The sequence below is a fragment of the Oratosquilla oratoria genome, chromosome 33, assembly GCF_046742065.1.
Source record: "Oratosquilla oratoria isolate Oo_2021 chromosome 33, ASM4674206v1, whole genome shotgun sequence".
Taxonomy (NCBI): Eukaryota; Metazoa; Arthropoda; class Malacostraca; order Stomatopoda; family Squillidae; genus Oratosquilla; species Oratosquilla oratoria.
Window position 1 is genome coordinate 15,750,073 of NC_134809.1, and position 72,089 is coordinate 15,822,161.

The 72,089-nt window shown below is 40.9% G+C and overlaps 3 protein-coding genes across 6 annotated transcripts in view; all 3 read left to right on the forward strand.

Annotated features, from left to right (window-relative positions):
* Positions 1-3,347, forward strand: part of LOC143017787 (large ribosomal subunit protein uL3-like) — a 6,564-nt gene extending 3,217 nt beyond the window's left edge. For both annotated transcript variants that reach the window (XM_076172673.1, XM_076172672.1), the window contains exons 3-8: positions 744-912; positions 1,321-1,456; positions 1,952-2,138; positions 2,299-2,501; positions 2,894-3,049; positions 3,156-3,347. In XM_076172673.1, coding sequence (XP_076028788.1) covers positions 744-912; positions 1,321-1,456; positions 1,952-2,138; positions 2,299-2,501; positions 2,894-3,049; positions 3,156-3,305 — 1,001 coding nt within the window. In that variant the 3' untranslated portion in view covers positions 3,306-3,347. The remainder of the gene's footprint in view (positions 1-743; positions 913-1,320; positions 1,457-1,951; positions 2,139-2,298; positions 2,502-2,893; positions 3,050-3,155) is intronic.
* Positions 3,348-8,698: 5,351 nt separating this feature from the next.
* On the forward strand, positions 8,699-18,739 carry LOC143017788 (large ribosomal subunit protein uL3-like). The gene is made up of 8 exons (XM_076172674.1): positions 8,699-8,832; positions 14,726-14,918; positions 16,222-16,390; positions 16,797-16,932; positions 17,347-17,533; positions 17,694-17,896; positions 18,284-18,439; positions 18,548-18,739. The coding sequence occupies exons 1-8, from the start codon at positions 8,830-8,832 to the stop codon at positions 18,695-18,697; spliced, it is 1,197 nt and encodes a 398-aa protein (XP_076028789.1). The 5' UTR covers positions 8,699-8,829; the 3' UTR covers positions 18,698-18,739.
* A 5,905-nt stretch (positions 18,740-24,644) lies between these two features.
* On the forward strand, positions 24,645-46,205 carry LOC143017789 (large ribosomal subunit protein uL3-like). 3 transcript variants are annotated; one of them, XM_076172677.1, is made up of 8 exons: positions 24,645-24,745; positions 28,025-28,217; positions 29,520-29,688; positions 30,097-30,232; positions 30,710-30,896; positions 31,057-31,259; positions 31,651-31,806; positions 31,915-32,106. In XM_076172677.1, the coding sequence occupies exons 1-8, from the start codon at positions 24,743-24,745 to the stop codon at positions 32,062-32,064; spliced, it is 1,197 nt and encodes a 398-aa protein (XP_076028792.1). In that variant the 5' UTR covers positions 24,645-24,742; the 3' UTR covers positions 32,065-32,106. The 3 variants fall into 3 exon arrangements, with proteins under 3 accessions (XP_076028792.1, XP_076028791.1, XP_076028790.1); XM_076172676.1 differs by lacking the exons at positions 28,025-28,217; positions 29,520-29,688; positions 30,097-30,232; ... (2 more) ...; positions 31,651-31,806; positions 31,915-32,106 and adding exons at positions 42,484-42,676; positions 43,821-43,989; positions 44,396-44,531; ... (2 more) ...; positions 45,697-45,852; positions 46,018-46,205 and having other exon boundaries at positions 24,725-24,745; XM_076172675.1 differs by lacking the exons at positions 24,645-24,745; positions 28,025-28,217; positions 29,520-29,688; ... (3 more) ...; positions 31,651-31,806; positions 31,915-32,106 and adding exons at positions 38,329-38,478; positions 42,484-42,676; positions 43,821-43,989; ... (3 more) ...; positions 45,697-45,852; positions 46,018-46,205.
* The last annotated feature ends 25,884 nt before the right edge of the window (positions 46,206-72,089 follow it).

The window sequence follows — 72,089 nt, forward strand, 5'->3', positions numbered from 1 at the left end:
GACATGCAAGAGCAAGTTGCTCGTGAATGTTTTCCTTGACAATGGGATCTTGTGTAGTTTGGTTTAACATTACAAACCCCCATTAGGAGGTTAGGATGGTGCCCCTTAGAGAACTTCGACAAGTATGATGAATTATACCCATGGTCCAACTTTCATAGCAAGATTATAAGTCACTTAACATGTCATTCACCAGTAACCTGCTTGGTCAGTGAGCATGGATATAGTTCATCATTGTGCCTAACGTATATTATAGTGACCATTAGTTTTGAAGGTTTGTACCATTTCTGGTACACCATTGATGCCATGTGGCTAGTCGGCATTTGCTGGCGATGCTACTAAGCAGCTGTGGAGCTGTTTGTGTGACAGTTAATCCTTGCTGCACATCATAGATAAATTAGTCCCCTGCCATATGGTGGGCGTGGGCTTAGGCTTGTATATTCCATAACTTTCTCGAGCTCCTAGTGGGTAGTGATGAGAGAGAGAAACCATACAAGTCACACTTTCACCTCCATTAAAGTTTTTTATACAGAGTTGTGTTTATGTACAAATGCCTTTTCCCCCATGTAAGTGGGGTGGCAGTTTAAATGTGTGGAGAAAAAGGAATGTAGACCCCATATACCCTGGGAGTGAGTGGGATGTCTGGTATTCCAAATTGTTGGGACTGCCACTCCAGTTATGTGATTGGTGTGGTTTTGAGTACATAACAGGTATGTGTGATACAACTTCATTTTCTTTACAAACAGAAATCAACAAAAAGGAAGTGGTGGAAGCAGTGACCATATTGGAAACTCCCCCTATGGTCGTAGTTGGTGTTGTCGGGTACATCAACACACCACGTGGCCTGAGAGCATTCAAGACTGTTTGGGCTGGCCACATCACAGAAGAATGCAAGAGGCGGTTTTACAAGAACTGGTTTGTATTTTAGTATAAAATATCAAAATTCGTTATACAGCTGTCTATGATGATTTAGTTCTAAAGCATCGTTTTTGGAGTGATTCCATGAAGCCTGTCAACTAGGGCGAACTGAAACAATTATATATTTGTCTTGGAAAATATATTATTACACATGTTTTATTAATTTTAAATTGTGCAATAGCTCTCTACTCCTCTGGCTTGTAGCCACGAGTCTTGGGCTTGTGTTGACTGGACTCCTCTCGGTTGTTGCTATGAAATTGGCCCATGGTCGGTTATTGCTAGCTAACCGAAGAGTCCAGGTACATGGAGAGAGGTTCACAGGAACCAAACTTCATGATTATTGGTAGTCTCTTCCTTGCTAGCCAAGTGCTTGTGATAGAGACCCAATAAATGTTTTTTAAATAGGCACAAGTCCAAGAAGGCTGCATTCACAAATGCTTCAAAGAAGTGGCAGGATGATGATGGGAAGAAGGAGATTGAAAAAGATCTTGCCAAGATAAAGAAGTACTGCACTGTCGTGAGGGTGATTGCCCATACCCAGGTAAGCCTAGTAGTCTTGTTGCATGAAATTTGGCTGACTTGGAATTCGGTTTCTCATCGTTGGATTCTGAATCTTGCATCATGCCTAGATTAATGGGGGGCAGGACCCGAGCCTATCAGCCATGGGGCTGTTAGGTATTTAGAGCTTGCCAACAATTTACATTGTGCTCTACTGATAGATGTGTGATACAGCAGTGGTTGTGCATCAGGTCAAAAGTGTAATGGTTTGTCTTGGTATAATGCAAAGTATAGCAGTTGTCAATAATAGTATGTTCAACAATCTTGGATCATAATGTGAATGTGGTTGCGTTAATTTTTGGGCTTTCTAGTTTTTTTTTTTTTTTTTTTTTTTTTTTTTTTTAAAATTCTGGATTCTTGGATCTTGTAATCCATATTTCATTTGCTTATGTTCAAATAATTTAAATTTTGCAACTGCATGTTATGTATGGCAGTGATGACCATACCTGTGCTACATAAGTTGTATTTGTTTCGACAGATCAGACTTCTGCGCAAACGCCAAAAGAAGGCGCATGTTATGGAGATCCAACTGAATGGTGGCTCAATCTCTGACAAAGTTGATTGGGCCCGTGATCATTTTGAGAAGCAAGTTCCAGTGGCTGATGTGTTTGTGCAAGATGAGATGATGGATATTATTGGCGTTACCAAGGGAAAGGGTGTTAAAGGTATGTTGCACTTAAAATTCTAATTGTGCTGGTTTTTATGATGAATCATGTGCTCAGACATTTCTTGTTGATAAAACTCATGTTGCCTTCCTTCTGAATTTACTGCATTTACCAAGGTAACTCGAGGGTTAAACTTCGAATAATATGAATTTTTTTCCAGGTGTTACTTCCCGCTGGCACACCAAGAAGCTTCCGCGCAAGACTCACAAAGGGTTACGTAAAGTTGCTTGTATTGGTGCCTGGCATCCTAGCCGTGTACAGTTCACTGTTGCACGTGCTGGTCAAAAGGGATATCACCACCGTACAGAGATCAACAAAAAGATCTACCGCATTGCTCAAGGTGTCCACACTAAGGATGGAAAGGTTGGTGTCCATAATGTTTAGTGGCTGTAAGCAGTGACAGTGTTCTAGAATGGATACTGTCAAAGATGTTCAGCCAAGATTAAAGTCCTTTTTTCGAGCCTCTTGGTTCTTATGATAAAGGGGTACCAAAAAGGCAACACAGAATGAAAGGAAGGTACCAACAAATTAGGATGTGCAAAATTGTCAAGATATCTTTAATGCACCAAGTGAATACAGCAGGTTGCAGATGGATGGGAAAGTGTCTTGTGTTGGGGGAAGTTTGTACATTGGGAAAGTGCCACTGCTGTTCAGGCATGTCCCGAAAGCATGCTGTATTTACAAGGTTGAAATAACAAAAGTGTATAAACTTAAACTTGAATGCCATACAAACTCGTAATTCTTATTTCTTGCAGGTAATTAAGAACAATGCTTCTACAGAATACGACTTAACTGAGAAGACAATCACACCAATGGGTGGGTTCCCTCACTATGGTGAAGTGAACAATGACTATGTAATGGTCAAGGGATGCTGTATGGGTCCCAAGAAACGTGTAGTTGCCCTGCGGAAGGTAAGCATTTTTCATAGTTAAGGTACTTTTTTATATGTAATATGTTTGATTTTCTGTGCAAGGGAAAGTGTGATTTGCACTCAAATTAATTTTTTCTTTGATACAGTCCCTGCTGGTCCAGACCAAGAGAGTCGCATTGGAGAAGATAGACCTTCGCTTTATCGATACCAGCAGCAAGTTTGGTCATGGACGATTCCAGACACGTGCGGAGAAGGCTACTTACATGGGTCCTCTCAAGAAGGACAAGAAGAATTGATAATGCAACTTTTGTACTTAACTAATGTACTGGTTGATTTAATGTGACTTTTCACTATCCTGTTCCAATATTCCAAAGTATTACAGAACACTTGAGTGTGCTCTTTTGATGTACTGTGCAATAGATGAGTCCACAGAAAGACGGCTGCACCAGGGTGGTGGGCAGGAGGCAAGGGTGATTTAGTCCATGGGAAAGGTAGTTGGGGCTGTCAGGGTTGTTACCATGGCTTTTCAGTGTGTACAGAAAGAGGATGGTATTAGAGATGAGGAAATGTAAGCAGTTTACTAGACAAGTACCGATATGTTGGAAAGGTATATGGTAATAGATGTTAATATTGGAGACGCTAGGAAGTGGACAAAGATGCAGCTGGAAAAAAGCTGGTGTTTGACCTATACAATGTCATTAATTTAGGCAGGGGAATTGGGTGATTGGAGAAAGGTAGTGTAGATAATTTTGATCCCATTCAGTTTGCACACCCAGTACATGTATGCCAGACTGGGGGAACTGGTTGCTGTCACTTGTATTCTCTTAATCTTGCTAATATCCTGGGGACTGAAATGTAGTTAGGAAGACTTGTGAAATGTCTTGAGGAACAGTTGATTTAGGGCAGGTAAGGGTTGCATAGATAAGATTTTTGTGTTAAGACATTGAGAGGATCTGGTAGGTATTGCAGATATGGGATAGTTGGAAATGAGTAGTTTGAGGTATAGGTGGGTCTACAAGAATGATGGTCACCCTGGCTGTTCAATATATACATGGATGGGGTGGTACAAGAGGTAGTGGGTTATTTGGGTGCAAATGTGGCAGGAAAGGAAGTAATGGGGTGGAGGTAGAATGTAGATTGAGAGAAGTAAATGCCTTGTGGTTAAGATGTAATAAGATACATTTTGGAATGGATGCCAACAGGAGGTTGTATGGAGTGCCAACGGCACTGCACAGGGCAGGAACATGAAACGTGAGGGAGGAAGAGAAGGTGTCTGAGAAGCATGATAGGGGTTACTAGGCTGGATAGGGTGAGAAATGGAGATGTTAGGGTTGATGAAATTGTATTGGGATGGTTTGGACACGGAATGAGTGAAGAAAGACTAGTGGAAGGAGTGAACATAGGTCAACCTAGGATGAGATGAATGGGGTAGAAGGGGAATGTATGTTGAGGATGGACAGAAGATGGGGATGAGTGGTTGTTTGTTTATGATGCTGGGATGGGGGTGAGTATGTAGGAGAAATAACTTGCCGCAGCCTGAAGGGATTTCTCCGTCTTTTCTGTATGAGGGGGGGGGGGGGCACTGATTTTATGAAGTGGCCTTGCTGTGGATGTGCTGCCTTGTAGCACTGCTTCTGACCCAGAGCAATGGACAAGATGCAGGGATGACCTGTCATGCAGGAGGTGCCATGATAAGAGGGAGGGGGGTATGGAATGGGTGGGAGTGGTTTCTGCTTTTTCTTTTTTGCTACCTTGTTACAAGGGGGGAATAGCCTTTATATGTATTAGACAAGTGGTCTTTGTAATTTGCTCCTGTACCCTCTTAAAACCTGATATTTAATCAGATCTCTCCTCTCAATTCAATCTATCCCTATTAGTGATCTGAATACTGTAACCATATCTTTCTTTGATCTCTGCTTTTGTATGGTTTATCCGAGGCTAAGGTTGCTTACATCCATGTGTGTGGGGCCTATTCTACCAATGCATGCCCCAGTCTAGGGCTGATCAATGTTTCAATTTTTTTTTTTTTTTTTTTTTTTTTTTTGTCTTCATCCACATAATGGCATGCCACTTTAATCATCTGCAGTAGTCTCTCCCACAATCCTGCTGATATGTCTGCCAGGTGACAAGAGGTCTTGTTTTCATGCAAGAGAGGACAAGGAGCCAGGATTGCTCTATTGTTGGTGGGCAGTGTTCCCCTTTGAGCCAGACATGGGCAGGAGACTGGTAAAACCTATCATCTATGCAGAGAGGGAAATGAACGGATTGGGATAGGTTCATGCCATGTATGGCTGGCTCCTGTATAAGGGGGTGATGTTATCTCAGCTATCTGGCTAGCAATATAATCTCCCTGATGAATGCTGGGGCTGCAATGTGTATTTCCCATAAATCCCTTTAGAGGATGAGTTCTATTGGCATGCATAACTGTGTACAATGCAGGCTTGTGTTCATTAGTATGGGGTGAAGTGTTAAATCTTGGTGCGACTGTCTTCATGTTGTGGGACCAACACTCAGGAGCTAGAACCTTGCCACCCTATAGGCTGGCACAAATCCTTGGGAACAGCTTCAGTTACCTGAGGCAAGTGCCATTATGTAAGAAGACCTTTGTGTATGGATAGATAGGCAGGAACATGTCATGAACCTATATGCATATTGGCAAGGGTGCCATTTGCTGACTATATATGAAGGCTTCCCTATTTAACCACTTAAATAAGAGTCAAATTCTCGTGTGCAGCATCGGTTGCCATATGCATCATTCATCACATTACTTGCATTATGAAATATAAAGTCATTGCTGTATTACTTGTTCTTTTTACTCAGTAATAATAAACATCAAATGTGATAAAAACAGTTCACAGAATCCAGGGTTAACTCGTGTACAACTGAAAAAATATATAATCAAGACATCAATGTCCTCGTGTACCCACTCATGCTGCCTATGAAGGCATCATCATACCAAAATGGTTAAGGGAGGTAACCAGACAAGGCATCCACTACCCCTTCACTTGTTTGTTTCCCTTTTAAAAAATGTTTTTTTTAAGGATGAAAGCCAATTTACATACCCTGCCCATTGGGTCAGAAGCAATGCAGCAAAACAGCACCTTAGCAGGGCCTGACACAGAGCTGGCTTACTACCACCACAGAAATAGGTAGTAAGCTGTAGAAGGGTGAGCGTGGTAGTAACTAGGGGGTAACTGTTAAAGATGTGCAAGAGAAAGTGGATTTAACGTTAAGTATTTGGGGTTATATGTGAAACAGCCTTGCTATGGATTGGGGATGGAAATAAAGTTAGTGATACAAGCAAGTAGACTTCATTGGGGCATTAGAAATAGGTATTTAGGGATGGTCATAATGTATGAAATGGTAATTGTGCCTTTTGCAATACTCCACTAGAAAGTTTCTCAAAGACAACCCCCCCTAGATGTCCACACCTTCACATTAAGATACAAGAGTAAACTTAGTAGTGAGGGAAGTAAGTAGATTTCTTTGGGGAATGAAAAGTGTTGAGAAATGGGTATCTAGGGAGGTGAATAGACAAAACCCCAATCAGTGAAAACTGTTGTACATACATATACCAGAGGCTTTTTCCCCTATACAAGGGAGGTAACCAATATTGGGGTTCTGTCTGGGTACAACAGTTTACAATCCTCCTCATGACCTTGGATTGTCAATAAATTTCTAGTCATTTATTCTTTTTGCCATGGTTCAACATATATATATATATATATATACACACACACACCAAGAGCTTTTTCCCCCTTATAAGGGAGGTACTTACCCATTTCACTCCTCCATCCCTCCAATCTTGGCTCCTTATGGATGAGTGTCATTCTAGCATCTGCCAACAGCTCTGGGTCAAATGCAAGGCTGTTTCACTTAATTGGTGACCCCCTCCTCTCTCCCCACATACAGGAAAAGAGAAAACTGGGAGAAATTCCTTCGGGCTGCATCAAAATATCATTTACACATAAGCACCCCTACCCAATGAGCATTGTTCTTTTTCCTGTATACTACAACTATGTAATTACACACATGGGCATAGCTATGGATTTGGGAGCCCTGTGGAATTATCTTCTTTGGGGGTCCCCAACATATTGATGTTTAATATGGATGACATGAAAATGAAAACCATTTGTCTTACAATATTTTTGTGTAATCTGGTATGTCTAGTCTCAAATGTGACAGGAATAATGAGTAGAACAATTTACTACATAATATGATAAGAAATAACATAGAAAATGTGAAACAGACATTATATTTAGCAAATATATCAGTAAAAGCTTATATACATCATATCAGTTTATCACAGCAACAACAAAAATAATGATTAAGACACTTTAATACAGAATGCTTATGTATGATGACAAGAAATAAACTAAAATATGAAAATGATACTGAACTTCAGAATTTATATTGCTTCATGTTGTGTTTTCTGTGGAGCAAAATAATCTATTATATCTAGATCAATACTGTCCAGTACTTTTGACTGAACTGACATTAAAACCAAGCTGCTGAGTCTTTCATGTGCCACATTGTTTCATAAGTTTTAATAAATTTATAAATTATACTTCATCATAATTTTCTGGCCTATGAAATCTGGCCATCTCTATATACAGCCTGTCCATTACTTGTCACTACACACTAAATTGCATTTCCTTTGAGTCCTACATTTGAACTTCCCTCTCCATCAAGTGCTTCCCCCCTGATTATTTTGGTCACAGGAAACCCATAGCTGTCACTCCTGTCTTCCATTTTTTGGATGGACAGAGTGATTAGCTTCTCTTGTGAATCATCTTGTACTGCTTTCTTCAGACTTCTAGCCCCAGCTTCTTTCAACTGGTGATCATTCTCCTCCAGTTGCTGCACATTCTGCAGCTCGTTCGGGTGAATTTTTAAATCATGATGGAGAATTCGGCGAACAGTCTCCCGGGACACATTTACCCCAGCTGCTTGCTGACGAACTGAACACCGTGGACTCCGTAAGACTGAGTTGCGTACAGCTTCGATATTCTGTGGAGTACGAGCACTTCTCGGTCGTCCTGTCGGTTTCTTTTTTAGAGCAGATCCAGTCTCTTCAAAGTTTTTAATCCAAGTTTTTATCGCGTGTTTCGAGGGAACCCGACCATGACGTCCTAAGTTGAAAAAACGTCGGAACTCCCTCTGCGCACCTTTCAAGCTATCATTGTTTTTGTAAAACATTTCGGAGGCGAAAGCACGTTGTTGACCTTTCCACTGCTCTTTGATTACTAAATGGCGAGTGTTTACAGCTTAAGGTCCTTGTTCCACAGTGCTGCCAACTGTACATGGCTGCCACTACGCATTTCGAAAGTTCCCGTTTTTCTGTATCAACATTATTTTCTTCTCTAAATATTGTATTTATCCTTATTTCAGAGAATAGATGACAATCGTAATGGTCAGGACACTGGTCTATAATTAATTCAGTGTAAGTTCAGTGTTAAACTATAGAAATTATATACAACCTCTGAAAATCTAATCTGGTAGAATGTTAGCTCTACAAACCTATCATGTAATCGATCATGATTATGTATGTAATCATGATCGATCACATGATAGGTTTGTAAAGCTAACATCTTATCAGATTAGATTTTTAGAGGTTGTATATCATATCTGTAGTTTAATACTAAACTTACACTACAAAAACATATTTTTGAAAAATGTTTTGTGAATTTGGACTATAATAGCATGAAACAGTCGGTATTTATTAACAAATTGGCAACTTCACCACTTCGAGCGTGTAAAGTGAATATCGAGTTGCGCAGGCCGCGTGAATGAGTCTTTCATTCGTGAATCTGAGGCAAGATGGTAGGTGGTAAAGTTGTAGTGGTGCAACTCTGTGATTATTTTTACCATATAAGACATCGCTACAAGATGATTGAAGGTTTCAATATCAGGTGCAAGTGTAGGTCCATATTGCTTTTGTGAAATTTAAAGTATATTATGAGATTTTTGATAAATACACATTAAATCCGAGGCGGCCTGTCAACAAGCATGGCCGGAGGAAAGCGCCGTTCAACATGTGCTGAATTTGATGTTATATTTAGGTTGCCTATACATTAAACGTGAATGCGAAACAATTACACATTGCGTTTAATCGAAATGTATCTTAGATTTTCGTATTGACAATGCTATGTGGTAGGTGGATGTACATGGTTATACTTGAGGCCAAATAATAGTCTGACTTGGGTAGCAGAACAGAGTTTGGTCATGGTTAGTATTTGGTATGATCATTCGTTCAAGTTATTTGTGTATGCCGTATTATTTCAACTAGTTCGTTACTCCTACATTGCCCCCCCCCCTCTCAATTAGTGCACCTATTAATGACATGGACGATATGGATAATAAAAGGTGGCTATTTTTTCGATAAGTTGTAAGAATAGTCCTCCGGCTATTTTTACTGTATGGTTGATAGCACCCTCAATTGTGAACTTTTGAACTAAATTTTTATGACAATAACTTAATCTTCCCAGAAATGTAGTTTCAATTTTTTTAAATGTGCCAACTAATGCTAATAATCGTTATATAATGTATGAAGATGTCTTGGAATAGAAGGCTAGTCCTTACATTTGAATTGTTCGTGCCCAAGTAGTAGGTTTCGGCTGGTATTTTCTACCTCCATGATGACGGCAATAATCTATTGAAAAATATTGTAGCTTAGGTTTTTGTTTCATTGTTTGTTGTTTGGAACTGATTGTATTGTTCTGGAGTTCCTGGTATATATTATGAAGATTTACGTTATTAGATTTTTTCCGAGCTGGAAATTCTTTTAGATTTACAAATGAATCGAAGTAAGCACCTGCTACAAGTAATTTGAAATTAGTGACAGCCGTTTTGAATTTAGTTCAAAAGTTTACTATGGATGGTGCTATCAACCATGTCATAAGAATAGCCTGAGGACTATTCTTACGACTTAAAAAAGTAGCCACTGCGAGAGAAAAAAAATGCCAATCCTTCACTTCATATCCTCCCTGTAGGTGCATTCAGGTGTAGGGTCAACTTGAACCATCACCAATTTGGCGCCTTCTTTAATGTAGCTGATCCCTATCACTTAATTACTTGGTGTTCTGAGGTTGATCCCCCACAGTCACGGTGATCCGCCGCTGAATCCGGTTTTGGCGTCCCTTATTGCTAATAACCTATCTATAATTGCTAATGCTCTATTGTTCTGGATGGTAATTAGGTTTGTCATTAATTTGCATCTATGCTTTGCAAGTTGTGAAACTAGTTCTAGAATACTTACTTTCGGTAATTTTGTCTGTTAATGACACGGCTGAAGTCTGCTTCCGCACGTTCCAAGTTGTCCTTGGTTCTGTACTGCTTCTGGCAGGGTGTTGTGGTGGCTGTAGGGGTATCCTGGTATCGGTGGATGGTCTGGTAACCCATCCAGCCATTTGTCCAGCTTTCACTTGAAAGACTCCAGGCTAATATCTGTCTGGTCCCAGAGATCTCTTGGGAGGCAGTTGAACAAACGAGGTCCATTGTGAGTGAAAGAGTTGTGTTTTATTGTCTTCACTCTTTGTATGGAGCCTACAGTACCCTTTATGTAGCAAAGTCTTCCCTTTCTCGGATGGTAGTTTGCCACTATCCCCACATTAGGTACTCTGCCCTCCAGGATTTTCCACACACAGATGATTATATACCGTTCCCTTCTCCTCTGCAGAGAGTACAGTTTTAACTGGCTCAGTCTATCCCAGTAGTTTAGGTGCAGTACTCCCTGAATTTTTACAGTGAAGGAACGCTGGATAGCCTCTAGGTTGGCTATTTCTTGTATTTTGTATGGGGACCATAGCTGGCAGCAGTACTCTAGCCTTGGGACTACCAGACACTTACATAGGGTCTTTAGGCACTGCCCATCTCTGGAGTTAAAAGTTCTAAGCACCCACCCACTCAAGTTTCTTCCTGCTTCTATTATTTTATTTGTGGTGTTAGAAAGTTGTATCGTCGCTCATGAATACCCCAAGGTCTTTGACATGCTCTTTTTCTGTGATGAGTTGGTTGTTTTACTTGTAGTTTGTGGAGTTTTTGAGGTCTTCATTTCTCCCATAGCGTACAAGTTCATATTTCTCGCCATTCAATGCCATGTTGTTTGATGCTGCCCAAATTTGTATTTCATTGAGGTCCTTTTTTGTATTTTCTGCATCTTCTGGGCATGTTATCTGCCTTTTCAGCCTGGTAATTGAGTCTGCTTGCGTTAGTATTGACATCCTTACCATTATTGCTAAAGTGAATCTCTAGTAATGATCTGATTGATGACATTTTAAGTATATAAATTTAGAACAGGTATTACTTTGTGGGCTGTAATCTCTAGTAATGACATTTATTGCACTGTTCCTTTGGATATATGTATTAATGACAAAATTGGTCTTGCCACATGAGTAATATTTTTAAAGATTGTGATTTGATATTTGGAAAGTTGCCTGTTTTGAAAGGTTTAACAACTAAAGCAAGTTAATATTAATGGTAGTGATTTTAGTAAATTTTTAGAATTGCACATCCATGTGATATAGCAAAACAAAATTAAATTTTGTAAATTGTAATGTCAATATAATGTAAGTTTTTCTTGGTGGAAATGAACAACTGATAGTTGCTAAGAATAATACAGTAATGAACGGAACTACAACTGCTTGACAGTTTTTTTTTATATCAAAGAAATTAAATTGAATTCGTTTAACGTAACCTACATTTAGTAATGTACCTGGCTGTAATTCTAGAGGTCATCAGGATCATTGTCAGGGGATGTTGGTCAGTTTTGGCATCTGGTTGGACTCTGGTGTGTAGAGGAGTTTTATAGCTTGAAGAAAAGCACAAAGATCTCGGCGCAAATGATTTGAACCTGCTGCTTTGGGACCAAAGAGGCTCCATCGCTGCTTGGCTTAGACCACTCGACCACTGATGATTAAAACTGTGTGAACTCAGAACCTAACTGGTTCCTGAGATTGGGATAGTCGCTAGCTGCAACCCAAATTCCCGTGTTCACCACACAGCCAATCACACTCGTAGGAAGGGGTAAGGACCGAAACGAATCACTTTCACGCTTATCGCCATAGTAACCACATCCGGGAAGGTAGAGGGGTGCAAAATTGATACTTTATTAAGAACCACATTAGGAAGAAAATAAAGCATATTGCAGCTTTCCTTAATTTTTTTCCTTATTCAACCCCCTATTGACTGGCCTAACATAGATGATTATATAGCGTTCCCTTCTCCTCTGCGGAGAGTAGTTTTAACTGGCTCAGTCTATCCCAGTAGTTTAGGTGCTGTACTCCCTGAATTTTTACAGTGAAGGAATGCTGGATAGCCTCTAGGTTGGCTATTTCTTGTATTTTGTATGGGGACCATAGCTGGCAGCAGTACTCGAGCCTTGGGACTACCAGACACTTCCATAGGGTCTTTAGGCACTGCCCATCTCTAGAATTAAAAGTTCTAAGCACCCACCCACTCAAGTTTCTTCCTGCTTCTATTATTTTATTTACGTGGTGCGAGAAAGTTGCATCGTCGCTCATGAATACCCCAAGGTCTTTGACATGCTCTTTTTCTGTGATGAGTTGGTTGTTGTACTTGTAGTTTGTGGAGTTTTTGAGGTCTTCATTTCTCCCATAGCGTACAAGTTCAAATTTCTCACCATTCAATGCCATGTTGTTTGATGCTGCCCAAATTTGTATTTCATTGAGGTCCTTTTGTGTATTTTCTGCATCTTCTGGGCATGTCTGCCTTTTCAGCCTGGTGTCATCGGCAAAAGAGGACGCTTCAGTATACTTTAGTAGTTTCTCGTCAATATCTCCTACATGTATAATGAAGAGGAGTGGCCCTAGCACTGACCCTTGTGGTACACCGCTTTTTACTCTACTGGGCTCGGACAGTTCTCCTTGGACAGATACTTGTTGAGTTCTGCCTGTTAGAAAACTATGCAACCATCTTCCAAGTGAGCCCATTATTCCGAGGTTTTGTAGCTTATGTAGGAGAATGCCGTGATCTACCTTGTCAAAAGCCTTGGCGAAATCAAGGTAGATCACATCAGCATTCCAGCCATCCTGTGTGCTTTCAAGGATCCTCTCATGGTGTTCGAGTAACTGGGACAGACACGAACGACCAATATAATTTTCAAAATTAATTTTCTAACGCTATATTGCATCCATGTACACACTGAACATTTACCCTGTTCTTAAACTAGTTAGTGCTGCGGTTTTAATTTTTTGAACACGTGGGATTTCATACGCTCCGTTCTCAAATTTTCACTCAAATTTGTCGGGTCTTCATGTTAGGTTGATAGATTTAGATAATTTCCAGTGTTGCACAGTAGTTGTATGCATGAGGTTTTGTACAATAATTGCCTAAATTCTAAAAGGAAGTCACGAGGTAGAAGCGTGTTCCCGCGCAAAGTGAAAGCGAATTGTGAAAGCATTTGATGATTTGGCGCGTTACTGCTACTAATTATTATTAGGCATTTAATCTATATGCATGAAGATAATGTAGTGCACAGTTTGAATTTACGATTACAAATGCAGAGGATAACGCAAAAAAGCTCGTTTCCATTGTGGGACTTAAGATGAAATCTTAAGTTTGATCAAAACTACTAGTTTATTGATTTTCACGTCACTAGTTCTCGCGTATTTGACTTTCCCCCTTACTCTGTGAGGCCACAATCATGTCTCAGTTCAAACGTCCTGGTTCAGAAATAGCCATATCTCAATCATCAAGAGCTACCATTAGATCATTTCCGCCCACTTGAAAAAATAACTAATTGATCAAATCTGCCATCTGGAGTCCACTGCTGATCAAAGGCCTTCATAGCATTCTATGATTCACACAACTGCACCATCCTCTGCCATGTTACTCCTGTTAACTTCTCAATCACTTTTCCACCTTCTGACTGGTTTCTCTCCACACTTCCTATCTTGCAGCGTCCACTCGATAACACATTTGCTCCATTGCTCATCAGTCGTTTGCACTCTTACCTGCCCAATTTCTATAACTTTGGCCATCTCCAATATTTTCACTTCCTGCTCTCACCCAACTTGCTCTATCGGTATCTGTATTATTCCCATCACTGATCTCTCCATCCTCCTCTGTGCAGTCCTTAGCTTTGCCTTTGTTTCCATCACCGTTGTCAGTTTCTAAGTCTCGCACCCATAAATTATTGTTGGCAGAATGCATTGCCTGTTGGGAAGAAAGCTTGTGCGGCTCCTCATGCTAAGCGGGTGTGCACCCGTTACGTGTCCAAAATGTAACAAAGGATTCTGCCCCGAATACTTTCCAAGTTACCATAAGCTGGCTATATAATACACCCCTTCAAAATTGTACTTCATGGTTAATATTTTGGTGAAGGATACTAAGTTAGGTCATGCTTTTCAAATGCATAACACCATGGAAAATATGTTCCTGGCTGGTAATCTGTTATGTAATACATGTAATTTGACTAATAACGACTAAACTGAAAGGCCACAAAAGATGACTAGGCAATAATAGTATGAGAATACGATTGCTATAACTACCAAACAAACCTCTGAAAGAAATTTCCTACAAGACCCATTGAATGAGTTGTATATTTTGGGTTGATGCATTTTGTATCATAATTGAAGCTGTGAACTTTGCGTTTGTCCGAAATTTTGCTTGATTCTGAAATGCATTTCTTGAATAAATCTTGACTACAGCACTTTCGGTAAATTTGTATTCATGTAGATGAATTGTTTTCTTCCAGTCTCACCGAAAGTTTAGTGCGCCTCGTCATGGTTCCATGGGGTTCTACCCCAAGAAGCGTTGTCGCCGTCATCGCCCAAAGGTGAAGGCTTTCCCAAAAGATGACGAATCCAAACCTGTGCACCTCACTGCTTACCTTGCCTACAAAGCTGGTATGACCCATGTGGTGCGTGAAGCAGACAAACCAGGTTCAAGTAAGTACTTTGACAACATTATTGTGGGATCACTAATTGTGATATGTTAAAGGGTATATGTAAGAATTTGCAAGGTCTAGTAAAGCTTGGTTATTTATTAATGTGGGAGAGATGGCAAAACTTGACATTTTGGAGTCCTAATGTGGAAGAACTAGAATCCGATTGCTTGATTTGTTTGCCCGACAACTAAAGAAGCCATAGTGGTTTTCTTGGCTGATTACAGGCTCTGCAGTTGTTCCTGTTTGTGCGTGTGTTGGGTACTTGGAAATTTATCATTGTGGTAGGACTTGTTACTGAATTTGTCGGTCTTGCCTTGTATCAATATATCAAGGAGTCGTTAATAGTTGCCATAGATTTGCTAGGAATTGGAGGTTAACATCGTGCTTGGTTACTTCCCCTGCATGAGACTTTTAATTGTTGCTGCTCGTAAAGATTAAAAACTCGGCAAGGGTAGACCTGTGTTGACTAAGCATAGAGAAAGGAATGACTAGCATGGATAGTGGAAAGTGATGGGCCCAAGAACACTGGGTGCACATATTAAGATTAAGACTAAAGGAAAGACATGCAAGAGCAAGTTGCTCGTGAATGTTTTCCTTGACAATGGGATCTTGTGTAGTTTGGTTTAACATTACAAACCCCCATTAGGAGGTTAGGATGGTGCCCCTTAGAGAACTTTGACAAGTATGATGAATTATACCCATGGTCCAACTTTCATAGCAAGATTATAACTGTCACTTAACGTGTCATTCACCAGTAACCTGCTTGGTCAGTGAGCATGGATATAGTTCATCATTGTGCCTAAAGTATATTATAGTGACCATTAGTTTTGAAGGTTTGTACCATTTCTGGTACACCATTGATGCCATGTGGCTAGTCGGCATTTGCTGGCGATGCTACTAAGCAGCTGTGGAGCTGTTTGTGTGACAGTTAATCCTTGCTGCACATCATAGATAAACTAGTCCCCTGCCATATGGTGGGCGTGGGCTTAGGCTTGTATATTCCATAACTTTCTCGAGCTCCTAGTGGGTAGTGATGAGAGAGAGAAACCATACAAGTCACACTTTCACTTCCATTAAAGTTTTTTATACAGAGTTGTGTATATGTACAAATGCCTTTTCCCCATGTGAGTGGGGTGGCAGTTTAAATGTGTGGAGAAAAAGGAATGTAGACCCCATATACCCTGGGAGTGAGTGGGATGTCTGGTATTCCAAATTGTTGGGACTGCCACTCCAGTTATGTGATTGGTGTGGTTTTGAGTACATAACGGGTATGTGTGATGCAACTTCATTTTCTTTACATTCAGAAATAAACAAAAAGGAAGTGGTGGAAGCAGTGACCATATTGGAAACTCCCCCTATGGTCGTAGTTGGTGTTGTCGGGTACATCAACACACCACGTGGCCTGAGAGCATTCAAGACTGTTTGGGCTGGCCACATCACAGAAGAATGCAAGAGGCGATTTTACAAGAACTGGTTTGTATTTTAGTATAAAATATCAATTCGTTATACAGCTGTCTATGATGATTTAGTTCTATAGCATCGTTTTTGGAGTGATTCCATGAAGCCTGTCAACTAGGGCGAACTGAAACAATTATATATTTGTCTTGGAAAATATATTATTACACATGTTTTATTAATTTTAAATTGTGCAATAGCTCTCTACTCCTCTGGCTTGTAGCCACGAGTCTTGGGCTTGTGTTGACTGGACTCCTCTCGGTTGTTGCTATGAAATTGGCCCATGGTCGGTTATTGCTAGCTAACCGACGAGTCCAGGTACATGGAGAGAGGTTCACAGGAACCAAACTTCATGATTATTGGTAGTCTCCTCCTCGCTAGCCAAGTGCTTGTGATAGAGACCCAATAACTGTTTTTTAAATAGGCACAAGTCCAAGAAGGCTGCATTCACAAATGCTTCAAAGAAGTGGCAGGATGATGATGGAAAGAAGGAGATTGAAAAAGATCTTGCCAAGATAAAGAAGTACTGCACTGTCGTGAGGGTGATTGCCCATACCCAGGTAAGCCTAGTCTTGTGTTGCATGAAATTTGGCTGACTTGGAATTCGGTTTCTCATCGTTGGATTCCGAATCTTGCATCATGCCTAGATTAATGGGGGGCAGGACCCGAGCCTATCAGCCATGGGGCTGTTAGGTATTTAGAGCTTGCCAACAATTTACATTATGCTCTACTGATAGATGTGCGATACAGCAGTGGTTGTGCATCAGGTCAAAAGTGTAATGGTTTGTCTTGGTATAATGCAAAGTATAGCAGTTGTCAATAATAGCATGTTTAACAATCTTGGATCATAATGTGAATGTGGTTGCGTTAATTTTTGGGCTTTCTGGTTAAAATAATTTAAATTTTGCAACTGCATGTTATGTATGGCAGTGATGACCATACCTGTGCTACATAAGTTGTATTTGTTTCGACAGATCAGACTTCTGCGCAAACGCCAAAAGAAGGCGCATGTTATGGAGATACAACTGAATGGTGGCTCAATCTCTGACAAAGTTGATTGGGCCCGTGATCATTTTGAGAAGCAAGTTCCAGTGGCTGACGTGTTTGTGCAAGATGAGATGATGGATATTATTGGCGTTACCAAGGGAAAGGGTGTTAAAGGTGTGTTGCACTTTCAATTCTAATTGTGCTGGTTTTTATGATGAATCATGTGCTCAGACATTTCTTGTTGATAAAGCTCATGTTGCCTTCCTTCTGAATTTACTGCATTTACCAAGGTAACTCGAGGGTTAAACTTCGAATAATATGAATTTTTTTCCAGGTGTTACTTCCCGCTGGCATACCAAGAAGCTTCCGCGCAAGACTCACAAAGGGTTACGTAAAGTTGCTTGTATTGGTGCCTGGCATCCTAGCCGTGTACAGTTCACTGTTGCACGTGCTGGTCAAAAGGGATATCACCACCGTACAGAGATCAACAAAAAGATCTACCGCATTGCTCAAGGTGTCCACACTAAGGATGGAAAGGTTGGTGTCCATAATGTTTGTAGTGGCTGTAAGCAGTGACAGTGTTCTAGAATGGATACTGTCAAAGATGTTCAGCCAAGATTAAAGTCCTTTTTTCGAGCCTCTTGGTTCTTATGATAAAGGGGTACCAAAAAGGCAACACTGAATGAAAGGAAGGTACCATCAAATTAGGATGTGCAAAATTGTCAAGATATCTTTAATGCACCAAGTGAATACAGCAGGTTGCAGAGGGATGGGAAAGTGTCTTGTTGGGGGAAGTTTGTACATGGGAAAGTGCCACTGCTGTTCAGGCATGTCTCGAAAGCATGCTGCATTTACAAGGTTGAAATAACAGTGTATCAACTTAAACTTAATGCCATACAAACTCGTAATTCTTATTTCTTGCAGGTAATTAAGAACAATGCTTCTACAGAATATGACTTGACCGAGAAGACCATCACACCAATGGGTGGGTTCCCTCACTATGGTGAAGTGAACAATGACTATGTAATGGTCAAGGGATGCTGTATGGGTCCCAAGAAACGTGTAGTTGCCCTGCGGAAGGTAAGCATTTTTCATATTTAAGGTACTTTTTTATATGTAATATGTTTGATTTCCTGTGCAAGGGAAAGTGTGATTTGCACTCACATTAATTTGATTTCTTTGATACAGTCCCTGCTGGTCCAGACCAAGAGAGTCGCATTGGAGAAGATAGACCTTCGCTTTATCGATACCAGCAGCAAGTTTGGTCATGGACGATTCCAGACACGTGCAGAGAAGGCTACTTACATGGGTCCTCTCAAGAAGGACAAGAAGAATTGATAATGCAACTTTTGTACTTTACTAATGTACTGGTTGATTTAATGTGACTTTTCACTATCCTGTTACAATATTCCAAAGTATTACAGAGTGTGCTCTTTTGATGTACTGTCTGCTAAAGAGGAGTCCACAGAGAAAGACTGCTGCACCAGGGTGGTGGGCAGGAGGCAGGGATGATTCTTAGTCCATGGAAAAGGTAGTTGGGGCTGTCAGGGTTGTTACCATGGCTTTCCAGTGTGTTCAGAAATAGGATGGTATTAGAGGTAAGGAAATGTAAGCAGTTTACTAGACAAGTACTGATATGTTGGAAAGGTATATGTTAATATTGGAGACTCTAGGAAGTGGACAAAGATGCAGCTGGAAAAAAGCTGGTGTTTGACCTATACAATGACGTTAATTTAGGCAGGAGAATTGGGTGATTGGAGAAAGGTAGTGTAGATAATTTTTATCCCATACAGTTTGCACACCCAGTACATGTATGCCAGACTGGGGGAACTGGTTGCTGTCACTTGTATCCTCTTAATCTTGCTAATATCCTGGGGACTGAAATGTAGTTGGGAAGACTTGTGAAAAGGTCTTGAGGAACAGTTGATTTAGGGCAGGTAAGGGTTGCATAGATAAGATTTTTGTGGTAAGACATTGAGAGGATCTGGAAAAAGCTCTTGACTGGTAGGTATTGCAGACATGGGATAGTTGGAAATGAGTGGGTTGAGGTACAGGTGGGTCTACAAGAATGATGGTCACCCTGGCTGTTCAATATATACATGGATGGGGTGGTACAAGAGGTAGTGGGTTATTTGGGTGCAAATGTGGCAGGAAAGGAAGTAATGGGGTGGAGGTAGAATGTAGATTGAGAGAAGTAAATGCCTTGGGGTTAAGATGTAATGAGATACATTTTGGAAGGGATGCCAACAGGAGGTTGTATGGAGTGCCAACGGCACTGCACAGGGCAGGAACATGAAACGTGAGGGAGGAAGAGATAAGGTGTCTGAGAAGCATGATAGGGGTTACTAGGCTGGATAGGGTGAGAAATGGAGATGTTAGGGTTGATGAAATAGTATTGGGATGGTTTGGACACGGAACGAGTGAAGAAAGACTAGTGGAAGGAGTGAACATAGGTCAACCTAGGATGAGATGAATGGGGTAGAAGGGGCATTGGGAAAGGGGAATGTATGTTGAGGATGGACGGGAGAGGACAGAAGATGGGGATGAGTGGAGAGTGGTTGTTTATTTATGGTGGGATGGGGGTGAGTGTATGAGAAATAACTTCCTGCAGCCTGAAGGGATTTCTCCGTCTTTTCTGTATGAGGGGAGGGGGGGGTGTGCTGATTTTATGAAGTGGCCTTGCTGTGAATGTGCTGCCTTGTGGCACTGCTTCTGTCCCAGAGCAATGGACAAGATGCAGGGATGACCTGTCATGCAGGAGGTGCCATGATGAGAGGGAGGGGGGTATGGAATAGGTGGGAGTGGTTTGTGCTTTTTCTTTTTTGCTACCTTGTAAGGGGAATAGCCTTCATATGTATTGGACAAGTGGTCTTGGTAATTTGCTCCTGTACCCTCTTAAAACCTGATCTTTAATCAGATCTCCTCTCAATTCAATCTATCCCCATTAGTTATCTGAATACTGTAACCATATCTTTCTTTGATCTCTGCTTTTGTATGGTTTATCTGAGGCTAAGGTTGCTTACATCCATGTGTGTGGGGCCTATTCTACCAATGCATGCCCCAGTCTAGGGCTGATCAATGTTTCAATTTTTTTTTTTTTTTTTTTTTCTTCATCCACATAATGGCATGCCACTTTAATCATCTGCAGTAGTCTCTCCCACAATCCTGCTGATATGTCTGCCAGGTGACAAGAGGTCTTGTTTTCATGCAAGAGGGGACAAGGAGGCAGGATTGCCATTTCTGTGAAATGGCTGGCTCTCGTGTTGGTGGGCAGTGTTCCCCTTTGAGCCAGGCATGGGCAGGAGACTGGTAAAACCAATCATCTATGCAGAGGGAAATGAATGGATTGGGATAGGTTAATGCCATGGATGGCTGGCTCCTATATAAGGGGGTGATGTTCTCTCAGCTATCTGGCTAGCAATATGATCTCCCTGATGAATGCTGGGGCTGCAATGTGTATTTCCCATAAATCCCTTTAGAGGATGAGTTCTATTGGCATGCTTAATTGTGTACAATGCAGGTTTGTGTTCATTAGTATGGGGTGAAGTGTTAAATCTTGGTGTGACCGTCTTCATGTTGTGGGACCAACACTCAGGAGCTAGAACCTTGCCACCCTATAGGCTGGCACAAATCCTTGGGAACAGCTTCAGTTACCTGAGGCAAGTGCCATTATGTAAGAGAAGACCTTTGTGTATGGATAGATAGGCAGGAACATGTCATGAACCTATATGCATATTGGCAAGGGTGCCATTTGCTGACTTTAAATGAAGGCTTCCCTATTTAACCACTTAAATAAGAGTCAAATTCCCGTGTGCAGCATCGGTTGCCATATGCATCATTCATCATATTACTTGCATTATGAAATATAAAGTCATTGCTGTATTACTTGTTCTTTTTACTCAGTAATAATAAACATCAAATGTGATAAAAACAGTTCACAGAATCCAGGGTTAACTCGTGTACAACTGAAAAAATATATAATCGACACCAATGTCATCGTGTACCCACTCATGCTGCCTATGAAGGCATCATCATACCAAAATGGTTAAGGGAGGTAACCAGACAAGGCATCCACTGTCCCTTCACTTGTTTCCCTTTTAAAAAATTGTTTTTTTTAAGGATGAAAGCCAATTTACATACCCTGCCCATTGGGTCAGAAGCAATGCAGCAAAACACCACCTTAGCAGGGCCTGACACAGCTGGCTTACTACCACCACAGAAATGGGTAGTAAGCTGTAGAAGGGTGAGCATGGCAGTAACTAGGGGGTAACTGTTAAAGATGTGCAAGAGAAGGTGGATTGTTAAGTATTTGGGGTTGTATGTGAAACAGCCTTGCTATGGATTGGGGATGGAAATAAAGTTAGTGATGCAAGCAAGTAGACTTCATTGGGGCATTAGAAATAGGTATTTAGGGATGGTCATAATGTATGAAATGGTAATTGTGCCTTTTGCAATACTCCACTAGAAAGTTTCTCAAAGACAACCCCCCATAGATGTCCACACCTTCACATTAAGATACAAGAGTAAACTTAGTAGTGAGGGAAGTAAGTAGATTTCTTTGGGGAATGAAAAGTGTTGAGAAATGGGTATCTAGGGAGGTGAATAGACAAAACCCCAATCAGTGAAAATTGTTGTACATACATATACCAGAGGCTTTTTCCCCTATACAAGGGAGGTAACCAAAATTGGGGTTCTGTCTGGGTACAACAGTTTACAATCCTCCTCATGACCTTGGATTGTCAATAAATTTCTAGTCATTTATTCTTTTTGCCATGGTTCAACATATATATATATACACATACACACCAAGAGCTTTTTCCCCCTTATAAGGGAGGTACTTACCCATTTCACTCCTCTCCATCCCTCTAATCTTGGCTCGTTATGGATGAGTGTCATTCTAGCATCTGCCAACAGCTCTGGGTCAAACACAAGGCTGTTTCACTTAATTGGTGACCCCCTCCTCTCTCCCCACATACAGGAAAAGAGAAAACTGGGAGAAATTCCTTCGGGCTGCATCAAAATATCATTTACACATAAGCACCCCTACCCAATGAGCATTGTTCTTTTTCCTGTATACTACAACTATGTAATCACACACATGGGCATAGCTATGGATTTGGGAGCCCTGTGGAATTATCTTCTTTGGGGGTCCCCAACATATTGATGTTTAATATGGATGACATGAAAACCATTTGTCTTACAATATTTTTGTGTAATCTGGTATGTCTAGTCTCAAATGTGACAAGAATAATGAGTAGAAAAATTTACTACATAATATGATGACAAGAAATAACATAGAAAATGTGAAACAGACATTATATTTAGCAAATATATCAGTAAAAGCTTATATACATCATATCAGTTTATCACGGCAACAACAAAAATAATGATTAAGACACTTTAATACAGAATGCTTATATATGATGACAAGAAATAAACTAAAATATGAAAATGATACTGAACTTCAGAATTTATATTGCTTCATGTTGTGTTTTCTGTGGAGCAAAATAATCTATTATATCTAGATCAATACTGTCCAGTACTTTTGACTGAACTGACATTAAAACCAAGCTGCTGAGTCTTTCATGTGCCACATTGTTTCATAAGTTTTAATAAATTTTTGTATCATTCTAATGGAAATTGCAAGGTTTGAGCACATCATTACCATATGAATCTAGCTTCAATATACTGGTAAATTTGGTACTGGTTTATTAATGAAAAGTGCTCGTGCATCAGTGATTTCATTGAACAAGAGGTTTGGCTATACTTCATCATACATACATATACCAAAGGCTCTATCCCTCTTACAAGGGAGGTAGCAAAAAAAAAAAAAAAAAGGCATAAAACCCACTCCCACCCATTCCATTCTCATATGCTACACTCCATCCCTCCCTCTTATCTTGGGTCCTCCTGGACGATGGGTAATCACTGCATCTCGTCACTGTCCTGGGTCAGAAGCAGTGTTACAAGACACAGTAAGGCCATTTCTGTCCCCTCATGCAGAAAAAGATAGGGAGAAATTATACTTCATCATAGAAACTGAAAATATTAATAGATTTTTATCAATGTTCTATTATCCATAGACCTCAATAGCTCATTGGATTAAAAAAGAAATCCAAAAATGCCCACATAATTTTCTGGCCTATGAAATCTGGCCATCTCTATATACAGCCTGTCCATTACTTGTCACTACACACTAAATTGCATTTCCTTTGAGTCCTACATTTCAACTTCCCTCTCCATCAAGTGCTTCCCCACTGACTATTTTAGTCACAGGAAACCCATAGCTGTCACTCCTGTCTTCCATTTTTTGGATGGACAGAGTGATTAGCTTCTCTTGTGAATCATCTTGTACTGCTTTCTTCAGACTTCTAGCCCCAGCTTCTTTCAACTGGTGATCATTCTCCTCCAGTTGCTGCACATTCTGCAGCTCGTTCGGGTGAATTTTTAAATCATGATGGAGAATTCGGCGAACGAGTCTCCCGGGACACATTTACCACAGCTGCTTGCTGACGAACTGAACACCGTGGACTCCGTAAGACTGAGTTGCGTACAGCTTCGATATTCTGTGGAGTGCGAGCACTTCTCGGTCGTCCTGTCGGTTTCTTTTTCAATGCTGATCCAGTCTCTTCAAAGTTTTTAATCCAAGTTTTTATCGCGTGTTTCGAGGGAACCCGACCATGACGTCCTAAATTGAAAAAACGTCGGAACTCCCTCTGCGCACCTTGCAAACTATCATTGTTTTTGTAAAACATTTTTATGGCGAAAGCACGCTGCTTACCGTTCCATTGCTCCATGATTACTATATGGCGAGTGTTTACAACTCAAGGTTCTTGTTAGTGCTGGCAACTGTACATGGCTGCCACTACGCATTTCAAAAGTTCCCGTTTTTCTGTGTCAACATTCTTTTCTTCTCTAAATATTGTATTTATCCTTATTTCAGAGAATAGATGACAATCGTACTAGTCAGGACACTGGTCTATAATTAATTCAGTGTAAGTTCAGTGTTAAACTATAGAAATGATATACAACCTCTGAAAATCTAATCTGGTAGAATGTTAGCTCTACAAACCTATCATGTAATCGATCATGATTATGATTATGTATGTAATCATAATTATGATCGATCACATGATAGGTTTGTAAAGCTAACATCTTATTAGATTTTTAGAGGTTGTATATCATATCTGTAGTTTAATACTAAACTTACGCTACAAAAACATATTTTCGAACAATGTTTTGTGAATTTGGACTATAATAGCATGAAACACAGTCAGTATTTATTAACAAATTGGCAACTTCACCACTTCCAGCGTGTAGAGTGAATATCGACTTACGCAGGTCGCGTGAATCAGTCCTTCCTTCGTGAATCTGTGAGGCAAGATGGTAGGTGGCAAAGTTGTAGTGGTGCAACTCTGTGATTATTTTTACCATATAAGACATTGCTACAAGATGATTGAAGGTTTCAATATCAGGTGCAAGTGTAGGTTCATATTGCTTTTGTGAAATTTAAAGTATATTATGAGATTTTTGATAAATACACATTAAATCCGAGGCGGCCTGTCAACAAGCATGGCCGGAGGAAAGCGCCGTTCAACATGTGCTGAATTTGATGTTATATTTAGGTTGCCTATACATTAAACGTGAATGCGAAACAATTACACAATGCATTTAATCGAAATGTATCTTAGATTTTCGTATTGACAATGCTATGTGGTAGGTGGATGTACATGGTTATACTTGAGGCCAAATAATAGTCTGACTTGGGTAGCAGAACCGAGTTTGGTCATGGTATTTGGTATGATCATTCGTTCAAGTTATTTGTGTATGCCGTATTATTTCAACTAGTTCGTTACTCCTACATTGCCCCCCCCCCTCTCAATTAGTGCACCTATTAATGACATGGACGATATGGATAATAAAAGGTGGCTATTTTTTCGATAAGTTGTAAGAATAGTCCTCCGGCTATTTTTACTGTATGGTGGATATAGGTACCCCCACAAAATTTAAGAAAAAAAATTAACCTTTATATTATTGTTGCATATGAAAGACAACTTTATTAGAAACAAAATGCTTTTTAAATTTTTGAAATAGCTTGAAAAATAAGGGAGATACGATTTTTTTAATTATTTTCTTAGCCCGCATTTTTGGCTCGACTTTACCATAACAAAGTGTTAGAATTAAGGGTGGTAATCTGTAAAGATTTCGGTAAAGAAATACACATTAACTCTAAACCACTGGTCCAATTTTATTAAAATTCGGAATACTTGGGTTTTATGGATCAACAAATCACATGAGCATGTCAAAAACAAAGTGAGACATCTCCATCATACCATATTTGCCTTTTCATGGCAACCATGAAGCTGTCGCTAAACGCCGACCGAAGTCGACCGACGCCGACCAAAACCACACAATCACGGTTTTTGCTCAAATGCATAATTTATATATAAAAAATAGCACATGGTTGCATTATTTGACCTATTTTCTTTAAAATGGATAATTTCCACGTAAAATGATCGAAGAGAAGTTACGTTTTTATCCTCTGAAAAATTATCAGCCGGCAACCAACGCCGACGAAACCCAAACAATGACGTTGGTTGCCGGTTGATAATTTTGTAGAGGATAAAAACGTAACTTCTCTTCGATCATTCTACATGGAAATCACACATTTTAAAGAAAATAGGTCAAATAATGCAACCATATGCTATTTTTTATATATAAATTATGCATTTGAGCAAAAACCGTCATTGGGTGTTTTTGGTCGTCAATGGTATTTGTAAACAAAATCGAACGCGAACTGGACGCATCAGATTCATGGTAGAAGTAGAAGTAGTAGTAGAAGTCTTCTACTACTACTAGACTAGACTAGTAGTAGAAAGTAGTCAAGTAGTAGTGTGTGTCAAGACTAGTAACTAGTCTTGACACTTCTCATGGACATGGCATGATGGTGATGTGTAAACAACAACAAACACGAACTGGACGCATCAGATTCATGGGTGATATAGCTAAATTCCGGGGCTTTTAGCTCAAACACGCAAAAGTCAATTTTCTTAAGCTTCTCAATTCTGGGAGAAAATAGGTTGAAAAACTTGTTTATGTAACTTAAAATTATGTTTAGACATTCCTTACCTTAATATTTTTACTCTGAAAACTATGTTGCCGAGTTTGAAAACCAAATTTCCGTTTAAGTCGCTGAAAAATTGTTTCTATGTCAAGAATTAGCCTTACACTTGCAAAACAACAAGGTAATTTGAATATCTTGCGCATGCGCAAAGCGCGGAAAGCATTCAAATTGAACTAAACAAAAAATAGTGGGCCGCAACATTTGGCCATGAAAACAACACATGATCGACAGTGGCGCCGCGCGCGGATTCCGGGGTACCTAGTTGATAGCACCCTCAATTGTAACAATAAAGAAAGCCAAGGGAATGGCAAGCTGGGTACTCCGTACCTTCTCATCAAGGGAACCACAGGTTATGCTAACCCTATGGAAGGCCCTGGTCCAACCCACACTAGACTACTGCAGTCAATTGTGGTCGCCCCATAAAAAAGGGGAAATCCAGCTACTAGAAGCAGTTCAAAGTAGCTTCACCCGTCAGATACAGGGGATGAGGGAACTGAATTACTGGGACCGCCTCAAGGAACTCAATCTATTCTCCCAACAAAGAAGGAGAGACCGGTACAGAGCCATCTACCTGTGGAAGATCCTAGAAAAGCATACACCAGACCCCACAAACTCTTCTACACTGCACTCACTACACAACAAACGAACAGGGCGAAAGTGCAAAAGAAGAACCCTTCCAACCAAAGCCCCAGAGTGAATCAAGACTTTACTTGCTGCCAGCCTGGGGCACGAAGGGCCGAGGATCTTCAATGCACTCCCTAAACAAATAAGACATAACAGGCTGCACGGTGGACACATTTAAGGCTGGACTGGACAGATACTTATCGTCCTTACCTGATGAACCACCGGTACCAGGCTATACAGTGAACTGTCGGGCAGCCTCAAACTCCATCCCGGATCAAGTGGACCTACTAGCTAGGGACGCCAGAACCGGATTCAGCGGCGGATCACCGTGACTGTGAGGGATCAACCTCAGAACAACACCAAGTAAACCAAGTATTGCCTGTTAGGAAGAAAGCTTGTGCGGCTCCTCATGCTAAGCGGGTGTGCACCCGTTACGTGTCCAAAATGTAACAAAGGATTCTGCCCCGAATGCTTTCCAAGTTACCATAAGCTGGCTATATAATACACCCCTTCAAAATTGTACTTCATGGTTAATATTATGGTGAAGGATACTAAGTTAGGTCATGCTTTTCAAACGCATAACGCCATGGAAAATATGTTCCTGGCTGGTAATCTGTTATGTAATACATGTAATTTGACTAACGACTAAACTGAAAGGCCACAAAAGATGACTAGGCAATAATAGTATGAGAATACGATTGCTATAACTACCAAACAAACCTCTGAAAGAAATTTCCTACAAGACCCATTGAATGAGTTGTATATTTTGGGTTGATGCATTTTGTATCATAATTGAAGCTGTGAACTTTGCGTTTGTCCGAAATTTTGCTTGATTCTGAAATGCATTTCTTGAATAAATCTTGACTACAGCACTTTCGGTAAATTTGTATTCATGTAGACGAATTGTTTTCTTCCAGTCTCACCGAAAGTTTAGTGCGCCTCGTCATGGTTCCATGGGGTTCTACCCCAAGAAGCGTTGTCGCCGTCATCGCCCAAAGGTGAAGGCTTTCCCAAAAGATGACGAATCCAAACCTGTGCACCTCACTGCTTACCTTGCCTACAAAGCTGGTATGACCCATGTGGTGCGTGAAGCAGACAAACCAGGTTCAAGTAAGTACTTTGACAACATTATTGTGGGATCGCTAATTGTGATATGTTAAAGGGTATATGTAAGAATTTGCAAGGTCTAGTAAAGCTTGGTTATTTATTAATGTGGGAGAGATGGCAAAACTTGAGTTTGGAGTCCTAATGTGGAAGAACTAGAATCTAATTGCTTGATTTGTTTGCCCGACAACTAAAGAAGCCATAGTGGTTTTCTTGGCTGATTACAGGCTCTGCAGTTGTTCCTGTTTGTGCGTGTGTTGGGTACTTGGAAATTTATCAAATTGTGGTAGGACTTGTTGCTGAATTTGCCGGTCTTGCCTTGTATCAATATAACAAGGAGTCGTTAATAGTTGCCATAGATTTGCTAGGAATTGGAGGTTAACATCGTGCTTGGTTACTTCCCCTGCACGAGACTTTTAATTGTTGCTGCTCGTAAAGATTAAAAACTCTGCAAGGGTAGACCTGTGTTGACTGAGCATAGAGAAAGGAATGACTAGCATGGATAGTGGAAAGTGATGGGCCCAAGAACACTGGGTGCACATATTAAGATTAGGACTAGAGGAAAGACATGCAAGAGCAAGTTGCTCGTGAATGTTTTCCTTGACAATGGGATCTTGTGTAGTTTGGTTTAACATTACAAACCCCCATTAGGAGGTTAGGATGGTGCCCCTTAGAGAACTTCGACAAGTATGATGAATTATACCCATGGTCCAACTTTCATAGCAAGATTATAAGTCACTTAACATGTCATTCACCAGTAACCTGCTTGGTCAGTGAGCATGGATATAGTTAATCATTGTGCCCAAAGTATATTATAGTGACCATTAGTTTTGAAGGTTTGTACCATTTCTGGTACACCATTGATGCCATGTGGCTAGTCGGCATTTGCTGGCGATGCTACTAAGCAGCTGTGGAGCTGTTTGTGTGACAGTTAATCCTTGCTGCACATCATAGATAAACTAGTCCCCTGCCATATGGTGGGCGTGGGCGTAGGCTTGTATATTCCATAACTTTCTCGAGCTCCTAGTGGGTAGTGATGAGAGAGAGAAACCATACAAGTCACACTTTCACTTCCATTAAAGTTTTTTATACAGAGTTGTGTTTATGTACAAATGCCTTTTCCCCCATGTAAGTGGGGTGGCAGTTTAAATGTGTGGAGAAAAAGGAATGTAGACCCCATATACCCTGGGAGTGAGTGGGATGTCTGGTATTCCAAATTGTTGGGACTGCCACTCCAGTTATGTGATTGGTGTGGTTTTGAGTACATAACGGGTATGTGTGATACAACTTCATTTTCTTTACATTCAGAAATCAACAAAAAGGAAGTGGTGGAAGCAGTGACCATATTGGAAACTCCCCCTATGGTCGTAGTTGGTGTTGTCGGGTACATCAACACACCACGTGGCCTGAGAGCATTCAAGACTGTTTGGGCTGGCCACATCACAGAAGAATGCAAGAGGCGATTTTACAAGAACTGGTTTGTATTTTAGTATAAAATATCAAAATTCGTTATACAGCTGTCTATGATGATTTAGTTCTATAGCATCGTTTTTGGAGTGATTCCATGAAGCCTGTCAACTAGGGCGAACTGAAACAATTATATATTTGTCTTGGAAAATATATTATTACACATGTTTTATTAATTTTAAATTGTGCAATAGCTCTCTACTCCTCTGGCTTGTAGCCATGAGTCTTGGGCTTGTGTTGACTGGACTCCTCTCGGTTGTTGCTATGAAATTGGCCCATGGTCGGTTATTGCTAGCTAACCGACGAGTCCAGGTACATGGAGAGAGGTTCACAGGAACCAAACTTCATGATCATTGGTAGTCTCTTCCTCGCTAGCCAAGTGTTTGTGATAGAGACCCAATAACTGTTTTTTAAATAGGCACAAGTCCAAGAAGGCTGCATTCACAAATGCTTCAAAGAAGTGGCAGGATGATGATGGGAAGAAGGAGATTGAAAAAGATCTTGCCAAAATAAAGAAGTACTGCACTGTCGTGAGGGTGATTGCCCATACCCAGGTAAGCCTAGTAGTCTTGTGTTGCATGAAATTTGGCTGACTTGGAATTCGGTTTCTCATCGTTGGATTCCGAATCTTGCATCATGCCTAGATTAATGGGGGGCAGGACCCGAGCCTATCAGCCATGGGGCTGTTAGGTATTTAGAGCTTGCCAACAATTTACATTATGCTCTACTGATAGATGTGCGATACAGCAGTGGTTGTGCGTCAGGTCAAAAGTGTAATGGTTTGTCTTGGTATAATGCAAAGTATAGCAGTTGTCAATAATAGTAAGTTTCAGCAATCTTGGATCATAATGTGAATGTGGTTGCGTTAATTTTTGGGCTTTCCAGTAATGTTTTTTCAAATTCTGGATTCTTGGATCTTGTAATCCATATTTCATTTGCTTATGTTCAAATAATTTAGATTTTGCAACTGCATGTTATGTATGGCAGTGATGACCATACCTGTGCTACATAAGTTGTATTTGTTTCGACAGATCAGACTTCTGCGCAAACGCCAAAAGAAGGCGCATGTTATGGAGATCCAACTGAATGGTGGCTCAATCTCTGACAAAGTTGATTGGGCCCGTGATCATTTTGAGAAGCAAGTTCCAGTGGCTGACGTGTTTGTGCAAGATGAGATGATGGATATTATTGGCGTTACCAAGGGAAAGGGTGTTAAAGGTGTGTTGCACTTTCAATTCTAATTGTGCTGGTTTTTATGATGAATCATGTGCTCAGACATTTCTTGTTGATAAAGCTCATGTTGCCTTCCTTCTGAATTTGCTGCATTTACCAAGGTAACTCGAGGGTTAAACTTTGAATAATGTGAAGTTTTTTCCAGGTGTTACTTCCCGCTGGCATACCAAGAAGCTTCCGCGCAAGACTCACAAAGGGTTACGTAAAGTTGCTTGTATTGGTGCCTGGCATCCTAGCCGTGTACAGTTCACTGTTGCACGTGCTGGTCAAAAGGGATATCACCACCGTACAGAGATCAACAAAAAGATCTACCGCATTGCTCAAGGTGTCCACACTAAGGATGGAAAGGTTGGTGTCCATAATGTTTGTAGTGGCTGTAAGCAGTGACAGTGTTCTAGAATGGATACTGTCAAAGATGTTCAGCCAAGATTAAAGTCCTTTTTTCGAGCCTCTTGGTTCTTATGATAAAGGGGTACCAAAAAGGCAACACTGAATGAAAGGAAGGTACCAACAAATTAAGATGTGCAAAATTGTCAAGATATCTTTAATGCACCAAGTGAATACAGCAGGTTGCAGATGGATGGGAAAGTGTCTTGTGTTGGGGGAAGTTTGTACATTGGGAAAGTGCCACTGCTGTTCAGGCATGTCCCGAAAGCATGCTGTATTTACAAGGTTGAAATAACAAAGTGTATCAACTTACTTGAATGCCATACAAACTCGTAATTCTTATTTCTTGCAGGTAATTAAGAACAATGCTTCTACAGAATATGACTTGACTGAGAAGACCATCACACCAATGGGTGGGTTCCCTCACTATGGTGAAGTGAACAATGACTATGTAATGGTCAAGGGATGCTGTATGGGTCCCAAGAAACGTGTAGTTGCCCTGCGGAAGGTAAGCATTTTTCATAGTTAAGATACTTTTTTATATGTAATATGTTTGATTTCCTGTGCAAGGGAAAGTGTGATTTGCACTCACATTAATTTGATTTCTTTGATACAGTCCCTGCTTGTCCAGACCAAGAGAGTCGCATTGGAGAAGATAGACCTTCGCTTTATCGATACCAGCAGCAAGTTTGGTCATGGACGATTCCAGACACGTGCGGAGAAGGCTACTTACATGGGTCCTCTCAAGAAGGACAAGAAGAATTGATAATGCAACTTTTGTACTTTATTAATGTACTGGTTGATTTAATGTGACTTTTCACTATCCTGTTTCAATATTCCTAAGTATTACAGAGCACTTGAGTGTGCTCTTTTGATGTACTGTCTGCAATAGATGAGGGTCCGCAGAGAATGTCAGTTGCACCAGGGTGGTGGGCAGGAGGCAAGGATGATTCTTAGTCCATGGGAAAGGTAGTTGGGGCTGTCAGGGTTGTTACCATGGCTCTTCAGTGTGTACAGAAATGGGATGGTATTAGAGATAAGGAAATGTAAGCCTTTTACTAGACAAGTACTGATATGTTGGAAAGGTATATGGTAATAGATGTTAATATTGGAGACACTAGTAAGTGGACAAAGATGTGGCTGGAAAAAAGCTTGTTTAACCTATACAATGTCTTTAATTTAGGCTGGAGAAAGGTAGTATGGATATTTTTATCCCATTCAGTTTGCACACCCAGTACATGATGTATGCCAGACGGGAACTGGTTGATGTCGTTTGTATTCTCTTAATTTTGCTAATATCCTGGGGACTGAAATGTACTTGGGAAGACTTGTGAAAAGGTCTTGAGGAACAGTTGATTTAGGGCAGGTAAGGGTTGCATAGATAAGATTTTTGTGGTAAGACATTGAGAGGATCTGGAAAAAGCTCTGACTGGTAGGTATTGCAGACATGGGATAGTTGGAAATGAGTGGTTTGAGGTACAGGTGGGTCTACAAGAATGATGGTCACCCTGGCTGTTCAAAATATACATGGATGGGGTGGTACAAGAGGTAGTGGGTTATTTGGGTGCAAATGTGGCAGGAAAGGAAGTAATGGGGTGGAGGTAGAATGTAGATTGAGAGACGTAAATGCCTTGGGGTTAAGATGTAATGAGATACATTTTGGAATGGATGCTAACAGGAGGTTGTATGGAGTGCCAACGGCACTGCACAGGGCAGGAACATGAAACGTGAGGGAGGAAGAGATAAGGTGTCTGAGAAGCATGATAGGGGTTACTAGGCTGGATAGGGTGAGAAATGGAGATGTTAGGGTTGATGAAATTGTATTGGGATAGGTCAACCTAGGATGAGATGAATGGGGTAGAAGGGGCATTGGGAATGAGGGGAATGTATGTTGAGGATGGACGGGAGAGGACAGAAGATGGGGATGAGTGGAGAATGGTTGTTTATTAATGATGCTGGGATGGGGGTGAGTATGTAGGAGAAATAACTTGCCGCAGCCAGAAGGGATTTCTCCGTCTTTTCTGCATGAGGGGGGGGGGGGCACTGATTTTACGAAGTGGCCTTGCTGTGGATGTGCTGCCTTGTAGCACTGCTTCTGACCCAGAGCAATGGACAAGATGCAGGGATGACCTGTCATGCAGGAGGTGCCATGATGAGAGGGAGGGGGGTATGGAATGGGTGGGAGTGGTTTCTGCTTTTTCTTTTTTGCTACCTTGTTACAAGGGGGGAATAGCCTTTATATGTATTAGACAAGTGGTCTTGGTAATTTGCTCCTGTACCCTCTTAAAACCTGATCTTTAATCAGATCTCTCCTCTCAATTCAATCTATCCCTATTAGTGATCTGAATACTGTAACCATATCTCTTTCTTTGATCTCTGCTTTTGTATGGTTTATCTGAGGCTAAGGTTGCTTACATCCATGTGTGTGGGGCCTATTCTACCAATGCATGCCCCAGTCTAGGGCTGATCAATGTTTCGATTTTTTTTTTTTTTTTGTCTTCATCCACATAATGGCATGCCACTTTAATCATCTGCAGTAGTCTCTCTCCCACAATCCTGCTGATATGTCTGCCAGGTGACAAGAGGTCTTGTTTTCATGCAAGAGAGGACAAGGAGCCAGGATTGCTCTATTGTTGGTGGGCAGTGTTCCCCTTTGAGCCAGGCGTGGGCAGGAGACTGGTAAAACCTATCATCTATGCAGAGAGGGAAATGAACGGATTGGGATAGGTTAATGCCATGGATGGCTGGCTCCTATATAAGGGGGTGATGTTCTCTCAGCTATCTGGCTAGCAATATGATCTCCCTAATGAATGCTGGGGCTGCAATGTGTATTTCCCATAAATCCCTTTAGAGGATGAGTTCTATTGGCATGCATAATTGTGTACAATGCAGGTTTGTGTTCATTAGTATGGGGTGAAGTGTTAAATCTTGGTGTGACTTGTCTTCATGTTGTGGGACCAACACTCAGGAGCTAGAACCTTGCCACCCTATAGGCTGGCACAAATCCTTGGGAACAGCTTCAGTTACCTGAGGCAAGTGCCATTATGTAAGAGAAGACCTTTGTGTATGGATAGATAGGCAGGAACATGTCATGAACCTATATGCATATTGGCAAGGGTGCCATTTGCTGACTATATATTAAGGCTTCCCTATTTAACCACTTAAATAAGAGTCAAATTCTCGTGTGCAGCATCGGTTGCCATATGCATCATTCATCACATTACTTGCATTATGGAATATAAAGTCATTGCTGTATTACTTGTTCTTTTTACCCAGTAATAATAAACATCAAATGTGATAAAAACAGTTCACAGAATCCAGGGTTAACTCGTGTACAACTGAAAAAATATATAATCGACACCAATGTCATCGTGTACCCACTCATGCTGCCTATGAAGGCATCATCATACCAAAATGGTTAAGGGAGGTAACCAGACAAGGCATCCACTGCCCCTTCACTTGTTTCCCTTTTAAAAAATTGTTTTTTTAAGGATGAAAGCCAATTTACATACCCTGCCCATTGGGTCAGAAGCAATGCAGCAAAACAGCACCTTAGCAGGGCCTGACACAGAGCTGGCTTACTACCACCACAGAAATAGGTAGTGCAGTAACTAGGGGGTAACTGTTTAAGATGTGCAAGAGAAAGTGGATTGTTAAGTATTTGGGGTTATATGTGAAACAGCCTTGCTATGGATTGGGGATGGAAATAAAGTTAGTGATGCAAGCAAGTAGACTTCATTGGGGCATTAGAAATAGGTATTTAGGGATGGTCATAATGTATGAAATGGTAATTGTGCCTTTTGCAATACTCCACTAGAAAGTTTCTCAAAGACAACCCCCCTAGATGTCCACACCTTCACATTAAGATACAAGAGTAAACTTAGTAGTGAGGGAAGTAAGTAGATTTCTTTGGGGAATGAAAAGTGTTGTGAGAAATGGGTATCTAGGGAGGTGAATAGACAAAACCCCAATCAGTGAAAACTGTTGTACATACATATACCAAAGGCTTTTTCCCCTATACAAGGGAGGTAACCAAAATTGGGGTTCTGTCTGGGTACAACAGTTTACAATCCTCCTCATGACCTTGGATTGTCAATAAATTTCTAGTAATTTATTCTTTTTGCCATGGTTCAACATATATATATATATATATATATACACCCACCCACACCAAGAGCTTTTTCCCCCTTATAAGGGAGGTACTTACCTATTTCCACCCATTTCACTCCTCTCCACCCCTCCAATCTTGGCTCGTTATGGATGAGTGTCATTCTAGCATCTGCCAACAGCTCTGGGTCAAACGCAAGGCTGTTTCACTTAATTGGTGACCCCCTCCTCTCTCCCCACATACAGGAAAAGAGAAAACTGGGAGAAATTCCTTCAGGCTGCATCAAAATATCATTTACACATAAGCACCCCTACCCAATGAGCATTGTTCTTTTTCCTGTATACTACAACTATGTAATTACACACATGGGCATAGCTATGGATTTGGGAGCCCTGTGGAATTATCTTCTTTGGGGGTCCCCAACATATTGATGTTTAATATGGATGACATGAAAACCATTTGTCTTACAATATTTTTGTGTAATCTGGTATGTCTAGTCTCAAATGTGACAAGAATAATGAGTAGAACAATTTACTACATAATATGATGACAAGAAATAACATAGAAAATGTGAAACAGACATTATATTTAGCAAATATATCAGTAAAAGCTTATATACATCATATCAGTTTATCACAGCAACAACAAAAATAATGATTAAGACACTAATACAGAATGCTTATGTATGATGACAAGAAATAAACTAAAATATGAAAACGATACTGAACTTCAGAATTTATATTGCTTCATGTGTTTTCTGTGGAGCAAAATAATCTATTATATCTAGATCAATACTGTCCAGTACTTTTGACTGAACTGACATTAAAACCAAGCTGCCGAGTCTTTCATGTGCCACATTGTTTCATAAGTTTTAATAAATTTTTGTATCATTCTAATGGAAATTGCAAGGTTTGAGCACATCATAACCATATGAATCTAGCTTCAATATACTGGTAAATATGGTACTGGTTTATTAATGAAAAGTGCTCGTGCATCAGTGATTTCATTGAACAAGAGGTTTGGCTATACTTCATCATACATACATATGCCAAAGGCTCTATCCCTCTTACAAGGGAGGTAGCAAAAAAAAAAAGGCATAAAACCCACTCCCACCCATTCCATTCTCATATACTCCACTCCCATCCCTCTCTCTTATCTTGGGTCCTCCTGGACGATGGGCAATCACTGCATCTCGTCACTGCCCTGGGTCAGAAGCAGTGTTACAAGTAAGGCCACTTCAAGTTGGCGAATCCCCTCTCTGTCCCCTCATGCAGAAAATGATAGGGAGAAATTATACTTCATCATAGAAACTGGAAAAATTAATAGATTTTTATCAATGTTCTATTATCCATAGACCTCAATAGCTCATTGGATTAAAAAAGAAATCCAAAAATACCCACATAATTTTCTGGCCTATGAAATCTGTCCATCTCTATATACAGCCTGTCCATTACTTGTCACTACACACTAAATTACATTTCCTTTGAGGCCTACATTTGAACTTCCCTCTCCATCAAGTGCTTCCCCCCTGATTCTTTTAGTCACAGGAAACCCATAGCTGTCACTCCTGTTTTCCACTTTTTGGATGGACAGAGTGATTAGCTTCTCTCTTACTTTGCCATTTTGGAGAAAGTATGAAAGAGTTTCCATCTCTTTTGCAGCCTCCTGTATGTGCAGCTCAAGCTTCTGTAGTTTTGTAACTATATTATTTGGGCAAACACATGACAAAAGCCCAACGGACAAACCTCCACTCTGCATAGCAGACAAAACCGCAATAGGAAAATTGTGTGTGTTTTGTCTGGGTATGACAGTTTTCACTGATCGGGGTATTGTCCATTTACCTGATTGGGTGCAAGATATTTGACCAAAGTTCCAAGTAAGTGAGGAAGTCATAACTTTCTACTGCATGAAGAAGACTGATTTTTATGCACTACTTCTAGTGTCCACTCTTTCAGTTGATTCAGCAAGTTTCTCCAGCAGCTAGATAATCTGCCTAGATGCAAATAAATTACTGTTGTAGCTTCTCTTGCGAATCATCTTGTACTGCTTTCTTCAGACTTCCAGCCCCAGCTTCTTTCAACTGGTGATCATTCTCCTCCAGTTGCTGCACATTCTGCAGCTCGTTCGGGTGAATTTTTAAATCATGATGGAGAATTCGGCGAACAGTCTCCCGGGACACATTTACCACAGCTGCTTGCTGACGGACTGAACACTGTGGACTTCGTAAGACTGAGTTGCGTACAGCTTCGATATTCTGTGGAGTGCGAGCACTTCTCGGTCGTCCTGTCGGTTTCTTTTTTAGAGCAGATCCAGTCTCTTCAAAGTTTTTAATCCAAGTTTTTATCGCGTGTTTCGAGGGAACCCGACCATGACGTCCTAAGTTGAAAAAACGTCGGAACTCCCTCTGCGCACCTTCCAAACTATCATTGTTTTTGTAAAACATTTTTATGGCGAAAGCACGCTGCTTACCGTTCCATTGCTCCATGATTACTAAATGGCGAATGTTTACAACTCAAGGTCCCTGTTAGTGCTGGCAACTGTACATGGCTGCCACTACGCATTTCAATAGTTCCCGTTTTTCTGTGTCAACATTATTTTCTTCTCTAAATATTGTATTTATCCTTATTTCAGAGAATAGATGACAATCGTAATGGTCAGGACACTGGTCTATAATTAATTCAGTAAAGTTCAGTGTTAAACTATAGATATGATATACAACTTCTGAAAATCTAATCTGGTAGAATGTTAGCTCTACAAACCTATCATGTAATCGATTATGATTATGTATGTAATCATAATCATGATCGATCACATGATAGGTTTGTAAAGCTAACATCTTATCAGATTATATTTTTAGAGGTTGTATATCATATATGTAGTTTAATACTAAACTTACACTACAAAAACATATTTTTGAAAAATGTTTTGTGAATTTGGACTATAATAGCATGAAATACAGTCATTATTTATTAACAAATTGGCAACTTCACCACTTCCAGCGTGTAAATTGAATATCGACGTGCGCAGGCCGCGTGAATATGTCCTTCCTTCGTAAATCTGTGAGGCAAGATGGTAGGTTGTTAAGTTGTAGTGGTGCAACTCTGTGATTATTTTTACCATATAAGACATCGCTACAAGATGATTGAAGGTTGTAATATCAGGTGCAAGTGTAGGTCCATATTACTTTGGTGAAATTTAAAGTATATTATGAGATTTTTGATAAATACACATCTAAATCCGAGGCGGCTTGTCAACAAGCATGGCCGGTGGAAAATGCCGTTCAACATGTGCTGAATTTGATGTTATATTTAGGTTGCCTATATATTAAACGTGAATGCGAAACAATTGCACAATGCGTTTAATCGAAATGTATCTTCAATTTTCGTATTGACAATGCTATGTGGTAGATAGATGTACATGTATACGAGGCCAAACAATTATAATAGTCTGACTTGGGTAGTTGCAGAACCGAGTTTGGTCATGGTATTTGGTATGATCATTCGTTCAAGTTATTTGTGTATGCCGCATTATTTCAACTAGTTCTTCGTTACTCCAACATATCGCCCCCCCTCTCAATTAGTGCACCTATTAATGACATGGATGAAATGGATATTAAAAGGTGGCTATTTGTACGATAAATTGTAAGAATAGTCCTCAGGCTATTTTTACTGTATGGTTGATAGCACCCTCAAGTGTGAACTTTTGAATTAAATTTTTATGACAATAACTTGACAATCTTCCCAGAAATGTAGTTTCAACTTTTTTTTTAATGTGCAAATTAATGCTAATAATCATTATATAATGAATGAAGATTCAAGATGTCTTGGAATAGAAGGCTAGTCCTTACATTTGAATTGTTCGTGCCCAAGTAGTAGGTTTCGGCTGGTATTTTCCACCTCCGTGATCACAGCAAAATCTATTGAAAAATATTGTAGCTTAGGTTTTTGTTTCATTGTTGTTTGGAACTGATTGTATTGTTCTGGAGTTCCTGGTATAAAGTATAAACTATAATGATTTACAGAGTTTTTCCGAGCTGGAAATTGATTCTTTTAGATCTAGCTAGGTCAACATGAAAATGGAATTCCTGGTATTTGAGCTGAAGTAGTTCTCATGGGATGCAAAAAGTCGCTATGAGTATAGTAATGCAATTTGAATTATCCATCTTGCTGTCCTAGTTCTTGAGATATTGCATTTTGAATAGAATTAAATCGGGCCTATTTTGTCTGAGGAAGTTGGGCCGAAACGTGCGGTCTGACTAATTGCCGATCAAACGTAAACAATGACTTTTTTTCTGACAGGCACAATTTTATTTAAAAATTTAGCATATGGTTGCATTATTTGACCTATTTTCTTTAAGATGTGTGTTTTCCATGTACTTTGATAATAGAATTACATTTTTATCCTGCAAAATTACCCACCACGGCTACGAATACCGTCAAATTACGTGAAAATCACATTTTAAAGAAAATAGTTTGAATAATTCAACTATATGCAAGCTATTACACTAATAACACAATAGTAACAAACTTAATAGTGTAGTTTGATCCATACCACCAGTGATCATAGATAGCGGGCAGGATAAATCATAGTGGTGGTCCGTAATATTACGGAGGATAAATAAAAACGTAACTTATCTTTGATCAAATTACATGAAAATCACACATTTCAAAGAAAATAGTTCAAATAATTCAACTATAAGTCTATTACATGTATAACATAATAGTAAGAAACTTAATAGTGAAGTTTGATCCATACCACCAGTGATAGATAAGATGACAGGATGGATGTTTGTTGTTATCCGATAATCCCACCCGATAAAAAAAAAAATAACCACCGATTTCTCAGCTCTACCGTAACACACTGCCTTTATTTTGGTATTAGAATAATCTGCAAGACTAGTAGTTTTTTTTTTATTTTGGTTAGTTGCCAGAACTCTGAATTTATTTAGCTAATTTTTTACGCTGAAACATAAACCTATTTTCGATTTACTGCTGAATGCAAGCCGCCATGTTTATCTTGTTTTTATGTACCGACATGTAACTGATGATGTAATTGAAATTTACTACGATCGTAGTGAATACACTCGCATAACATTTGTATGGATGAAATTTCCGGCGGTATGTAAATTTGGCTGTTTGCATGGCGTGCGCATAAAATGATGCGCTATTGTGCTCGTCATCGACGGAGGCGCCTCTGGTGGTGTTTGACCTACCTAGATCTACAAATGAATCAAATTAAGCACCTGCTACAAGTAATTTGAAATTGGTGACAGCCGTTTTGAATTAGTTCAAAAGTTTACAATAGAGGGTGCTATCAACCATGTTGTAAGAATAGCCTGTGGACTATTCTTACGACTTTATAAAGTAGCCACTGCGAGAGAGAAAAAAATACCAATCCTTCACTTCATGGCCTCCCTGTAGGTGCATTCAGGTGTAGGGTCAACTTGAACCATCACCAACTTGGTGCCTTCTTTAATGTCACATCCCCATCACTTATGGCTAATAACCAATCTATAATTGCTAATGCTCTAGTGTTCTGGATGGTAATTAGGTTTGTCATTAATATGCATCTATGCTTTGCAAGTTGTGAAACTAGTTCTAGAATAGTGTAATTATATGGTAAAATTCTAAAATTGCACAAATCCAGATACTTGACCTGAAATTTAGGACCCAGTAATTCCTAACCTAATATATCCTATCCTAACCCAACATTATATAATTGTATAGAAATATCTGAAACTTAACAACAAAGATAGAAAAATTTGCATGATACTGAAGTTGTACATAATTGATAGTTATCTTCCAATATTGAGTGCACGTTTATATATATATATATCATATATGTAAAAGAATTGAGTCTGCTTGCGTTAGTATTGACAACCTTACCAGTATTGCCAAAGTGAATCTCTAGTAAGGATCTGATTGGTGACATTTTAAGTATATAAATTTAGAATGGGTATTACTTTGTGGGCTGTAATCTCTAGTAATGACATTTATTGCACTGTTCCTTTGGATATATGTATTGATGACAAAATTGGTCTTGCCACATGAGTAATATTTTTAAAGATTGTGATTTGATATTTGGAAAGTTGCCTGTCTTGGAAGGATTAACGACTAAAGCACGTTAATATTAATGGTAGTGATTTTAGTAAATTTTTAGAAATCCGTGATATAGCAAAACATTAGCTGCCTGATGTGTGATGTTGCGTCATAATAATCGCATTATAAAAAGTAGTCTGTGCTCAATTGTTCGTTCTCTTTCACCTGTGTATTTTGATAACCATAGAAAATTGATGAAGCCAGTTTAGAGAGAATGGAAATTACGTAGGTATGACTACAATAGATATAATCAAAATGCAGACGTCGGCATTATCGAGTACCCACTTGCTCCTCATGCTGCCTACGTAGGCGTCACCGTATGGAAGTGGTTAGTGCTAGGTCAGTGCAGTGATGCAGGATTTTTCAGCCCAGAGGCTGAATTAGCAGTAGAAGTCACTGCACTGCTGAGTGTGTACAAATTTCTTTTGCCACATTGTAGTGTAAAGGAAAGGAACACATGAGGTATTTTTACTCTCCAAGTGTCATGGCTTCAGATTTGTGTATGGTTCTAACATGGAATAAGAAACTGTTAATTGTGCACATGTGATTGATATGTGGTTTAATGTCACAAACTCCCCATTATCTGAAGGCTAGGACGGTGCCCCTCGCAGAGGACTTTGTAGCATGGCATTTAACCCCTTCGATATGATGCATACGTAGGCGTCATGAGGAGCAAGTGGGTACGCGAGGATGCCCATGTCGGCGTCTTGATTATATATATTGTAGTTGTACTTGCGTGACCCCCATACTCTGTAAATTGGCTTCATCATATTTTTCTATGGTTATCAAAATTCAAGGGTGAAAGAACGAGCAATACAGCGGTAACTTTATTTTTTATGATGCGAGTATTATGACATAACCACACGTCTGGCAGGATTTGAACCGCCATCCCCTCAACCTTTGCCGCACGTAACGGCGGTCTAACTTGCTCAGCCAGTGAGTTTCCATGTGTATTAATGATGTAACTTTTCTGTTGCAGTCTCATCGCAAGTTCAGTGCACCCCGTCATGGGTCGATGGGGTTCTACCCCAAGAAGCGTTGTCGCCGTCATCGCCCAAAGGTGAAGGCTTTCCCCAAAGATGACGAGTCTAAACCTGTGCACCTCACTGCCTACCTTGCCTACAAGGCTGGTATGACCCATGTGGTGCGTGAAGCTGATAAACCTGGATCAAGTAAGTATTTCTGACATGGAACAAAAGTATATTGTCCTTGTCCCTAGTTGAATGCAAGAAATTGTGATTTTTTGAATAAAGAAATGTGAAAATGTGATGTATAAGAGCAAGCAAGAAAATTTAATGAAAGTGTGAAAATGGGAAATGTAGAAAATCCTAGCCGCGAGTTTGCTAATTCATGATGCCCTGTGGCAAGTTGGCATATGCTGACGATGCTGCAAAGCAGCTGTGGAGCTGTTTGGTACAGTTGATCCTTGCTGCACATCATAGATGAACGAGTCCCCTGCTTTATGGTGGGTGTGGGCTTAGGCTTGTATATTCCATAACTTTCTCAAGCTCTTAATGGGCAATGATAAGGAAGGGAAACCATGCAAGTTACATTTATATACTTGTATCCAATATACTTACTTTCTTTCGGTATACTTTTGGTAAATTTGTCTGTTAATGACACAGCTGAAGTCGGCTTCCGCACGTTCCAAGGTGTCCTTGGTTCTGTATTGCTTCTGGCAGGGTGTTGTGGTGGCTGTAGGGGTAGCCTGGTATCAATGGATGGTCTGGTAACCCATCCAGCCATTTGTCCAGCTTTCTCTTGAAAGTCTCCGGGCTAGTATCTGTCTGGTCCTGAAGATCTCTGGGGAGGCAGTTGAACAAATGGGGTCCATTTTGAGTGAAGGAGTATATAAACATAGTTTAATTTGCCAGGGATGCAAGTATATTTCATGGACTGTAAATTCAAAGTCCCATACAACATGGTCACAGTGGGTGGGAGTTGGTGTGCGTCTGGGTTGGCTACCTTTGTTTTAGGGGTGAAGAGAACATAGGTGTATAGATAGGAATGTGTCTAGCAGGGAAGAGTATTAAAGATTATAAAAGGAAAGAGATTGTGAAGGGATGAAAAAATGAACCCAAGTGGTGTTCATACACTATTTTTAGGTCAAATGTGGTGGGGATAAATCAGCAACTCTTGTGCCATATAATATCTGTTCTTTGCTGCATTGGCAAATGGTGTGGGGTGCAGGACAAGAATGACTTCATTCTGGGGATGGTGTTGGATTAAACAAGTGTTTATGTAGGATGTTTGTTCCATATGAAGGAGGAATGGTGTATAGGTTAAGTTGTTACAACTTTTTCTTTTTCTATTCAGAAATCAACAAGAAAGAGGTAGTGGAAGCAGTGACCATATTGGAAACACCACCTATGGTCGTTGTTGGTGTTGTTGGATACATCAACACCCCACGTGGCTTGAGAGCTTTCAAGACTGTTTGGGCTGGCCACATCACAGAAGAATGCAAGAGGAGATTTTACAAGAACTGGTTTGTATTATTTGATATAGTTCTTAATCAAAGAAATCCTACTGTTGCTCATGATGATTTAGTTCTAAAGCATCGTTTCTGGAGTGATCTATGAAGCCTGTCAACTAGGGCGAACTGAAGCAACAAGGTAGTTTTAATTGTAATCTATGTTAACATGCCTTTATAATTGTAAATATTTTAATAGCTCATTGCTCCGCTGGCTTATAGCCATGAGTCTTGAGCTTGCATTTACTGGACTCCTCTTGGTTATTGCTTTGGGATTGAACCGTGGAAGGTTTTCACAAACTAACCAATGAGTCCAGGTACGTGGAGAGAGGCCCAACAAGGACCAAACTTCATGATTGTTGGTAGTCTCTGCCTCGCTAGCTTAGTGGCTGTGATAGAGACCCAATGTTGTTTTGAATAGGCACAAGTCCAAGAAGGCTGCATTCACAAATGCTTCAAAGAAGTGGCAGGATGATGATGGGAAGAAGGAGATTGAAAAGGATCTTGCCAAGATAAAGAAGTACTGCACTGTTGTGAGGGTGATTGCCCATACCCAGGTAAGTCTTGCATTTACTGAAACCTTTTCGGCAGACTTTGAATTCAGTATCTAATGTTGGGTACTGAGTCTCGCATCTTGCCTAGAGAAAATGGGGCAGGATCCAAGCCTCCCAGTCAGATGGCTGTTGGGTATTTCAGCCTGCTCACAGTGAACATGCTACATATGAGGATGATATAGACATGTTAAACAAAATATAGTGCACTAAATGCTATGGCAGTGATACATATGCATGCATTATGGAAAATTTGATGGCATGGTTTGTTTCGACAGATCAGACTTCTGCGCAAACGCCAAAAGAAGGCACACATTATGGAGATCCAACTGAACGGTGGCTCAATCTCCGACAAAGTCGATTGGGCCCGTGATCATTTTGAGAAGCAAGTTCCAGTTGCTGATGTGTTTGTGCAAGATGAGATGATGGATATTATTGGAGTCACTAAGGGAAAGGGTGTTAAAGGTATGTTACACTCATTTCTAACTCTGCTGGTATTAATGATGAATCATGTGCTCAGACGTTTTTTGTTGATAAAACTCATGTTGCCTTCCTTCTGAATTTACTGCATTTACCAAGGTAACTCGAGGGTTAAAACTTTGAATAAGGTGAAGTTTGTTTCCAGGTGTTACTTCCCGCTGGCATACAAAGAAGCTTCCGCGCAAGACTCACAAAGGGTTACGTAAAGTTGCTTGTATTGGTGCCTGGCATCCTAGCCGTGTGCAGTACACTGTTGCACGTGCTGGTCAGAAGGGCTATCACCACCGTACGGAGATCAACAAAAAGATCTATCGTATTGCTCAGGGAGTTCACACTAAGGATGGAAAGGTTAGTACTTAGGTGTATAAGTAGCTGAAAGTTTTGAAAATGTTCCACGATTGACATTTGTGATATGCAGAGAAATATATCTGTAACCTCGGTTGCCATTCATATTTTTAAGGGTTTTATTGAACCAGTAATTTAGTTCTTGAGGCCTTGGTTAGTTTGAAAAGATGGGGTGTAGGCTAAAATCCCCTTGGGAGGGTTTGCTAAATAAAACGCAGGAGGGAAAGATTCACAAGGAACACTATAGTGGCCATGCCAATTACTAGTTAATCCATGTTTTTTCTTATGCCTGACTACCTACCTTTTCTATTAATGGTGTAGTTTAAATCAATTTAACTCCTTGCAGGTGATCAAGAACAATGCCTCCACAGAGTATGACTTGACCGAGAAAACCATCACTCCAATGGGTGGTTTCCCTCACTATGGTGAAGTAAACAACGACTACGTGATGGTGAAGGGATGCTGTATGGGTCCCAAGAAACGTGTTGTTGCACTGCGAAAGGTATGTTGGGTGTATTTTTGAGTTTAAATTTGTACTTGAATGATGAATCATTAGAGCCAAAATTTATGATTGAACATTGATATCTAATGATAGGTCTGAAGTTGAAGTTTATTTATGAAGTCGAATGACGTTTGTGCACAAACTCATGTGAAATATTCCCCACAGTCCCTATTGGTCCAGACCAAGAGAGTTGCGTTGGAGAAGATCGATCTTCGCTTTATTGACACCAGCAGCAAGTTCGGTCATGGACGCTTCCAGACGCATGCCGAAAAGGCTACTTACATGGGACCTCTCAAGAAGGACAAGAAGACCTAGCCAGTTTTTTAACTTTGCTAATGAACTGGTTGATGAAATGAAGTCTTTCACTATCCTATTTTGGCTTATGGTCACAGTGCCCTGCTACCCAGATGCTGGTATGTGGGTTCTGGGTGAATATAAAAGAGGGCAGGTTTATATAGTATTTCTGCAAAATTTAAGGTATCCATTTTAAAAGGAAAATTTTGATAATGTATCCTTATGAAGCTTATCCGTAAGAGCTAGTGAGGAGAATGGTTTAAATGTAAATATGGAGAAAACTAAAATACTAGTGGCCAGTAAAACATCCACCAAGAGTGCTAGTAGCAGGGAGAAGAATAGAAGTAACCAAATTTTCGTACCTGGGAAGTGTATTGACAGAAGATTGTAGATGTGAAAAAGAAATAAAATTGAGGATAGCGATAGCTAAACACCACGTTTCAGAAAGGGGTTTTAACAAACAAGAAAATGTTTACAGATATAAGAAGAACAGTTAAAACATATGGGTCAGAAGCGTGGACAATCGGCAAAAAATTGCAAGTAAACTTAGAAACAGCAGAAATATATGGAGACTGAGTATTAAAGAGTACCATGGACAGCGAAGAAAAAATGAAGTATTGAGAGAAATTGAGACAGATAGGGAATTGATGACAATAAGGAAAAGACAGTTGCAATTCTTAGGACATTTAATGAGGGAAGGGTTGGAAGAGGTGGTGATGACTGGAAGGAAAGCAGGGGGAGTATATGGACGGGCTGATGAGGGCGATGGGAAAACAACTCAAAGCAGCACAAATGTTACAAATAACTAGGGACCATGAACGGTGGCACTCCATGGTTGCCAAAGTCCAAGAGGATAAGGCATGACGGTAAGGTACATGTGAAAGTGTATGGACCCAGACTACTATAGTAGACATGAGAAATAAAGGAGACTGCAAAAGACCATAAGGCCTACACTAGGCAGCTCCGTATCCATCACCACCTGTCATCTCCGCAACGAGAACTGGCCGCTAAGGCAGGGTTAGGGAGTTTCCCCGTGTTGCCACATCTTCACAGATAACATGGCCTGCACGGCTCACATGCCCACTCTCTCTATATATATATATATATATATATTATTTATCTGTGGCGAGAACGTGTGTGTGGATGCAATGCTTTCTGAATGCAGTGTGGGGGGTGGCCAGAGAAGGGATGGAGTGGCAACGTCACTTTTTTGCTCATGTGCCATGTCCACGACTTGAGGAACGAAACCTTTGTATAGAAAACATTGCTTTGATTTTTACCTCAGTGGTGGTGTGACTAAATTGTAATTTAATTATATGTGGCAACATTATAAAATAACAGAATTATAAAATAATTATATGTGGCGACACGGGGAATCCCCATGCTCCGCCTTAATGGCCAGATTTCGATGCAGCGAGTATAGAACTATTTGTTCTTGTTCTATTGACATATCCATTGTGTAGTCTACATTGCCATAAACTCCAAACCAACCTCAAGGGTCGACTTGGTTTGTATTCATATGGTCATTACACGAGAAATATAAAATTTGTATTTGGAAACAAGACCCAGTGTTTGACTGAAAGAAAATACATACATACATACATATACCAAGGCTTTTTCCCCCTTCCAAGGGAGGTAGCCAAAAAGGCAAAGGCAAAAACACTCCCACCCATTTCATCCCTAAATACCCTCCACACCCCTCCCACCCATCCTCTCATCTGAGCACCTCCAGGATGACGGGTCATCCCAGCACCCAGCCCACCGCCCAGGGTCAGAAGCAGTGTCGCAAGACACAGTACATCCACAGCAAGGCCGCTTCATTTAATCGGCGACCCCCCCTCTCCGTCCCCCTTTGCATATAAGGCGAGGACGGGGAGAAATCCCTTCGGGCTGCGTCAAAAATTTACTCACACATACTACCCCACCCCCCCGCCCATTCCTCCTCATGCAGTCACAACATCATCCATATACAACCATTCTCCACTCACCTCTGTCTTCCGTCCTCTCCCTTCCTTCCTCAACAGACATTCCCCTCTTCCCCAAAGCCCCCTTCATCCCATCCATCCACCTCATCCTAGGACGTCCCCTCATGTTCACTCCCTCCACATCTGCCTTCCATACCTCTTTTACTAGTCTTTCTTCACTCATTCTTTCCATGTGTCCAAACCATCCTAATATTCTTTCATCAACCCTATCTCCCAAAACCTTTTTCACCCCTGTTCTCCTCCTCACCTCCTCATTTCTCACTCTATCCAGCCTAGTAACCCCCACCATACTTCTCAGACACCTCATCTCAAACACATTCAAACTCCTTCTCTCTTCTTCTCTTATGTTCCACGTTTCTGCCCCATACAGTGCTGTTGGCACAATCACTCCTTCATACAGTCTCCTCTTTGCATCCATTCCCAAATGCCTATTCCTCATTACACTCTTTAAACCACCAAGGCATTTACTCGCTTCTCAATCTACATTCTACCTCCACCTTCACTCCACCTTTTCCTGCTACACTTGCACCCAAGTATCTAAAACTATCCACTTCCTCCAGTCGCTCTCCCTTAATGTTCACTTCCAGTCTACTGCCACTTTCACCCCTTGTACACCTCATCACCTTACTTTTACCCACATTTATCTTTAGCTTTCTTCTATCACATACTCTCCCAAACTCTGCCACCAGCTTCCTCAATCCCTCCTCTGACCCTGCCACAAGCGCAGTGTCGTCCGCAAACAACAGCTGGCTCACCTCCCACTTTTCTCCATTTTCTTTAACCATCTCCAATCCCTGACTCACTACCCTAGCATTCACCTCTCGCACCACCCCATCCATGTATAAGTTGAACAGCCAGGGCGACATAACGCATCCTTGACGAAGTCCCACCTTTACCTCAAACCACTCACTCTCTCCATTTCTAATCCTAACACATGCTCTACTACTCTCATAAAAACTCTTGACAGCTCCCAAAAGCTTTCCTCCTATCCCATAAATCTGCATAACCTCCCACAGTGCCTTAATTGTCTATCCTATCATAAGCTTTTTCCAGATCCATAAAAGCCCAAAAAACATCCTTCCCCTTTCCTATAGCTTTCTCACGTATGTCTTACCACAAAGATCTGATCTACACAACCTCTACCCGTCCTAAATCCACACTGTTCCTCACCAATTACTCCTGTTCCTCTCCTAATCCTCTCAATTAAGATCCTCCCATAAGCCTTCCCTACTACACTTAACAGGCTAATCCCTCTGAAATTACTACATTCACACTTGTCCCCTTTTCCCTTGTAAAGAGGAACTATACAGGCACTACTCCAGTCCTCCGGTACTCTACCCTCTCTCCAGCAAACATTAAATAACCTCACCAACCAGTCCACCATCACTGAACCTCCCTTTTTCAGACATTCTGCATGACATCCATCCAGACCAGGTGCCTTACCTGCTTTCATCATCTTTACAACTGCCTTCACCTCATCCTTCCGTATTTCTCCTCCATTCTCCTCACTCATCACTCTCATTTTCTTCGCATTTCCCACTGCAGCTATCTTTCCTTCCCTATCCTCCTTCACATTCAGCAACTCCCTAAAATATTCTGCCCATCTTCCCCTCACTGCCATCTCCTCCATTATCATCTCTCCATCTGTACCTTTTACCTTTTCTTCCCTACTTGATTCGCCTCCTCTTCCTCTCTTAATTTCCTTCCAAAACATCTTTTTATTACTTTCAAAATTTTCTGTCATACTCCTACCCCATTTCACATCTGCTCTCCTCTTTGCCTCCTTTACCTTTTGCTTTACTTCTCTTTTCTTTTCTTTTCTTTGTACGTCTCATATGACTCCCCAGTCCTCTTTTGTAACCAATCTGTGAATGCTCGCTTCTTCTCTTCTACAACCTTCTTTGTTTCCTCATCCCACCATTCACTACCCTTCCTTCTATTTCCCCCTGTCCTTCTTGTTCCACACACCATCCTTGCACACTTTAAGACTCCCTCCTTGAACCATCCCCATTGCTCCTCCACACCCATCTCTGCTCTATCCTTTACTCCCTCCCACTCCTCCTTCAGCTTCTTTTCGTACTCCTTTTCCTTTTCCTTTTCATTCAAGGAGTTCACTCTAAGAACCTCCCTACCTTTTGTCCCTTTCCTCCTTCTCCATCTATCCTCCACTCTCAGCTTACCTTCCACCAAAAAATGATCTGATATTCCCCCACCCTCTCCCCTTAGCACATGTACATCCTTCACTCTTCCTATCATAATCCTATTTACCACTACATAATCCATTAGCGCTCTATCTACCACCCTTCCCTCCACCACCCTCTCCCATGTGTACTTATGCTTGACTTTCTTCCGAAACACTGTATTTGCTATCATCAACTCTCTTTCTAGACACATTTCCACCATCAACTCTCCACTACGATTCTTTCCTGGAACTCCACACTTCCCAACCACTCCATCGATTGGACCATTTCCCACCCTAGCATTAAGGTCTCCCAGTACTATTACATTGACATTTCTTCCTGAACCCTCTATGCACTCATTTAAATCTATCCAAAAGGCCTCCCTTTCTTCCATGCTCTTCTCACTGCCAGGCCCATATGCACTTACAAAGACCCACATCTCCTTTCCCAGTTTCACCATCCACATTATCCTTGAGGAAACCTCCTTCCACTCCACTACACGTTTACCTATCTCCTCACTTACTAGAATAGCCACCCCTTCCCTCCCTCGCCCTCTCTTCACTCCTGATAACCTCCCACTTACACTCCCAAACTTACACTCGCCCTTCCCTTTCAACTTAGTTTCACTCAAAGCCAACACATCCATCTTTCTTCTCACAAACATACTACCTATCTCTTCCCTTTTACTCTCATCTGTACCACATCCACGCACATTAAAAGACCCAAACCTTAGGGTGCTGGCCCGAGGCCCTCCAGCATCCCATATGCCTTTCCTTTTATTTTTAGGAATCTGCCCCTTGGGGCTACAGGGAGAAGGATGCCTAGTCCCTCTCCCTGTCCCTTTCTTCTCTCCTCTTACGATCCAAGTGGGAAACTTGGTGGCAGTATTCTTTTCCCCCACCACAGGGAATTCCCCAATCACAGAAAAAGAATACTCGGAGAAATGGTACAGGACAGCAACAAGGGGTTGGGGGACAGCATAACGGAGGGACAGTCGTAGCATAAAAGTGTCATCATTTCTCTATGAACAGAATTTCCTCTATCATAGACAAAATGATGTGTGGCTCTGGTCCGTAGGGGCGCCCCATATAGACCCTAAAGTATCGACTGCATGCTACTTTGCCACAATAACAAGCAGCCAATACCCCAGACGGGGAGAAAGAAAATACATTGCCATAAACTCCAAACCAACCTCAAGGATTGACTTAGTTGGCATTCATTTGGTCATTATGGGACTAGTATAAAATATTTATTTGGAAATGAGAGTATGTAAGAAAATGGTGACCAGCTTGGCAGCCACTTTCAGTCCCTCCGTGGACTCTTGGACTGCAGTCTAGTGATAAGCTCTGATCAAATTCACAAAAGTAACCTAGGGATATTTTGCCCAGGACCTCAAGCTCCTGTGAATTTGATGAATTGCAGTGGTGGCCTAGATCTACAAAACTGCTAACAGTTATGTTGAGATGCTATTGTTAAATAGTATGATGATGCTGGGAAGGGAGTTTAGGATTTTAAAGTGCACATGGGCCTAGTTTGGAAGAATGTAGAGGAAAGGGAGGCATTTTGGATATATTTGAATGAGTGCATAGAGGGTTTAGGGAGATGTTGATGCTAGAGTAGATAAACCGAAAGTGGATTTCCAAGAAAAAAATTGTAGTGGTATCTAGAGTAATTTCAGAGGGATTAGCTTGTTGAGTGTAGTAGGGAAGGCTTATGGGAGAATCTTAATTGAGAGGATTAGGAGAGGAACAGAAGGAGTAATTGGTGAGGAACAGTGTGGTTTTAGGACGGGTAGAGGTTGTGTAGATCAGATCTTTGTGGTAAGACAGATACTGTATGTGAGAAAGCTATAGGAAAGGGGAAGGATGTTTTTTGGGCTTTTATGGATCTGGAAAAGGCTTATGATAGGGTAGACAGAAAGGCACTGTGGGAGGTTATGCAGATTTATGGGATAGGAGGAAAGCTTTTGGGAGCTGTCAAGAGTTTTTATGTGAGTAGTAGAGCATGTGTTAGGATTGGAAATGGAGAGAGTGAGTGGTTTGAAGTAAAGGTGGGACTTCGTCAAGGATGCGTTATGTTGCCCTGGCTGTTCAACTTATACATGGATGGGGTGGTGCGAGAGGTGAATGCTAGGGTAGTGAGTCAGGGATTGGAGATGGTTAAAGAAAATGGAGAAAAGTGGGAGGTGAGCCAGCTGTTGTTTGCGGACGACACTGCGCTTGTGGCAGGGTCAGAGGAGGGATTGAGGAAGCTGGTGGCAGAGTTTGGGAGAGTATGTGATAGAAGAAAGCTAAAGATAAATGTGGGTAAAAGTAAGGTGATGAGATGTACAAGGGGTGAAAGTGGCAGTAGACTGGAAGTGAACATTAAGGGAGAGCGACTGGAGGAAGTGGATAGTTTTAGATACTTGGGTGCAAGTGTAGCAGGAAAAGGTGGAGTGAAGGTGGAGGTAGAATGTAGATTGAGAGAAGCGAGTAAATGCCTTGGTGGTTTAAAGAGTATAATGAGAAATAGACATTTGGGAATGGATGCGAAGAGGAGACTGTATGAAGGAGTGATTGTGCTAACAGCACTGTATGGGGCAGAAACGTGGAACATAAGAGAAGAAGAGAGAAGGAGTTTGAATGTGTTTGAGATGAGGTGTCTGAGAAGTATGGCGGGGGTTACTAGGCTAGATAGAGTGAGAAATGAGGAGGTGAGGAGGAGAACAGGGGTGAAAAAGGATTTGGGAGAGAGGGTTGATGAAAGAATATTAGGATGGTTTGGACACATGGAAAGAATGAGTGAAGAAAGACTAGTAAAAGAGGTATGGAAGGCAGATGTGGAGGGAGTGAACATGAGGGGACGTCCTAGGATGAGGTGGATGGATGGGATGAAGGGGGCTTTGGGGAAGAGGGGAATGTCTGTTGAGGAAGGAAGGGAGAGGACGGAAGACAGAGGTGAGTGGAGAATGGTTGTATATGGATGATGTTGTGACTGCATGAGGAGGAATGGGCGGGGGGGTGGGGGGTGGGGTAGTATGTGTGAGTAAATTTTGACGCAGCCCGAAGGGATTTCTCCCCGTCCTCTCCTTATATGCAAAGGGGGACGGAGAGGGGGGGTCGCCGATTAAATGAAGCGGCCTTGCTGTGGATGTACTGTGTCTTGCGACACTGCTTCTGACCCAGGGCGGTGGGCGGGGTGCAGGGATGACCCGTCATCCAGGAGGTGCTCAGATGAGAGGAAGGGTGGGAGGGGTGTGGAGTGTATTTGGGGATGAAATGGGTGGGAGTGTTTTTATGCCTTTCCCTTTTTGGCTACCTCCCTTGGAAGGGGGAAAAAGCCTTGGTATATGTATGTATGTATGTATCTAGAAAGTTGATTGCAAATCAGTGTTTGGGAAGAAAGTTGAAGTACACATTGGGAAGGATTGTAGATAAGGGCTCTGATGGACTATATAGTGGTAACCAGGAGATTAGTAGTTTTGGTTGTAAATGTACTAGGGGAGAGGGAGGGGGAATATTGAGTAATTTTTTGGTGGAAAGTTTAGATGGAGAAAGGAAAAAGAATGTAGGGAGATGCTAAGAGTAAGCTGTTTGAATGAAAAAGTACAAGCTGAGAGGATTGAACTAGGAGTGGAGGAATGGCAAAGTTTGAAGAGAGTCACTGTGTAATAATGGTGTGTGAAGCAAACCTGAGAGAAAGTAGAAGGGTAGTGAGGTGGGATGAAGCAAGGAAGGTTGTAGAAGATAAGAAATAAGCATTCACAGATTGGTTACAAAATGGTATGAGAGGTACGAAGAAAAAAAAGCACAAGATAAAGAAGACAAAAGATGTGGTCTGAAATTGGGTGAAAGCATGACATTTGAAAGTAATAGATATTTTGGAAGGAATTTGAGAGAGTAAGGAGGTGAATGAAGTAGAGAAGAAAAGGTAGATGGAGAGATGAGTAAAAGCAGCAACGACTGCAACAGCATTGTAGGAGAGAGGCCAAACGCAGAGTATGGGATCCAATATATTTGAAATATATTGGATCCCATACTTTGCATTTGGCCTCTCTCCTACAGATGGAGAGACAATGGAGGAGCAGTAAGAGGAAGATGGGTAGACTATTTCAGGGAGTTGCTAAATGTGGAGGAGGGAAAGGTAGTTGTTGTTGTCATTCCCTAGACTGTCTGTCCGAGCAGTCCTGTCTCCCCAAGGAATGCCACAGCTGAAACTGGGTTTTCCCACATCCTTTATGGAGTGTATGTTGTGTTTGCGTGCATGATTGTGTATAATGCAGTCTTCCATTATGTGTTGTATGGTATGGGGTGAAGTGTTACATCCTGGGCAGCTGTTCACAATGGTAGCTTAGAAGAGGGAAAGGTAGTTGTAGTGGGAAGTGCTTAGAAAATGATTGAATGAGGAAAATGGAGAAACAAGGAATGAGGTGAAAGCAGTTGTTAAAATGAAAGGGCAGGTAAGGCACCTGGGATGGATGGTGTCATGTGGAGCATCTCAAAAAGGGAGATCCAGTGATGGTGGACTGGATGGTGAGATTTAAGGTTTGTCTAAAAGAGGGTAAAGGACTAGAGTGCCTGTATAGTTCTGCATTACTAGGTAAAAGGGGACAAGTGGGTAGTAATTTCAGTGATCAGTTTGTCGAGTGTAGTTGGGAGGTTTTTGATTGAGGAACTGAGGGAGTTATAGGTGGAGAACAGTGTAGGTTTAGGAAAGGTAAGGGTTGTGGGGATAAGGTTTTTATGGCAAAGCAAATGAGAAACCTATAGAAAAAGTACGATTCTTTTTGGGCCTTATGAATTTGGAAAAGGCTTATGACTAGAAAGGAAGGCACTGTGGGAGGTATTGCAGATATATAGATAAGAGGAGCAGTAAAGATTTTTACAAGAGTAGTAGAGTTTGTTAGAAATTGAGTGAATAGTTCAAGGTAAAAGGACTTTGCCAAGGATATTATGTCACCATAGCTGTTCAATTGATACATGGATGTGGTGCGAAGGGTAAACACGAGGGTAATGGGCCATGGATTGGAGATGGTTTAAGAAAATGGAGAGAAATCAGTAGTTGTTTGCTAACATGTACAAAGGGAGAGGATGGAAGCAAGTATTAAGGGAGAGAGACTGGAGGAAGTGGATAGCTTTAGATAACTGGATGCAAATGTGGCAGGAAAGGGAGTGCAGGTGAAGGTAGAATGTAGATTGGGAGAAATAGGTAAATTCCTTGTAGGATTAAAAAGTGTAATGAGAAATAGACATTGGGAATGTATGCTAAGAGGAGATTGTACGAAGATAATGCCAACAGCACTGTATGGGGCAAAAACGTTGAACACGAGAGGAAGAGTTTAAATGAGATGAAATTCCTAAGTGTGGTAGGAGATACTAGGCTGGATAGTGAGAAACGAGGAGAGCAGAGGTAGAAAAAGAGTTGAGAGGGGTTGATGAAAGTGGGATGGTTTGGACACATGGAAAGAGTGAGTGAAGAAAGATTAGTAAAAGAGTGTGGAAGTAGTGAACATGAGGGGATGACCAAGGATGAGATGGATGGATGGGGTAAAAGGGACATTGAGAAAGAGGGGAATGCCTTTTGAGGAAGATGGGGGTGAGTGGAAAATGGTTATGTATGGATGATGCTGTGATGCATGGGAGGGAGTGGGTGTGTGAATGATACTTTGATGCAACCTGAAGGGATTTCTCCCGGTCTTTTTTTTTCTGCATGAAGTGCCCTTGCTGTGGATGGTGTCTGACCCAGGGTATTGTGGGTGAGATGCAGGGATGACCCATCATCCAGGAGCCATGATGAGAGGCAGGGAGGGAGGGGTGATGAATGGGAGTGGAGTATGTAGGAAGTGGATTTATGCCTTTGACTTTGGCTACCTCCCTTGTAGGGGGGAAAAAGCCCTTGGTATGTGTATGTCCTACCTATACCAGGCTTTCCCCCTTATGCCGTGTCCACACGGTCGAGCTATGCCTGGCAGACTTTGCCCTTACTGGGCAAAGTCTGCAGACTCTGCCTGCGAAGTGTCCACACGGCTGACGATGGTGGTTGGAGGTTAGTTGGCTGCAAGCAGAGGCTGGGAGGGAGTGGTTCAGTGTGGTGCGATAGCCATGGTTCCCACCATACTTGGAAAGAAGGTAGCACTTCACAGCATTATAATTGCTGCCTGCATTAAAAAGAAAAAGAAGAAATCACGGAGACATGTCTGGTGCCAGGAGTGGTTACAAAGACGTGATTTAATGGGAAGCTCAGTGACAATCCTATGTGAATTGCAGGATGAAAATGAACAATTATTTTTGCAATTACATGAGAATGAACATGGGCAGCTTTTATGTTCTCCTTTTGAAAGTGGAGCCATACATGTAAAGGCAAGAGACAAATATGAGAAAAAGCATAGCACCAATAGCACGTCTTGTCGAGACCAGTACACACTAGTGCTAGGTGCGGACATGGTGGTAAGGTAACTTCGGTCTGTACTGAGAGGGTTTGCTAACTTTGCTCGCACCTCACCTCATGCGTTTGGCAGCGATATCAGCCCTCCATCCACTGCCCACAAATGGCGCCGGGAACGGACAGTTTGATGGTTTGCTCGATGAAATTGCCCGTTGTCGAGCAAAGCCCTCGTGCCCGGTGGACAGTGCTCGACCGTGTGGACGTGGCATTACAAGGGAGGTAGCCAAAAAGAAAAAGGCATGATAACCATTCCCACCCATTCCAGCCTGAATACACTCCACTCCCCTCCACCCTCCACCCTCCCTCTTATCTTGGCACCTCCTGGATGATGGGTCATCCCTGCATGTTGTCCACTGCCCTGGGTCAGAGGCAGTGTCGCAAGACACAGCACATCCACAGCAAGGCCGCTTCATTAAATCGGCGACCCCCCCTCTCCGTCCCCTCATGCAGAAAAGAAGATGGGGAGAAATCCCTTCGGGATGTATATGTATGTACTATTGTTAAATGGATGCAGGGATGACCAGTCATCCATTAGGAGTGAGGTGGGAAAGAGTGAAATGGGAGAGAATAGGTACGTACCTTTGGCTTGGCTACCTCCCTTGTAAGGGGGAATAGACTATTATTAATATATGTAGTGCTGGGATGTCCTAGTACCACAAGCAGGAAGATTTATTATGGGATGTGGGACGAGTTGGTAATGGGGCAACTTGCCCTGTTACTTTCTATTTTGATGTTTAATAGTATGAAGTGGATTGTTCACCTTTAATATTAGTCAAATTCTTATGTGCAGCATGTAATGCTTGATGTACAATGCTGTATCACAATACTTGCTATAAAATGTAAAGTCACTGCTGATTTACTTGTTCTTTCACTAAGTATTAATATATATATCAAAGGCTTTTCTCCCTTAGAAAGGAGGTAGCCAAAAAACAAGGGCATAAAATCCACTCCCACCTCTTGGGGATCGGTGCCACCTGCGTAGAGTCAGTGGCCAGGGCTGGTTGCCGCCATTTGGCCCCCAACTCTTGGGGTTGGGGGGTGGTCCCATGACGTAGACGCTGCGGCTCCAGTACCATAATCATGCACGCAAACAACACAACATACACTCTATAAAGGAGTTGTGGGAAAACCCAGTTTCGGCTGTGGCATTCCTTGGGGAGACGGGACTGCTCGGACAGACAGTCTATGGAACAGCAACAACAACTCCCACCCATTCCACTCCCATTCAGCTTCCTTCCTTCCTCCCTCTTATCTTGGCTCCTGGATGACTGGTCCCCCCTGGGTAAATGGCCTACCCTGCCTGCATGTTATTGTGGGGTTAAGAGCTGCTCAGTATCATGTAGCTGATACTTTAGGGTCTATGTGGGGTGCCCCTCCCTTTCAATTTATTTTCACTCAATGCCAAGGATTTCATTTTTTCAATTTCATTTCACTTGTCTCCAAGATGTTTAGCTCTGCCTTCTTTCCTATTTTTTTGCTACCTTTGTGCATATATTAGGATCAAGGTTTTAAAATGGTTACATTGTATAAGGCAAAACTTCTCTTGCATTTGAAGATAGATATCTAGACACCAGGACATGATCAATTTAGATCTTTGTCTTTTCTTCAGGAGACACCCATGTTCTTTGTATCTATTTATCTATATACCAAGGGCCTTTACCCCCTTACAAGGGGGGTAGCCAAATCAAAAGGCAAGTACCCACTCCCACCCACCACCCTTCCTCCCTCACATCTTAACTCCTCATGGAAGACGGGTCATTCTTGTATCCCGCCCACTGCCCTGGGTCAGAGGCAATGCAGCAAGACACAGTGCATTCATAAGAAGGCTGTTTCATTTAATGGGTGACCACCCCCTTCTCTGACCCCTCATGCAGAAATAAAAGAGAGAGAAGATGGTGAGAAATCCCCTTAGGGGTGTATCAAAATATTCACTTACTTGGTTAAGTTCCACTGCTGTTAGGCCTGCTGTCCCTCTTCGCAAGGGCCAGTTGATCTGTTGTGTTTGGTGAGAACCTACTGATGGCGGTGTAGCCTGGCACTGGAGGCTTGTCTGGCACCTTCCGTAGAAACCTGTCCACTGAGTATATAACCATTCTCTGCCCTTGCATCACGGTATCATCTATATACAGCTATTCTCCCTCCACCCCTATCTCCTGCTTCCTCCCTTGCTCAACAGACATTTCTCACTTTCTCAATGCCCCTTTCACCTCATCCATCCATCTTATCCTTGATCTCCTCAGGTTCACATCATCCACCCCTGCCTTTCACACCTCTTTCATTAATCTTGCTTCACTAACTCTTTATATATGTCCAAATCATCCCAATAATCTTCTATCAACCCTATCTGCTATCTCCGTTTCTACCCCAGCTCTCCTCCTCACTTTTTTGCTCATTCTATCCAACCTACCAGCCCTTACCATACTTCTCAGACATTTCATCTCGAACGCACTTAAACTTTTCTTCTCTGCCTCTCTTAAATTAATTTAATTAAATTTCCTTATTCTTTGTGGGGATTTTCTATTTACTCGAAGGTCTTTGTTTATTTTAAAATATGTGATTGATTTCTTATAAGATCTTGCACTAAGTGCACTTTAAACCCACTATCGGAGAAACAATATCAGAAGTACAGGAGATCCGTATATTTCGACTACTATCTGTAGTCCTCTTCAGCAGAAGGGGTGAACATCGTCAATAATACCTGAATCTTTTAAACTTATTCTATTGATTAATCAATTGTAGGGCTTAAGTACGTTTTTAAGCTTTGAAAGGATTCCACCTCTGCTTGTGAATAATGTAGTGGGTGTCAATGTCATTGTGTTTGTATGGGTGTGAAACGTTGTATGCATTCTTATGTTGTCCGTTGCTTATTTTGTTAGGTGGAACACAAAATTTTCTCTGGTAATATAATTATAATAGTCATTCCTTAAATTCTTTCTAAAAAGGAAGAGGAATTTATGAGAAAGGATGAAAATGGAAAGGAATGACTTTAATTTTATCGTTGATCGAACTAGGGTTAAAGTGCAGGCCTAACCACTGAAAATTAAAGGTGTCTGGTTTTACCAGAATATGTTTTTAGTCTTGGGTGAGGATGAAATGGGAGCCTTTTGACTCTGGCTATCTCCATGGTAAGGAGGAAAAAGCCCTTGGTATATGTATGGATGGGTGTTTTGAGTACTTACTAAAGTCAACAATAGCTAAATAGATTACACAAAAACATTATTTATTGGAGTTTGAAATTACTGATCCCGTCCAAACGTTGTCATTCCCTAGACTACCTGTCCGAGCAATCCCGTCTCCCCAAGGAATGCCACGGCCCAAACGGGGTTTTCCCACAAATCCTTTATGGAGTGTATGTTGTGTTGTTGGCGTGCGTGATATTGTATAATGCAGTCTTCCATTATGTGTTGGATAGTATGGGCAGTTGTCCACAATGCGGTCACACAGCTTCTTCTGATGGCTTAGAAGGGCTGGGTGGTGGCCGCTCCGCAGTCTGGCCAGGTGGACTTAGGTGGATTTAGAGGGATGGATATAAGGGGATCTGGCATGCAGAAATGCGTTGTCTTTTAGTGTGTTAATGGAGCAGTGAGTGATATGATTATGAATCTGTTTCCGGAGGCTGGTATTTGGTGGTTGTCTGCTTCAGTCATTCTCGTAAAACCTACTTCGCAGTGATGTCCTTGGTTCATTATGCATCGTCATTGTATTTGATGAAGTGATCGTGTCACGTGCCGCAGGCTATTTAGTATCAAATTTAGGGGTTATGGAAATGAAGAAAACCACTGGGGAAAATACATGATTGGGAAGAAAAGAATAGGAGAAAAGAGGCGGAGAATAAAAATATGTTATTAACGTATATAAATCAGAGGGGAAGTCAGAAGAAAGCTTACGATAACCGCCCATGAACAATATTATACACGAGGAGCTAAATGATGGGGCTAGATTCACTTACAATAATACTAAATTGGCTTTTTAAAATCATTATGCAAAACAAATGGTAGGAGATATTGTTTTTTGAAATTTTGATTAAGTTTATCAGATAAGCTTAGAAAAACAGGAGAAATGATATGTGAAAAACAGAAATTACATAGAAAAGATTTAACAAGGGAGAATAAAGCAAAATAAGGCAGAAGATAGTCGTGCAAAACAGGAATAAGTGCAGAAAACATTTGTCTTTTGCTGAAACGGATTGATATGTTCTTAGTGGTATCTGTAGTGACTGTTTCGTTTTTATACAGTGTGTTAACAATCTAAAATAATGTATCTAAGTTGTGTAGAGAATAATTAGTTTCATCAAGTAGTAATAAATCACCACAATTTACCTTTTTACTGGCATACTTGGGCTTATATATAAAAAAATATTATTATGTTGTAGAAGTCATAATTTACAATTTTTTTGTGGCATCCAGGAGGCGTTGTGTGAACGTACAAGTATTTTGTGTAGGAGCTCGCTACAAAAATAATGAATGCGTCACGTATATTACCTTTGCTTATTTGAGTGCCTAAAGACAGCATTGCAAAACCAACATTCACACAGATAAACACCAGTGATGCATCAATATGAAAACCTCTTCGGAGATATTTCGGTTCAAATTAATAGTTCATAGCTTTGTCGTCTACCCACACAGCTTGCCTGCTGTCAGAGATATTTAGAGTCGAAATTACTTTCAAAAGATGAAAAACTCTAAACATCACTAAATATTACCTGTTTTCCTACAGGACGCTTGGGTTGGTACTGAACCCATGACGTCATCAGATCTAATACCTAGAGATGGCGCTGTATGCTGTGTTTTCGAATGCAGATTAGGAGACGACGACTATATTCGTCAAAAAGTCTCTCAAATAGTACTTTTGAGATAAGTTATTTGTATTAAACATGGTTCTCGTGAAAATGAATAATATTACAAAAGAGAAAATGTAAAGTTTATACCTGGGCTTAGTGACCCTTTGTCTGACAGTTGTTCAACGTTTTAGATACTATACTCATTGCATTGAGAAATGGCCGTTAGGGCGGAGCACTGGGAGCCCCCCTGTGTTGCCACATATAATTATTCTATAATTCTATTTTATTTTATAATTTTATTTTATATTTTCATAATGTTGACACATATAATTATATTATAATTTTTTGTCACACACCACTACTGAGGTAAAAATCAAAGCAATGTTTTCTATACAAAATTTTCGTTTCCTCGAGTCAGACATGACATATGAGCACTAGAGAGCGACGTTGCCGCTACATCTATTCTCTAGCCCCGCCCCCCTCACACTGCATTCAGTGTGAGCCGTGCGGGCCGTGTTATCTGTGGAGATGTGGCACACCGGGAAATCTCCTAACCCCGCCTTAACGGTCACTTCTCGTTGCGCTGACTATAATAAGCAATCACAAAATGGTGGTTCACACTACAATAAGAAACTTGATGCGAAAATAACATATAATTACACTGGTAGGGATATATATATATATATATATATATATATATATATATATATATATATATATATATATATATATATGTGTGTGTGTGTGTGTGTGTGTGTTATAAAAAAAAGTCCAAAAGACTATAAACTAACCGAGCAAGTGGATCTGCCCCACATCTATCATAACTCTTACTTCCATTTCACTCTATCCTTCCACTAAACCTCCCTCCCTCTCCCCCATCTTATCTATCCTGCCCTCTAACTATATTGAATCCCTGCATGCCAAATAACCAAATCACCCCGGAAAAAGGACTTAGACATTATTTCATACTTCATTCCCCTAAAGTAAACTAAGTATGACTTAAGTATATATTTAAAAATTTCTTTTAAACAGAAACCGAGTTATGCGTTATTAGCAGGATACTTCAAATGTTACCGCACGTGGGAACATTTAGTCCATTGCAAATTAATTTTGTTTTATCAAATAGCATGTGGTCTAGTCATCCAGTTAAGTAGTACCATGGCCAAAGGTCTTCTATAGTCATGTGTAGATGTAAAATTCGAACGTGGTGAAAACACAAACGCACAAAGAAAACTGCAAGAAATGATTCTGTCCATGACACTGTATGGAACAGACTTGAAATTTAAGGGTGGCAGACAGAAGGAGCTTGAATGTGTTTGAGATGAAGTATTTAAGAAGTGTAGTGTGTGTTACGAGATTAGAGAGTGAGAAATCAAGATGTGAGGCAGAGAGCGGGAGGGGAAAGAGAACTGGAAGAAAGAGTTGATCAGAGAATACAAGGATGGTTTGGGCATGTGGAGAGAATGAGTGAAGAAAGATTAGCGAAAGGAGTGTGGGAGGCAGAGGTGGATGGAGTGAATTCGAGCGGAAGACCGAGAAGGGGATGGATGAATGGATGGATGAAGGGTGGGGGCCTTGGGCACAGGGGGAATATCTGTCGAGCTGGTGCAAGGCCAGGGAATTTAAAGGAATATTATTTTCGTTAAATTGCGTTTTATTTTCTAGGGTATACTGTGAATGACGTCACGGGTGGGCGGAGCTACGGTACACTCGCTTACAGTACACCCTAGAAAATAAAACTCGATTTAACGAAAATAATATTCCTTTAGAATCCCTGGCTTATCATTTGGCTTTACTATGACCTACCAAGGAGGCATATGAGGAGAGTATCTAACTTACTCAACTTCCAATATCTTGATAGTCTGATCCTTTAGTCTTAGAATGAAAACTAGTTGGGCAAGTTCAATTCAAGCAGGCAGTCGGTTAGCAGTTGTCAGTTTCCCTTCATTATCATGGAAAGATTTATGTATACAAGTCGTCACAATACCGATTCAAACAAATGAGGAGGATGGAGATGTCCCATGATTGATGTCTACACAATATTCACAGTGACTCTGTTAGCCATTAATTTTTTTTACAAAGCTACACTGAGATACATTCGAAAATCTGTTACAGTGTTTTTTTTTTTTTCAATTGAGACTCCGTTTTGTTTTGAGTCTGCCCTTTATCCTCACCCTTTGTCGAATAATGTAGTCTTTCTCTAGCTATAATAAAACCACTAGAGGGTCATCAACAGGGCGTCACCATAGCGTAGGCCAAGTCTTCATTCCATTGTCTGCCTCTCAATTGAATTAAATCACCTACCATTTGCCAGAGTAATATCTCTGAGGTGTGTCCCGAAGCGAGCGGATGAAGAAAGCAAAAAGAGGGACGCGTCATGTTTGAGACTGAGAGAAGAGAACAAACGAGAAAACGTGGAATGGACAAAGAAATTCAAAAGAAAAACTAACCGGGAAGCGGAGTTGTGTCGAGGTACACAGAGGAAACGGAAGAGTTATAACCATTGACGTGAGGGGAGACAGAAAAATCGTACATCTTTCTTCTCGGGAGAGTTTGAGAAAGTGGCGTAATAACGACTTTCGTAATAACGACTTTCTTGCTGTAAGTGAGAGGTAGATAGCAGAGCTGGGCACAAGTCCGTTAATCTATTAATTGACGAGTTTAAAGTTTTCATTAACGGATTAAATTTTAAGCTGAAATTGAAAATCATTAACGGACTAATTAGCTTCCCTTAATTTGGCAACTTCTGTTAATAGTGTGCTAAATTCATAGATAAACTTTCCCTTATTTTCAGATTTTTAGTACAGGTTCTTATGAGAATATAATATAATCGAATAAGTAATTGTAACGTTTTTCAACAAAATAGGTATATTATATTTCATAGTGAAAAAAAAAACTGCTTCGATGGATAAGTCACAGAAAATGAATAAACGAAAAGAGTATAGAAATATATCTGTTGGAGCACATGGCACGTTTCCATTTTGCTAAAATAACCAACAGTATACACAGTAAGTCTGACGTACGGTAGCTATGCTAATAGAGGCCCTGTGGAAGTTTTGCCCGACTGCATGCTTGTTTTGTTGCGGTTTGTGTTTGTGCACATATATACTCCTTTTCTTCGTCCGGAAAAAAAAAAAAAAAAAAATCAGAGCAAAAGAAAACACGAGCCATTCGCCGTCTCTAGCTTTGGGATCTATCACTATGTAGTGATTCGAAAAAAAAAATAACTATAACATGTAAATCCATCTATTTCATCATAATTTCGATGTGATGTTTTAATTCGTTAGTATTGATAAAAAAAAATTATTACTTGTATATATATATATATATATATATATATATATATATATATATATATATATATATATATATATATATATATATCACATCAAAATGCAGTTGTAGGTCCTTAGACATAGTGACAAGACGAAACCAAAAAAATTAACGGTTCCGAAATGAGTCCTGATAGTGCTCTAAACTTCCGATTCTGATAACTGCAATGATTATATAATTCACTATTATTTTCACGCCCTGCAGCTGGTTTATGAAACAAATGGTTTATGAACAAAATGCATTTATTAATCATTATTCGGAATCGGAATTTTAGAGAAGTATTGGGACTCTTATTGGAATCGTGAGAAATCTTGCTATTGTCCCATCACTGTTAAGTAATTTGCTATGATGGCTCTCTAATTATTTTGTTTCAAAAAAACCGCCAGAAGATTTCATTCAGTTAAAAACAAGACCTCGTGTTGAAGGAGCGAGGGGTCTCGATTTTTTTTTTTTTTTTTTTTTTTTTTTTAATTTGTTGTGGCTAACACCACTTAATCTTATTCAGCTTAAGAGAAAACCGACATCGAATATCTTCATGAAAACTGAACGATTCGTAAACTGAATATTTGTGTAAATTTTAAGAAACCTTTGGACCCTCAGCATCTTTTTTAAACATCTTAACAAATATGTCACATATTTTCGTTTCATGACAAATCAAACAAGACTGGAAGCAATGTTGGGAGAGGGACACGTGCAATAATTGTTTGTGCATGGTTGAATTAATAACATTTTTAGTTTTCTAATTTCATCGCATTGTAGACCACTAAAATTGGGTCTTTTTAGTTCTAGTGTTGAATAGTTTTTAATTCTAAATCTAATTCGATTATGATCATCCTAACGAAATACATGTTTTAAGCTCTAACATATATCATGGGTCAAATTCTCGGAAAAAATCTTGAGACGTTTTCAAATATTGTGCAAAGTAATTACTGTCAAGAAATTATATCAAGGTATTTCCTATATCATCTTCCTCTACTGCTGTCCAGTTGAATTTTGCAAAAATCTAAATCTCAGTAAATCACGATTACAAAATAAATAAATAAATGAATAAATAAACAAATAAAATCAAGAAGTGGGAGTCATTGCTTCAGTGATAACATTATATTTATGTAGATTGAATCCATTCCTTATATCTTACGAAACGCACTTTCCTGTAGTCACCTCAGTTCACAGGACTCAGGAATATGATGGAATGGCAAAGGAAATCTAGGCAGAGCAGAGTATTAGTGGCTTTCAATTTCCTGCCGACAGGAAATTAAAACTTAAATCTCTTTGACATCTAAGCGGAGATTAATAATGATCGTATACCTCTACTTATGTAACATAAAAAAGTCTCAATCTTTTATGTAGAGGAAGTGTGCGAGACAGTACAGACGCCTTTGGCTAAAGACGCAGCCAGACATCGATACCATTTTGTGGTAAGAAATTGCTCACGAGATGTTTTGTGAGTAAATTATATGTTGCAATGAACTTATTTGTGTATATAATAATTCCTCATTTTTTGTGTAAAAAAAATTGGAAAACCAGATTTCCTTGTGAGAATTTTGTGGAAAAAAAATCTCACTCATTTGATAGGAACTGGCATAGTGGCAACACTGCGGCCATGCTGCACCCGACTCCAGGCTCAACGAACGTTTCCCCGACTAAACTTTTCCCGCCAAAACCACTATAGCGAGACGTACGGAGCTCATCCCTATGCACCATCGATCATATTTGTAATGTCAAAATCCTGGAATATTCCATTTACTTTCAAATCTCTTGCTTTTCATTTTTTCCTGATATGCAGTTTTCTATGTATGCCAGGATTATTTAAATGAAGTGCACGATGTTTTTGAGCTTCTTTATCATGTTCTTTTTATATTTATTATTCTGTAAATAATTATCTTATTTCTCTTACTTAAGATGTCCATGATGTGTCAAAGCTATACAAGTATGTATTTCATGGTAATTGCATTAATACAATGCAACTTTGTTCTCTGGAGAGGAACAGAGGGAGTAATTGCTGAGGAACTGTGTGGGTTAAGGACAGGTAGAGGTTGTGTAGATCAGATTTTTGTGGTAAGACAGATATGTGAGAAAGCTATAGGTAAGGGGAAGGATGTTTTCTGGGCCTTTATGGATCTGGAAAAGGCTTACGACAGGGTAGACAGAAAGGCACTGTGGGAGGTTATGCGGATATACGGGATAGGAGGAAAGCTTCTGGGAGCTGTCAAGAGTTTTTATGAGAGTAGTAGAGCTTGTGTCAGGATTAGAAATGGAGAGAGTGAGTGTTTTGAGGTAAAGGTGGGACTTCGTCAGGGATGCGTTATGTCACCCTGGCTGTTCAACTTATACGTGGATGGGGTGGTGCGAGAGGTGAATGCAAGGGTAGTGTGTCAAGGATTGGAGATGGTTAAGGAAAATGGAGAAAAGTGGGAGGTGAGCCAGCTGTTGTTTGCGGACGACACTGCGCTTGTGGCAGGATCGGAGGAGGGATTGAGGAAGCTGGTGACAGAGTTTGGGAGAGTGTGTGATAGAAGAAAGCTGAAGATAAATGTGGGTAAAAGTAAGGTGATGAGATGTGCAAGGGGTGAAAGTGGCAGTAATCTGGAAGTGAACATTAAGGGAGAGCGACTGGAGGAAGTGGATAGTTTTAGATATTTGGGTGCAAATGTGGCAGGAAAGGGAGGAGTGAAGGTGGAGGTAGAATGTAGATTGAGAGAAGCGAGTAAATGCCTTGGTGGTTGAAAAAGTGTAATGAGGAATAGGAATCTGGGAATGGATGCTAAGAGGAGTGATTTTGCCAACAGCACTGTATGGAGCAGAAACATGGAACATGAGAGAGGAAGAGAGAAGGAACTTGAATGTGTTTGAGATGAAGTGTCTGAGAAGTATGATGGGGGTTACTAGGCTAGATAGAGTGAGAAGTGAGGAGGAGAACAGGGGTGGAAAGGGAGCTGGGAGATAGGGTGGATGAAAGAGTATTAGGATGGTTTGGACACATGGAAAGAATGAGTGAAGAAAGACTAGTAAAGGAGGTATGGAAGGCAGATGTGGAGGGAGTGAACATGAGGGGACGTCCTAGGATGAGATGGATGGATGGGGTGAAGGGGGCTTTGGGGAAGAGGGGAATGTCGGTTGAGGAAGGACGGGAGAGGACAGAAGACAGGGGTGAATGGAGAATGGTTGTATATGGAAAATGTTGTGATGCATGAGGTGGATTGGACGGGGGAATGGGGGTGAGGTAGTGTGTGTGAGCAAAAATTTTGACGCAGCCCGAAGGGAATTCTCCCTGTCCTCTCCTTTATATGGGGGGACGGAGAGGGGGGTCGCCGATTTAATGAAGCGGCCTTGCTGTGGATGTGGTGTGTCCTGCGACACTGCTTCTGACCCAGGGCAGTGGACAGGGTGCAGGGATGACCCGTCATCTAGGAGGTGCTAAGATGGGAGGGAGGGTGGAGGGGTGTGGAGTGTTTTCGGGGATGGAATGGGTGGGAATGTTTTTGTGCCTTGTCCTTTTTGGCTACCCCTCTGGTAAGGGGGAAAAAAGCCTTGGTATATGTATGTATGTATGTATGTAACTTTGTTCGCAAAAATCTAACGAGGTAAAAAATAATTCCAGTGGGTTAGAACGATAAAGCATGCCGACAGAGGACCGTTTGGTGCGTGACTAGGTCGGATGCTGAAAATAAAATAATAATGATAATGATTAATAACAATAATAATAATAATAATAACAACAATAATAATAACAATAATAATAACAATAATAATAACAACAATGATAATAATAATAATAATAATAATAATAATAATAATAATAATAATAATAATAATAATAATAATAATAATAATAATAATAATAATAATAATAATAATAATAATAAAAGTAGATTACTCGGTCTCCGCTGGAAGCTTATTCACATTTAGTGACAGCGCGATCGGCAAATTAGTTCCAGACCACATTCAGGTTAAATCTACATCCTTGATAGCTTACGGCAATCATTTCTCGCACAGTTGATAATTGGTGTGAAAATATTTTCAATGTTGCTGCCATCGATTTTCTTGTATGAAGTTCCCTACCTGAGTCTCTCTCTCTCTCTCTCTCTTTTCTCCCCCACTTTCCCTCTCTATCTCTCTTTCTCCCGTAATGTGAAAAACAGACAGGCAGACATATATACAGACCGACAGGCAGACTGACAGACATACATACAGACAGACGAACAGACAAGCAGACAGACAGGCCGACATACATACATACATACAGACAGGCCGACATACATACATACATACGTTCATACAGACAGACAGACAGACAGGCAGACAGACAGATGGAGTCATGGGTAGTATTACCTCTCTTTGTCCGTCTGGCGACGCCATTTCCAGGATGATCGAGATTAGTAAGCCATCTTCTTGAAAGGTTCCAGTGTTCTTTCAAATCCTTTAAGGAGAACGTTCTTATCTCTCCCGTTTCGTTATCTGCGCCTTTTTGAATAATTCACTCCTGTTTAAACGGTTCGCCATGTGAACAGGATTTACGGATAACTATCGTACTGTCCCCAGGTACGGTAGGGAGGGGGGAGGTATGGGATTGTAAAGGGTAGGGAATAGGGGAAGGGGAGGGTAAAGTAAGGGAAGGGTAAAGGAAATGGGGAGGAAGAATGGAAGGAGATAGGAGAGGAGGAGGCGAGTGTAGGGGACGGGAAGGGGAAGATGGGGGGATGGGACAAGGGAGAGGAGGTAATAGGAGAGGTTAGGAGGGGAGATGACGAGAGAGGATAGGGGAGAGGAAGGGGTAGGAGAGGTGGGGAGGGAGGGAAGAGAAATTGAGGGCGAGGGAGGAAGGGGAGTTGGTTAGAGAGGGAATGAGATTGGCTCTAGTCTCTGCAATGGTTGCAGTAAGTAACGATGTTAAGGAAGCTGAAAGACTTCAAGGAGGAGAAGCCGAGGGAGAGAGTACATTTCGTTCAGAAGCAAGGGAAGTAAAGGGGCATTTAGACGGTCAAACGGTTTGACAAACCCGGTTTGTCAAACAAGTGTTTGAAGTGATGTTTGACCGTGTGAATAGGGTATTTGGTTGTCAAACACGTTCGACAAACGTGTTTGACGACCAAATACCCCATTCACACGGTCAAACATCACTTCAAACACGTTCGACAAACGTGTTTGACGACCAAATACCCCCATTCACACGGTCGAACATCACTTCAAACACTTGTTTGGCAAACCGGGTTTGTCAAACTGTTCGACCGTGTAAATGGCCCTTTAGAAGAGTCTCTGGGGGTGAGACGGGAAGGAAGACTAAATGTCCGGGGAGAGTGGGAAGGAGACAGAATCCCATTATGGAGACAGGGACGAGAAAGGGAGGACCACGAGGACACAGGAAAAGGAGACAGTCCCATGAGACGAGAAAGGGATGAGAGAGGGAATGTGTCTCCCTGAGGATTGGGAAGGGGAGGGAGAAGGGATGCAACGGGGAGATAGCCAAGAATAAGGGATATAGGATACGTTATTACATGACAACAAAAGGGAAGAGTATTGCGAGAGAACTGAGAGAAGGCAAGGGGAGGAGGAGGGGTGTGAGGTGGCAATTTTTTTTTCTTTTTCTTTTTCTTTTCATGAAAAGGGTGCACTGAGTATGAACAGGTAGTTTGGCCAGAGACATGACGATGTGCAATCTTCTCTTCATGGTTCAAGCGGGTTTAAGTGTGGTGGGGGGGGAATGAAAGGGAAGCGTGTGATAGGATTGAAAAAAGAAAAACGAAAAAAATAGAGACAACGTGAAAAAGAGAAAATGCACGCTGCTGAGAGACAGGGAGGGAGAAACATGCGGCCGGGGGAGCAGAAGGGCTGAGTAAGTGAAGTTTTATGAGAGGAAGCTAAAGATGAAGAGTCGGTGGGAAGGAGACAGACTGGAAACCTTCACTAAGAGCTGAAATAGGTCGAACTGTGGATGCTGTCCTTATGTTTCGTTTGCAAAACACTAGGGAAAAAAATATATATATATAAATTTGAAGTATAAAACGAATGAAAAAAGAAGAAAAAACAAGGAAAAAATAGGATGGAAGAGGAGGAAGCACAAAAGAAGAGGAAGGAATGTAAAGAAAGGGAGAAAAAGGGGAAATACGAAACAAGAGAGAAAGAGAAGCGAAAATAGTTCAGGGTAGGAAACGAGTACACGGTATGAGAACATAAAGAAAACTAAGATTAGGTTGAGGGGAAGGGGGAATGGAAAAGGGAAGAAAAACAGGAGGACGAAGACAGGGTAAAAGAGGAGGAAGAGGAAGAGGGAGAGGAGAGGAAGGATGGGGAGAGGAACGAGGAGGAGGAAAGAGAGATGAAAGAGGGAGAGTATTTTGTCACCAATAGTCAATGTTTCAATCCTTGGGGAGTATCACACTGCAGATGGAGTTATAGGGATGGTTAAGGATGGAGGGTATCAAGAGGAGGAGGACGAGGGAGAGGAGGAGGAGGAGGAGTAGAAGGAGGAGCAGGAGGATGAGGATAAGGAGGAGGAAGAATAGGAGTATGAAAAAGAGAAAAATAGGTAGAGAGGAGAAAAATGGTAAGAAATCCAGAAGAAATTGGAAAACGGAAGAAAAGGGAAAATAGAAAGAAAGAGGTACAAGAAGGACAGATTAAAGTGTGGATCATGGTATATGAATGACAACAAAGAAACGAGACGAAAAGGAGATGAAGAAGGGGACATATGGGAGTGGAAGGAGAAGAAGAAGAAGAAAAGGTAAAGGGAAGGGGAAAGAGATGGGACACGTTTCTTTGGTACGTTGACATCCCGTTAGCCGAACAGAACCATCTAGAATTGACGGGGAAACTTTGTTAAAGAAGTTAGTTGGTTAGACGGTTAGCTGGTTACTTAGCTGCAGCTTATCACACTGTACTGTGGACCATAAAGGGATTCATCGCTGGGAATTGTTTAATTAAAATGGGCTGAAGATGAGTATGAGGTTCTCCTGCAGAGAGGCCATAGACGAAATGAAAACGACAACAGGAGGAAGTAGAGAAGGAAAGGAGGGAAATAGAGTACAGAGGAAAAAAGATGAGAGGAAAGGAGAAGAAGAAGAAGAGGAGGAGGAGGTGAAGGTGGAGGGAGGAAAGAAGGGTGGAGGAATAAGAGGAAGTGAGGAAAAGGAGGAAAATAGTATAAAGAGGAAAAGAGAAAATGTAGAAAAAAGTGGAGAAGAGGAGGAGGAGGAAGATGTGCGGAAGGAGGAGGAGAGGAAAAGGAGGAAAATAGGATAA

Excerpts from the sequence above, each read along its gene's own strand:
- LOC143017788 (XM_076172674.1), top strand. Across the intron at positions 16,391-16,796 it reads AGGCGATTTTACAAGAACTG|GCACAAGTCCAAGAAGGCTG; the intron begins GTTTGTATTTTA and ends TTTTTTAAATAG. Across the intron at positions 17,534-17,693 it reads CAAGGGAAAGGGTGTTAAAG|GTGTTACTTCCCGCTGGCAT; the intron begins GTGTGTTGCACT and ends ATTTTTTTCCAG.
- LOC143017789 (XM_076172677.1), top strand. Across the intron at positions 30,233-30,709 it reads GGGTGATTGCCCATACCCAG|ATCAGACTTCTGCGCAAACG; the intron begins GTAAGCCTAGTA and ends TTGTTTCGACAG. Across the intron at positions 30,897-31,056 it reads CAAGGGAAAGGGTGTTAAAG|GTGTTACTTCCCGCTGGCAT; the intron begins GTGTGTTGCACT and ends AGTTTTTTCCAG.